At 53.5% G+C, this 55,678-nt stretch overlaps 4 protein-coding genes across 6 annotated transcripts in view; 1 reads left to right on the forward strand and 3 right to left on the reverse strand.

Moving 5' to 3' along the window:
* Nucleotides 1–1,479: 1,479 nt before the first annotated feature.
* On the forward strand, nt 1,480–20,726 carry RGSL1 (regulator of G protein signaling like 1; the record flags this gene model as incomplete). Its single annotated transcript, XM_054211812.1, has 20 exons — nt 1,480–1,569; nt 1,877–1,951; nt 2,726–2,855; nt 3,837–3,941; nt 4,284–4,445; nt 4,604–5,550; nt 6,101–6,163; nt 7,946–8,177; nt 8,833–8,925; nt 9,354–9,462; nt 10,562–10,755; nt 11,238–11,355; nt 11,854–11,950; nt 13,028–13,157; nt 14,175–14,355; nt 15,054–15,192; nt 15,822–15,946; nt 16,113–16,222; nt 19,271–19,366; nt 20,614–20,726. Coding segments are annotated over 20 exons (3,309 nt in total), but the record flags the coding sequence as incomplete, so codon positions are not given.
* Nucleotides 20,727–23,027: 2,301 nt separating this feature from the next.
* RNASEL (ribonuclease L) lies at nt 23,028–31,119 on the reverse strand. Of its 3 annotated transcripts, none has more exons than XM_054211944.1 (8): nt 30,974–31,119; nt 30,522–30,646; nt 27,386–29,011; nt 26,914–27,002; nt 26,336–26,526; nt 26,122–26,239; nt 25,209–25,330; nt 23,028–24,336 (listed from the first exon to the last, which is right to left on the reverse strand). In XM_054211944.1, exons 3-8 carry the CDS (start codon nt 28,833–28,835, stop codon nt 24,201–24,203), a joined length of 2,106 nt encoding a protein of 701 aa, XP_054067919.1. In that variant the 5' UTR covers nt 28,836–29,011; nt 30,522–30,646; nt 30,974–31,119; the 3' UTR covers nt 23,028–24,200. The 3 variants fall into 3 exon arrangements, with proteins under 3 accessions (XP_054067919.1, XP_054067920.1, XP_054067918.1); XM_054211945.1 differs by having other exon boundaries at nt 26,122–26,236; nt 30,938–31,114; XM_054211943.1 differs by having other exon boundaries at nt 30,938–31,113.
* Nucleotides 31,120–39,560: 8,441 nt separating this feature from the next.
* Nucleotides 39,561–44,922, reverse strand: RGS16 (regulator of G protein signaling 16). Its single transcript, XM_054211961.1, has 5 exons — nt 44,764–44,922; nt 43,416–43,517; nt 42,660–42,721; nt 41,126–41,292; nt 39,561–40,861 (listed from the first exon to the last, which is right to left on the reverse strand). Exons 1-5 carry the CDS (start codon nt 44,841–44,843, stop codon nt 40,661–40,663), a joined length of 612 nt encoding a protein of 203 aa, XP_054067936.1. The 5' UTR covers nt 44,844–44,922; the 3' UTR covers nt 39,561–40,660.
* Nucleotides 44,923–55,461: 10,539 nt separating this feature from the next.
* The window catches only part of RGS8 (regulator of G protein signaling 8), a 19,326-nt gene continuing 19,109 nt past the window's right edge, over nt 55,462–55,678 (reverse strand). Inside the window, exon 5 of the mRNA XM_054211962.1 lies at nt 55,462–55,678. This exon is cut by the window's right edge and continues 4,009 nt beyond it. The gene's annotated coding sequence lies outside the window, so the exon portion shown is untranslated.

Raw genomic sequence — 55,678 nt, forward strand, 5'->3', positions numbered from 1 at the left:
ACCTCAGGCAAGCGCAGGAAAGATGTCCAGCACAGGAGAGGCCATAAAACCCTTCCCACGCCTGCCAAGACCGCAGAGCAGACCCACCTCCCTGCTATGGGGCACATCAGAGACCCCAGGCACGACGGTGCCCAAAACCTGGAGGGCACTAGCAGTCCTGCCAGGTCTGACACCACAGGGGGGGTCAAATACCCACCTGGGGTGCAGAGTCCTCCTCCTGTGAGGGAAACAGGTCACCGCTACTGCAAGAGGGATGTGCTTCTTTTTTTCTTCCTTTCTTCTCTCCCCGCTGGAGGGTCTCCAAGGTTGGGTCTCAGTCCCAAATCTGAGGAAGGAGGACAGCTAATAAGGACCCTGGGGTTGCTCTCTCTGGCGCAGCTGTGGCAGGGGTCTCCTGTGAAATTTCCGTCACCACCTGAACAGACGCGCTGACAGCAACCGCGCAAGGTACTGAGGTGCTACCAAGAACCTGGTTTGGAGGCAAGAAGTTTGCCCAAGTGAGGAGAGGGGAAGGGTTTCATTTCAGGACTGCCCAAGCGTGTTTGCAGGGCTGGTGATTGGAAAATAGCATTTCCCCGAAGGACAGCAGAGAGGGAGGTGCTGAGAGCCCTGTGATCCCTGAGAGCCCTGGCACCCCCAAGGACCAGGACAAGCGTGTCACAAGCAGCGTAGCACTCTGGAACACATCACTGGAACACAGCAGCATGATGGCCACCGGTGAGTTACCTTTGCTGGTGGCTTCAGCCCCTCTAGCACATCCCAAAGGGGACAGCAGGGAAAAAGCAACATTAGCCTTCTGAAATGGGGGTGACACAGCTGTGCCTTCACACAAGTGGACATTTCCAAGGGCATCCACCCATCCGCAGGCTGATGCCATCCCACCCCCTTGCATCCAGGCATGAATAAAACTTCACAGCAAGCTCCTGGGAGGATGGGATGGGTGTCTTCAGTGACTGTCACTCTACCCAGAGCCACAACCTGCCCCCATCCTGATGGTGCCTACTAATTTTGGGGGGATTTGCTACCAGAACCTGAGCAAGAGAACTCAGAGGGCAGTGGGGCTGGAGCAGCAGCACCGCGGCACGACACACAGTTCCTCTCCATGATAGCAGGGTTATACCTGGTGTCGAGGGAAGGTGAAGGGGCAGAGCACCTCCTTTCTCCTGCCCTGCGGATGCCATCGCACTTGTGCCCAGCCTCCACAAACCATGTCCCTTTGCTGTTTAGGAAGCTGCCGTTTGAACTTTCAGGCTCCTGTTACAGCTGAACCTGGTGCCACCCACCCAGAGCGTGCAGGTGCGCTGCGACCCGAATCTCATGCACTGTCCCAAGTCCAAATCCTCCTGCTCATGCACAGGACAAGCCCATACGGCACATCCCCTAGAGCTGTTCTGTTCCAGCCCCATCAAAACTCATCCTTTGGTTTGCATTTATGTCACACTTGGCAACACAAAGCCCAGGTAACTTTCTTTTCTCCCCCTTGTAGCAACCATCGCCTCCACGGACATGGGGCTTTTGCTGAGAGATGATCTTTTTGTCGACTTTTTCAACACATTTCTGAACCTTCCCGTAAGTCCGCTCTGCACCATAAAGCTTGGAACCTTTCTGAGCTCTTCTCAGGTGAACTTTTTCAGCTTCTGTGGTGTTAAAGGCCCCAGGAAAATTGGGAATACACCACATTCAGGCTGGAAAATGAGGGAAACCTGAGGAGCTCAGTTTGGAATAGAGGTTTGAAAGGCAAGATGATTCCCTTCTCTGTAGAGAGGACTAACTAGAAAAAAAAAACAAACAGCTAAAACCAGATAAAAACAGCTGGGCTCTGGGCTCCCCTGCCACCCTTCATCTCTTTCAGCTCTCCCTCTTCCTTTCAATACAGGTTTTTGGCCAGACACCCATTTACATCAGCAGCGTGGGCCGATGGGACCTCTGGCCAGAGCTGCCCAGCCACCTGGTGAGAAAATGCCCCTTGCAAGGAGGGTGAGGAGGAAGGGCGCAGGGCAGGGGAGGGAAGGAGCCAGTTGCTCATTGCCAAGGCCACGGTCTCTGACTCTCCTGTCCCTGCAGCTGGGGTATTATTTCAAACCCAAGTGTCATTTTGCTTTTAAGCCCTGGGAGGAGCACAGGCCATTTAAAGTCCTGGTACAGCTTTTGGGGTCCATCCAGCCCTTGGTAAACATCGACAGCTGGAGTTAAGGAGAGCGCATTGTGGTGGCAGAGGAGGACGGGAAACATCAGCCCCTTGTGTCCTACGTTCCTCCTGAATTCACCAGGAGCAAAGTCCTGTTGATCCTCAAGCTGGCACAGCCTTCCCCACGGACGTCCTCCCTTCCCCACAGCCATGAGCACCGTTTGCGGTGCTCGGATCCCGGAGAAAAAGGGAACCTGCTCCTCTCGGCGCTGCCACAGAAAGCTGCCGTGCCTTCCCGCCTGGGCTCCAGGGGAAGCAGGCAGGCTGCGAGGAGAGGAGCCTCGCAGGCAGCCACGCAGCGCTGGCTCTCTCAGTTTTGCGGGCAGAGCCAACGGGGATGCAGGCAGGGGCAACAGCTCGAGCATCCCCCCTTCTTTCTCGGCATGGGGATGGCTTGCACCGCCGTCTCGCAACACGGCGCCTTCCCTGCCTCCTTCCCCCATAGCAGGGACCCGTTACTCACCCTAATCCCCAGGCAAGAGACGGCTCCTCGCTCACAGCCTAATCCTCTCCTCGGGCGCGGGGGTTGCACCGCAGGATCCCAGCCCCCCGGCTTTACTGGCTTGGCTGGAAAAGCACCGCCTGCCTCACTTCTGCAAATCCAGCCTGTGCCTCCACCTCGTCCTCTGCCAGAAGCTCCTGGGTTTCATTCGGTCGGGGGAAGCAGGTGAGTCATCGCGGCACGGAGGAAATCGGAGGGGCTTCGCCGGCGCAGCAGGGCTTCCTCTCGCCGGGGCTGTCACCCCGTGGTGCCTGCCCAGTGGGTTCTGCCCCGGGTTAAAAAAAAAGGCATTGCACCTCCTATTTTTAAGGGGTGCAGCAGATCCAGGGCTTTCCATGGGAGGAGTGGGGCTTCACCCCTCAGCACTGTCAGTGCAGGCTCGCTGCCTCCATGGAGCTGAGCTGAAATAGCTGCTTGGCAGGGTTTCGCATGCAGTTCACGGCTGGAGCAGGGATGAAGAGCATCCTCGGGCATGGGAAACGGGGGTCCTGGTGTTTCAGGTTTGCTGCTGTGCAGGGTGCCCAGGGCTCTCGCAGTGTATTGCGATGTGCTCCTCGTCTGATGCATCCTACGCTGGGAAAACAGGCCTATGCTGTGGCGTCTCCTACCAGCCGCAAGTCTGAATCGTGCTCAGTTTACCCCTAAGACGAGCCATCTCAGGCCAGCCAACTGCTTTGTCAGCCTGCATGTCAACGCGGGGGAAGGCCACTGGAAAGAAAGCTACAGCAGCAGGGATGCAGATTTTCGTTTCGGAAAAATAAGCAATTCATCGAGGCTTGGCTCCAGCGCCGTTTCTGAATGCATGGCTGCCTCTTCTCCAGTGGGGTTGAACCTCAAGCTGAAGGAGATTGAGGGCAAAGCCCCAAACACAGGCAAAAATGATGGATATTTGCAAGGGGAAGAGGCACAACAGCTGGACAAGACTATCCTCGACATGACTGGGTTGTACTGCGTCCCTGCAAACGCCACACGTGCATCCCACAACCTGTCCGAAACTCCCATTTCAGTGCAATTTGCTGGTCTCCTGCCCTCCGGCAGCCTGTGTCAGGGATGCTGGGGGATGGCGGTGGGCTCTGGAGGGCTTTCTTGGGGGCTGCTGCTGCATGCCCCCCTCCAATGCCCTGCTCTGCGCTCCCTCTCTGACAGCAAAACTGCTGAACTGGCAAAGCGCTGACCGGTGGCTGCTGGAGAAGTGCATCAGCGGGAGCCAGGGCATGTGGCACTTTCGGGCCTTCATCCAAGGAATGGCAGGTGGGCACGGGGCGCTCCGCAAGCCCCTTCTCAGCCAGCCGTGGGCGAGATGCCCGGCGGGACACTGGCATGGAGCTGGGGGCGCAGGTAAGCACCGGTGGGACAGGAGATGCTGCAATCCCAGGCATGGCTTTGGAAGACAAGCCAGCAGCAGAGCCCCAGCAAGGGCGCTGCACGCCAGGGGGATGCATAACCCTGGCTCTTCTCTACGCTGTTCCCTCGGTTCATCCAGGTGATCATTCCCACTTTCCTTTTTTTAAAAAAAAAACAACAGGCTGCTTCGTTTATCAGCAGGGCTTTCCAGGGGCTCCCTCCAACTCCCATCCCTTGTCCGATCCATAGGGGAAGAACTGATCAACTTCTGGCTCACCACCGAAAGGCTCCTGGGGCTTGACGAGTCAGATGTGAGGCAGAGGGACCTCTACCTGTCCTTGCTCCACAGGCTGGAAGCCACTCACCTGCGCGAAGGCTCCAGCGTCGTCACTCTCTGCAGGAGCATCGTTGGTAAGAACACGGGAGCTGAGGACGAGCGGTGCCCTTCCAGGGAGGTGGCCATCCCTGGAAGCTCCCAGGGAGATAGGATACCATCACCAGCTTTGTTTGGCCGGGGAACAGTCTGCACGGAGCTATCTCCCCATCGTAATTCCCTGCATCCACTTCAGGATCACTGCCGAAAGCCAGGCACATTCAACCCGTCAGCACCAGGAGGGAGATCCTAAGCAAGATGCAGGAACAGGCCCTCTTTATGATTCAGAGTTACTGGCTCCCTAAATTCTTCATCCACTGCAAGAAGGGCATGGAGGATGAGAAATCGTGCTGGCCTCTGCTGCAGGAATATCGGGAGCGTTTATTGCGGGCCAGCTGGCGGGAGCCCTCAAGCTTTACAGAGAACGTCTTCACGATGCATATCAAAAGGAGCCGGGCTTTCTCGGGGCCCTACTGCAGCAAGAAGGCCAAAGCGGAGATCTGGACTCTGGTCAAGCAGGAAGGAGACACCCAAGAAATGAAGATGCCCATTTTTCAGGTGCAACCAGAAAGGCAGTCAGGGCCAGGTGGGAGCACAAAGGAATCATGTCTGGATAAGGATGCTTTGGGACCAGTTCCTCAGCTATCAGAGCATACTGCAAACGCTGCCTTTAGAGGCAAAGGAAGAGGAACCTCTCCCAAAAGACCTAGACCCAATGCAGAAGACATCTGTGAAGAGAAAGTCCTCTCTAACCTGCATTCCTCCACACCCCTTGTCCAGCTGCCATCCCTGAAAATGCCGGTCAAGACCTTGAGTTTCCTTCCCTGGGCCCTTAGTGCTGAAAGCTGCGCGGGACGGCCCTTCAGGGACTTCTTGAAGCGCCAGGACCGGTCCATGGAGACTCTTCTCCTGGATCTCTGGCATGACCTGGAGGAATTTCTGCCCGTGGTGCTGGACCCCAACAGAGAAAACAGTTTCTGCCTGCGTCATTTGATCGGGGAGAAGATATGCAAGACCTACCTGGAGGAGGGCACCATTCAGCAACTTCCCCTGGAGACCAGGACTCTCAGGAGCTTGCGGGACCATCTGGTGTCCGGAGAATTTTCCCCCCGCATATTCGGAGCCCAGAAGGAGATTTGCAAGGTACAGAGAGGCGTTGGCAGTGGTCAGGCTGGGAGGTACAGCCGGCATTGGCACCCCTAGACTGGTGGGAGGGCTGTGGGCCTATTGAAAAAGGGAGATATTTGAAAAATGAAGATGAAAAAAGATTAGGAAAGGAAAAAACTTACAGTCACAAGCCACCTTGCCCTGCAACCAGTGACCAGGTTGTGCCAAGGCCAGTGGAGAGGAGCATCCTCACCAGTTTGCCGGGTCACGGAGCAGAGGCGAGCAGTCATTTAGCAGCTGATGACCTCAGTCATTAGATGCCAAGGGATGGATGGCAGGGCAGCGGCTCTTCTTTTGCATCTGAGTCAGTGGTTCCAGCACAACACAAGTAAAATACATTTACAACCCAAGCACTTCTGGGCGGCCTCTGAGCAGCCCAATGGATGACCTGGGTGTACGGCTACTGGCAGAGCTGTCCTGGGCGTCTCAATGAGGTGTCACCTGCTCTCAGCGACACTGCTGTGACCTCGGGGTATGGTGGGGCTAGAGCACAGCCTAAGGACAACCCGCCTTTGCTCCTCCTTAGGTGCTCTGCTGCTCCTACGAGGAATTTCTGGCTGATGATGACAAGACGTTCCTCCAGTTTGTGGTAAAGGGGACGCACAGGGACACAGGCATCTTTGCGAGGCATGCAGGCACCAGTAGGGATGTGAAAAGTTGGAGGGGGGGTGAAGCCCAGCATTTGCACCAGTGGTCCAGCATCCCAGTGCATCCCCCTGGCCAACGCTGCCCCAGGGCGATACGGCAGAGCATTCCCCGCTCCAGCTGCCCGGAGCAATGATCCTCAGCTCTTCCACCGCAGCATCCCTTAAGTCGGCAGCGCTGCAGGCACACCCTGCGAGACCTCCCCTGAGACAGGCCACGACCCGGCCCAAAAGCAAGATTTAAAAGCAGTATTCCAGGGTAGGCGGGGATGAGACCAGCAGCAGGCAGTGCACCGGGTGACTGCCTCACGGGCAAAACGTTTCTTGGAATTAGCTCTCCCCCTTTTTTCCTTGCCCACAGCGAATCCTGCTATTTATGTGACTCACGCGCAGATGCGCGTGCGGATGTCCCCGTCCCCGCACAAGCGCCTGGCCAGCGCGCGGAGGGGAAGAGGGCATGCAGCCTTTTAGCCTATGATTCAACCGCCCTCAAGTTTTCCACATATTTTTTCCGCTGTGTGAAGGGATGATTTAAGAAAGCAGAGTCATACAAGCCCTCGTCTTCCCAGACTATTATCCCTCCTGGCAGCAGAAATCCCGCTAATACCTCAGACTTATTAACACCCCAAATGCGTTATACCACCCTTATACCAGGAAACCTCCTCCCAGTCCGAAGCCCTGAGCATCCCACCTGCTCGGGTCTCTGCAGGCAGTTTTGCTCGCTGCAGACAGCGTTCTTCAAACCAACCGCGAGGCCTTTCCCCAAACTGCAGTGTAAAAATCCGCAAGCCGATCCTAGAAATGGTGAGGAGAAACTGTCAGGGCTGGTGCCCCCCGGAGACCTGGCTCACAGAGATGCCAGCATCTCAGTCAGCGGGAGCTGAGCATTTTGGAAAAGTCAGCTGGCAGCTCCTGACCCTGATTCATTAAGCGCTCTTGGTTGTAAGTTAATTAGCCACCCAGGTTTTTAAGCATCTCTTGTCAAGGAAATTACCCCCTTGGAGCACAGACCTGGTCTGGGAGCACAATTAGCACTTCAGCAGGTGTCGAGGCCGTGCTCTCCGTGGGCACCATCCCCGAAGCCAAGCTCTTCCCTGGTCTTGCTGCAGGGATGTCACAGGGGCACTGCTCGGGGGCTTAGCGGGGTTATTTCTGGTGCTTGCTCTCAGCAGCCTGTATCTCGGTCAGAAACCAGCTGCTCTGCCCCTGCTGCTTGGCCAGCCGTGCAAGCTCCAGCCGGCGGGGAGGGACAAAGCCTGCGGGAGGGTGGGTGTCAGCCGGGGGTGAGGGAGGCACAGCCAGTCCCAGGGAAAGCAGCCATCCAAAAAGGCACGGGAGGTTACCTGGCTGCCGGGGACACCTTCAGGGTTGTTTTCAGCCCTCCTGGGTGGATGTCGGCATCTTCAGGAAAGCTGCTGCCTTTGCCGGCAAGCCGTTGTCTGGACCTCCTGGAGGTCCTGCTGCATGTCCCCCCTACCTCCCAGCTGCAGGCAGATGTGAGCCAGCTTTAAACAGCTGCACGAGTAGGTTTAAGGTCTATGCTGAGCTTCGTGCTCACATAGATTTCTTCCTAGGGGGATTGAGGCTAAAGCAGAGAGCTGTCTTGGGTGGGCTTGTACTCCAAGGCACAGTAAAACACGCGGCTACTCCCTCGGGCACAGTGTGGGAGCAGCTCCTCGGATGGGGTGCGTGCTCTGTGCCACCACCCTCTGCTTTTCTCGCTGTAGTGTCCGCGGAGCGATGTCCCGATGCCAGAGATGCAAGGCCAGGCTGTTGGGAAAGATGAACGTTTCCTCCTGTCCCAGCGGATAAACACATCCTTGAAGCTGAGCCAGGCCTTGCACGGCACGAGGAATTTTGAAGGTCTCTCCTCTGAGCACTGGCGATTAATTGCCGCTCGGGACCTCCGGAAAGGGGACTCCATCCAGGCAGAGGTGGAACCTCTCCTGTGCAGGACTGGTAAGAGGAGGCTCTGAATTTCTGCCAGGGCTCACGTTGGCCCGGTGTGATGAAGCATATTTTGTGCCCCCGTGGTGATCACTGCCCCCAACACACAGGCTTTGGTGCGTTGCCGTATTGCTGGCAGCACATGAGCATCATGGAGTGGGTTGGGACACAGTATCTAGGAACCATCAGCTGTAATCCAGGCTTCGGCAGCGTCCTGTGGGACAAATTCCCTCCTGCCGGTACCAGAGGCCCCAAATGCCACCTCCCTGCACTGGCCTCGGTCACCAGAGGCTGCAGCAAGGTAACTGAAACCCAAAGCCAGTGACAGCCAGCGTCACTCCACTTCTACACCTTGACCTTCTCCTGTGGATGCTGGGGCTGGCCACGCCGGTGTAACACCTAACGTTTGTCTTCTCATCATCTTTTGAGAATGTCGTCAAATCTCAGGGCACCTGCCAATGCACTGAGAGTGACAGCAGTCACCAGTAGCAACCCTGAGGTAGGTAGAACCCTCAGGCCTCAGAAATGCAGTGTCACGGGTAGATCATGGGAACAGGACAGAGAAGGGGAAAGGAAAGCCAAGTAGTGATCACAATACAGCACTTGGAGTGAGCACTGTCGTAGACAGGAGGAAAGAACTTTGGATCTCTCCCCTCTTCTCTATCAGATGCAGACTCCCAGAAGATGATATCCAATGAGCTGGCTGTGGATAGCCCAAACAAGGAAAATGAGCTTCCGCGTCCCAGAAGTCCGTCACTTGGTGAGTCCAGTCTGAGCAGGCTAGAAGTAGGGTGGGTTGCCAACCATCACGCCCTTGGAAGTGCTCCAGCATACCCTTAGGCGATTGGACGAGCAGGGGTCTTCTCTGCTTGCATCTCATCATTCCATAGAACATGTCCAGAAGTAGAGAGAGGCCTAGCCACCCTTGAAAGGCGTGTGTTTCGGAGTGTTAATCCAGTCAGAGAGGGTGGAAGTGGGAGGGCTTCTCTGAAGCAGATACAGGAGTGGTCAAACCACGCAGTGGCAAAGAGTTCCCCCATGTCTCCTGAGCTGGGCTCACCGTGCAGACATCAACATGGTAGCTCGGGAGAAGCCTGGGCTTCTTTGGGGTCCTCTACCCCGTGGACAGCTGTGAGCGGGCTCTGACTGTCACCTGAGGAAGGGACCAACCATGTTCTGTCCCCACAGCCGCCGAACACAAGAGCACAAAGAAGGCAGCTCTTTCTGCAAGAAAAAACAGATCGAGCAAGACGAAGTCCATCACTGTTGGAGTAGAGAAACCATCTAGAAGACCCAGGTCTGGCACCTTGCAGCACAGGGCTTTGCTGTCTTTTGCTACTTCCACTCTTTCAGGAGGCGGATATTTCTTCGTGCTTTTATGTAGTGCCACTGGTCCCTGCTTCATCACTGGGGCCTCTCAGATGTAGGCATGGGTGGCCTGGGGAGTCTGTGACCACACATTAATCTCTGTCCTCACTGACTGTGTGAATGTCCACATGGCTTATGTCTCACCTCCCGGGAATACTCCAGGCAAGGGCCCTCGCAGCTCCATGTTGGGATATAAATGGTAACCAGGACAGAAGTCCTGAGTAGGTGCCACTCTTACTGTTTATTGTGAAAGTCAGTCTAAGGAGCCACACTTAGACAAAGACAACATCTGACCCAGTCCACTGATTTTCAAATAAGGGTTTGCTAACCTCAGAAATGACCTAAAAATCCAGTCCATTCCCAGCTCTGGTTTTCCAAAGCTCTGCTGAATCTTTACAGTGTGGCTGCCCTCTGGCTTTACGTCTGTCGATTGTTTCCTGATCTACCAGTTGCAAGTGGCAAGGGTTTTTCACTCCAGAACACCCTCTCCATGGCCAAACCCATGAAGTTCTCTGCCATCCGGTGACAAATTATTGCTCATTCTCAGCAAGTGCCAGAGGGGAGCACAACCACCTCCTCCCACCAGTCCTTCCAGGTGCCCCATCCTTACCTGTCTCTCTCCCCTGGTCTCTGCAGGGCTTCCTTGCTCCATTTGCAGGTTCTCAGGTCCCCAGCACAGACCCAAAGTCCTGCCTCCTCCTTGACTCCCTGAATGAACCCTCCTCTTCAGGCTGAGAACAGTTCCTTTGGATATCTGACAGGTTAGGCAGATGCACCCATAGCGGAAAAGAAACAGCACGTCAGGAGAATCCCCACCTGGAATCCCAATGGCTCAGTGGATGGAGGTTGTGCTCCACCAGTACTTTCGCTGACCCATCTGTCTCACAGATCCACACGCACCACTCATCCACGTGTTTCTAGCTCTTCTTCAGGCGTCTCTTGTTTGAGAGCAAGCACAGAGGTCCTGGCTGTTTTCCAGGTCACTGGTGGCACAGAGATCACATCTCCTGGTGTCTCCTCCTCTACAGGCACTTCGTGAAAGTACTGCACAACCCTGCCCACCTGCAGTTCTTCAAGCAGTTCCTCGAGGAGCGCAACGCAGATGAACCACTGCGTTTCTGGATGGCTGTGGAGAAGCTAGCCTCAGAGACCAATCCCAAGACAAAGAGCTCCCTCATTAACAGCATTGTCAGAAATTATTTCCATGCTGAAATCCCAGCTGGTAGGTTCCCCCCACCCCACCCCTTCATTTTACTCCATTTGTGATGGAAGCCTCTTTTCCCCCCGAGCTGAATGCTGGTTGCAAATTTCATATCGTCTTGCAGGGACCTGCCAATTCTCCTTTCCCGTCCAGTGGAGTATTTATTTGCTGAGGCCTTCCACTGATACTTACATTTCTAGGAAGGTGGCCTACTTCTTTGGCAGCATCTACTGACCAAGGCCTGCAACATGCAGTGGCAGGAATAGCTCTTTCCTATTTCCTCTCATTTAGATGCTCTTGGAGTCACAGCTTCACTCCCAAAGTATGCAATTAGCACAGTATAGAAAGGAAAAGGGACGAGACAACCAAATTCAGCAAACAGCGGGCAGGGCAGGCAGAGATGGGGCAGGATGCCACTTGCAGATGTGATGGTAGGAAGAGATGTCTCATGGTGGCTCGGAGGGGGCTGTCAGGGGCAGGTAGTGACTGCACTTCTCTTCCAGAGGAGCAGCTGGATTGCCACAGTTCAATCATCAAAGAAATAAGTGAGGCCAAAGTAGTCAGCCCCTTCATGTTGATGACAGCACAAGTCTTTGTCCAGAAGGCAATGGAAAAACGATGGTGAGGACCTGGTTTGAGCTGGTTCCTAAGTCCAGTGGTTACACAAACACCTCCTTCTCATGGGAACCCCAAGCTGACAGACAGCAGCTGCTACAAACGTATTTCCCTATGACCTATTGGCAAATGCATTGAAATCCCAGCCTGACCCCCACCCCAGCAAAACTGCTGTTGGAGCTGCCCATGCATTTCTGTGCAAGGCCAGCAGGGCTTGTCCTGTAGGGACCAAATCACTGCTGGGCTTGCAGGGTGAAACACACTGCAGATAAGCAGGGTGGATGCTCCCAAGCCAGCTACACGCAAGAACAGAACCCGGGGAGGGGATCCAGACCCTTATCCCTTTCTCCAACCTCCTCCAGACGTCCTGTGAGACCCCAACCCCAGGGCTATCCCTGTCAGCTGTGCCCCCGACTTTGCCACCCTTCCACCAAACTACTGCCCTCCTCATGGGTCTGGCTGCCCTCGGTGCTCTCTCTCTCTCTCTGATCTTGCATCCGGCAGGTTTAAAGAGTACCAGGACCTGTTCCCGCCGAGCGATACGCCTAAGTCTAACCTTCGTTTGCAGCACAGGACAGGGAACTTCATGACAGACAAGCTGGTAAGGAAAGACCATCTCTGCTGTCAGGTTGAGTGTGTCATCCAGGCAAGAAAGAGAGGAGGTGCTGTTGGTCAAGCAGTGCTCACATGAATGGGGTGAGGGGGTCAGACTTGGTGATTTGCAAAAAGGCAGATGATAGGTAAAGCCTCACTCCTGCAGGCTCTGGAGTCCTGCTCCGTGCAGACTCCACCCGATTTGGTCAGGGCCGGACAAGTGATTCACACTCCCACCTATGGCCCCAGCTGAAACCCAGAAATACCGGAAAGCAAAGGTGATGGCTGGGTCACGAATCCCACTGCCAAGGCTGAGCTCTAGTGCTCCAGCTCACAGTGGTGGGTCCAAGCTTCTGGGCCTGCACTCACAGCCCAGAAAGCCAACCGCGTCCTGGGCTGCATCAAAAGAAGCGTGGCCAGCAGGGTGAGGGAGGTGATTCTGTCCCTCTGCTCCGCTCTGGTGAGACCCCACCTGCAGTACTGCATCCAGCTCTGGAGCCCCCAGCACAAGAAGGACATGGACCCGTTGGAACGGGTCCAGTGGAGGGCCATGAAGATGATCCGAGGGCTAGAGCACCTCTGCTGTGAGGACAGGCTGAGAGAGTTGGGGGTGTTCAGCCCGGAGAAGAGAAGGCTCAGAGGATACCTTAGAGCCCCTTCCAGTACCTGAAGGGGGCTACAGGAGGGATGGGGAGGGACTCTTGATCAGGGATTGTAGTGATAGGATAAGGGGTAACAGTTTTAAACTGGAGGAAGGTAGATTTAGATTGGATGTTAGGAAGAAATTCTTTCCTGTGAGGGTGGTGAGGCACTGGAACAGGTTGCCCAGAGAAGCTGTGGCTGCCCCATCCCTGGAGGTGTTCAAGGCCAGGCTGGATGGGGCTTTGAGCAGCCTGGTCTGGTGGGAGGTGTCCCTGCCCAGGGCAGGGGGGTGGAACTGGGTGGTCTTTAAGATCCCTTCCAACCCGAACCATTCTATGAAATGGGAGGGCTCTGTCTGGGAGAAACCCTGTTGCTGCAGCCAGGGGCTGGCTCCCCGGGGCTGTGCCGCCCTGCTGACGTGAGCTGTGCCGTGTCTCCACAGCGATGGGCCTGGTATGCCATTCACGACATCGTCAAGAGCATCTCTAAGTTCCAGAGGGAGATGGACAATGACAAACACCGTGTGGAGTTTGAGGACTTTCTCCGGCGGGAACTAGGAAATGAGGAGGAAAGTATGGCTAGACTCCTGCCACCCCCTCTCCTCCCTCCTCAGGACAGTCCTGGGTTTAGGCAGAGAAGTAAACGGAGGAAACTTGTGGCTCATCTCCTGTCCCCATTTGCTTATTTTTCTCTGCTGGAGGCACATAAAGAGCCAGAAGAGCGGGTGTCTCAGGATGCCAGATACTGCTGTGCAGAAATCTGCACGCTCAGGTGCTGGAGTCAGGAGATGAGGTGCAGAATTTTGCACAGGCAACACACGCACATACACATTCATGCAATACATGGCGTTCTGCTGCGGATGCCCCGTGATGCTGTTGCGTCTCTCTCAAGCAATAATGTATATGCAAGTTTGCATCACTTCCACAAAACCCAGGAGGTGCTAAATGAGGCTGAGGCGACACAGGCCAAAATAAACAAATGGAGATGGTTTTCCATGCAACAGGGAGAGGAACAGCAGAGTGCTTTGCCAAAGGATGTAGATCCCGAAAGTTTACATGCAGGTTTGAAAGGAGGCTGGAAAAGCTGTTAGAAATGAAATTGCTAAATACACACAAACCCCATCTAGATAAAGAAGTCCCTGGAAATGAGAATTTTGGGGAGCTGGAGAATATTGTGTATGGGGGGGGAAGTAACCTTTCCTTCTCACTAGTTGTCTGCTTCTGGCCTCTGTCAGAGACAGGATAACGGCGAGGCAGATAGGCAGACTTTTGGTCTAAGGTACTGTGGCCATCCCCTGTGAAAACAATGAACATAAGCACTCCAGGGGTCCAAAGAGGAAGATGGATGGAGGAGGTTACTAAGCTAGAAGGAAGGCTGCACACTGGATGGGTCCAAATTCCCTGGAAAGCCTGGCTGAGGGAAGCCTGTAGTCCACCTAGGTAGAAAGACCCTCGGCAAATTACTTGCATGCAGGAAAAGCAAGCACAGGTGACGTGAAGGAGCAGGGTACAGCCCAGCGCCAGGTGCCCAGTTGGCCTCAGACCCAGTGCTGGGAGAAGCAGGACACAACAGCTCTTCCCTTCTCTCAGACTTGCCGATCAGATCCATGCAGAGCCGCGGCACCATCAGCACTTCCCGCCCCCTCACGGCCCCTGCCAGCACCCCACCGGACAAGGAGGTGGTACTCGTGAAACGCCACCTGTTTAACAACCAGCTCATTACCATCAACTTCCTCGTCGACGACCTCCGCTTTTATCTGGAGATCAACAAGTAAGTTCCCTTTCCACCGGGTGCTCAGGTACCACGAGTCTCCTTATCCTGCAAGTAGTGCCCATCTCTCAGCAGCGGATAAAGCCTGGTCCATGGATTTGTTAGCACTCACTAAGGTCTAAACTCCTATCAGCACCTCTATGCAAGGCTGGACATCACATTGCAGCCAAAGACACAACCAGTCTCACCCCGTAGCTGTCTACATCTAATCAGCTCATGGTTACCTGCCCTCAATCGCCTGCCTTTCAACCAGAAAAAGTCACTTGGCTCAGGGTTTGGGTATTCTAGAAGTACTTTTGGTTTGATAGTCCCAAGCAGTCTTAACATTTTGCCTACACCTTTCTTGACTTGCCATTGTGGCATTTCTCCGTTGGCTCTGTCCAGTTCCCTGACAAACCTGTAAGAGCAAGCCATGGCTGACACACAGCAGCCCCGCAGCCAGCACAAGTGTGTGCAAGACCAGGTTTCGATTCCTCTCTTTTCCTGAAGAGGGGCAAACATCACATCCCCTGGGTGAATGCCATAGCCACGAGGGCGATAGAAGAGGGAAGTGGCTTTTCATCCCACCTTTTTCACTATTCCACACCTTGTGGATTGCTTTTTCTGACCCAGTAAATATGGAGTTAAGACAGAACGTGACCGTCTAGCCTAGCAGCCAGACCACTTGTCTCAGAGCAAGACCCCACATGCCCTTGCAGGTTTTCCAGGCTGGCTGATTCAGCTGAAGCTCTGGCAGCCCACAACATGCAGTCGGAAAAGGAAGTTGCCTTTCTCAAAAGGAAAGTTGCCATCATCAGCAAACTCTTCCTGAACTCCGACATTCCTCCCAAATTGCGGGTAAGATGCTGAGACCCACCCAGGAAGGCTGAAGGCCTGCTCATTGCTCAAGACCATCGCATTGCAGCTGCGAGCGGTTGTCGGGGAAAGGGGAACCAGGCAGAGATTTGGATCCGCTCCAGCCAAGGAGCTTCAGAGCATGCTCTGGCACTTGGGACATCCACTTGGACTCCACGGAATGGGAACTGATCCATCACTAGGCCCACTCCAGCACTTGACCCGGATGGATTGAGAACAAGTGCATGGACAAGGAGATGGTAAAATCTCCTACCTGCTGGAGAAATATCATGGCTGAAGCACCAAGACAGGTGCTGCACTCTACCAATTCAGTCCTTTCACTCTCCCGAGGTCAATGTCACCATCATCCCCTCCCCACTGCATCCACCTCTTCCCCTATAGCAGCTGTGGCTCTGTCTATCTTCCCTTTGGAAAGAGCAGAACAGTGCTTTCCACAGAAATCCAGGGGAAATCCTGTCCTTGCACTTAGGACAGGTGGCCAGGACATAACTAGTATCTCTTCTTAGAGACTGATGAAATGCTAGGTGGGGTCAGGGAGAGAAACCTGTCTCTAGGGCCCATCAGGAGTGCCACAAACTGCTTTGGTTAGGTAAAGTCTCTTCTGTGGACAGGTAAACATCTCTGAAGAAGAGAGAGATTTAATCTGGAGTTTATCTTCCAAGGGGCTACTGAATCGTCTCCTCTACCACAGGGCCAAGGTCATGATCTTCCCCATCCTGATGTACTTCTGGAGAAGGTACCTATCCCCTCTCTCCCAAGGTGGGGGAGGCTCTGTGGATGCCAGCCTCTTTCTCCAGCCATCCGTTTCTCTGGCATGATGGAAAAGCAGATGAGACACTACCCCAGAGCTCAGCTGGAGATGTCTGCTTGGAGGTTTCCTGTCTTCAGTATTTCTCATACAGGTTCTGCACCTGGAAGGTGATGAGGAGCTTTCGGGTCTCTGTGAAGAAGAGGGTGCCTGTCTCTTCATCCAGTACAAAACGCTCCGAATCATCTGACATCTACAGTCCAAGTAAGCTGAGTGCCTGTCCCACTCCTCCCCATTTGTCCTCAGGCTTGTTCTTCCAATGCAGAGATGTCCAGACCTGGATTTTCAGTGGCCCACAGGGTTTCCCTTAGAAGAGCCAAACTCCTTCCTTTACACAGCCATTTCACCCAGCTTTGAGGATGCACGTGGTGCAGGCCTATTGGAAAACGAAGCATCTTTGAAACCATTCCTTCCCATCAAAGTCAGTCAAAATTGCCCTGTGGGTTTTTTAGCCATTTCATTGGGGAATAAGGAAGTGGGTGCAGAGACTTCACGAGCAAAGACCTGTTGCATAACTCTTGTTTACTTCAAAAACCGAGCTAAAAATACTCTTGCACACGCCCTAAAACAGAAATAAAGCAGCTAATCTTTTGGGTTGCGAGTCAGATGGGAGAGGGAACAAGAGAAGAACCATGCAGCCAAACACCAGGCTCAGTGGCACTACCCAGAGGATGCTCTGAACATCTGGAACACAGAAGAAGCTTCGTCAGGATTTGAGGTGACACTCACTAGGACAGCTTTGGGGAAAGGGATTATTTTTTTCCCCCTTTCTCATCCGCTTGTTTAGTTTCAATGCACTGAATAACTCTAAACTGAAAACCACAAAGCAAGTGGTGCTAAGCGCTGTCAGTCTGCCTGACAACCTGGCTGAATATTCATTTGGTAATTGTCTAATTGATTTTTGATTAAAGGGGAAACCAAGATAGGCACGTACTAATCTTGCTTTGACGGTCGAGTGGGTGTCAGCAAGCCGGTGTTCTGCTCCCTGTCATTTATCACTGTCAAGATCTGGTTAAAAAAAAAATCTGCAGAATTGTAAGATTTTATTATTTTTTTTTACACCTACGGGCAGGTGCTTGAGCTACCGCTCCGCAGACGAGCTGGGATAACAGACCCCCATGCCGGTGTGCTCTAAGACTGCCAAGCCTTGTCTATTAGCTCAAACTACCGCCCACCTTGGGTATTCCCCTTGAACATTCCTCAAGCAATGCTCAGCTTGAGTCTCCACCTTGTTACAGAGCTTCACTGCACTTCTAGACCCTTCTCCAACACAGCTGTTTTAATGCAAAAGCTTATTGCCACCAGAAAAAAAAAAAAGAAAAAAAAAAGACAAAGCCTAACCCATCACACGTGTATTCACAGCTAGCAACAATCCAGAAGCGTCATGTTACAGAGGAGCTACCTGCTGTGTTATCTGGGACAAAGACACATGTTTGCCAAGGTCTTCAGGAAACCGATGGGGAGAGAGAGATGTTCAATCAGTGCAAACTCGTGCAAGGATCGGGAGCATCCCACCGCTGCCTAAGCGGCACAGCCCATATTTAACTACACAGAGCACTCATATACTGCTCTGAAGAGACAGCTGGGGATGCATAGAAAAAGACTGCGATCTTTCTCATGTGGACATTAATCCTGCAGTGAATGTCCCCCGGACAACTGTCCCCAAGCCACAGCTCCTTATAGCAGCTCGCAGGGAGGAATAACCAGAGCCACGCAAGATAAAACCCCTCAGCTCGGGTGGTGTGTCATGGGAGGAGATGTGCCACCTCTCAGGTCTCTCAGACTGCCCTAACCTGCGTTCAGACGCCGCCAGGCCTTGGTAGGGCAGAGCGGTACCCGGGGGGTGCAGCGCAGGCTGCCTTCTGCTCCCCATCGCCTTCCAACCAAAGGAGGAGGTTGGAGCAAACCAAACCAGCGCGCAACCCAAAAATAGCTGCTGTTTCTGACTGCGCTAAATGCCCGTGACACCTTTTGCTCGGGACACTTTTCTGCACCTTATCACACTTTCACCGATGACCTTTAACTAAGGATCTTGCTTTTCTGACCTTTAGATAAAGAGCTTGCTTTTCAGCCGGGGAAAAAAAATGGTTATGTTGACTTTAAAAGGCACTAAAACTGCTAGGGAAAATACCTGTAATTCCAGAGAAGCTCTCCTATCGCCCACATCCTGCTTTTCTCTTGTTCTGAGGGTTGCGGCTTTGCGCAGTTGCAGTGCGTGCGTGAATCCATCTCCCATCACCAGGCGTCACTGTGGCACTGTCTGTGCCTCTACACCCAGCGGAGGGGCTGGTCCTGCTGAGACCGGACCTATTGCCTGCTCCCCACTTCACGGCCATGAACTTCATCAATCACAGAATGGTTCGGGTGGGAAGGGATCTTAAAAATCACCCAGTTCCAACCCCCTGCCCTGGGCAAGGACACCTCCCACCAGACCAGGCTGCTCAAAGCCCCATCCAGCCTGGCCTTGAACACCTCCAGGGATGGGGCAGCCACAGCTTCTCTGGGCAACCTGTTCCAGTGCCTCACCACCCTCACAGGAAAGAATTTCTTCCTAATATCTAATCTAAATCTCCCCTCCTTCAGTTTGAAACCATTACCCCTCATCCTATCGCTCCACTCCCTGATAAAGAGACCCTCCCCATCCCTCCTGTAGCCCCCTTTAGGGACTGGGAGGCTACTATAAGGTCTCCTCTGAGCCTTCTCTTCTCCAGGCTGAACACCCCCAACTCTCTCAGCCTGTCCTCACAGCAGAGGTGCCCCAGCCCTCTGATCATCTTCATGGCCTCCTCTGGACCTGTTCCAACAGGTCCATGTCCTTCTTGTGCTGAGGACTCCAGAGCTGGACACGTAGTGCAGGTGGGGTCTAACCAGAGCGGAGCAGAGGGGCAGAATCACGTCCCTTGAGCTCTGCTGCCACAGAGAAGCCACCCATGTGAGGACAAAGCACTGTGCATGGCATCAGCTGTGCACACGCCTGCCCCCCGCCCCCCAAATGCCATTTCCTCACAAGCCTCCCATCTGCCACCCATGACCCCCCAACCCTACAGCAGAGCTGCGGTGGGACAGGTCACCCCTGCCCTGCAGCCCCCAAAAGGCTGGCTTCACAGTCAAGGAGATCTGGGTAACTCATGTCCTTGCTCAACCACCCTTCCTTGACCTCTGTACAAGCTCCATGGGATTCCAAGAGGACAACACATCCTGCCGTCCTCCCTCGTTTGCCATCGGAGCGCTTCATCTCTTCTCCCTCTCCAGGCAATCACACCATCATTATCTTCACACTCTTGAAGGGGATCCAGATCCTGCTGCCGCAGCCCCAGAAGAAATTGGTGCCACTGGAAGAGCAAAAAGGTGACCCAGGGCTGAAAGGAGCATTCCTGCTTTCAAGGGGAGCTCTGGCTACCAGGATGGGAGCTGGGCTTTAGGGCTCCCTGTGTCAGTCCGTGATGGAAAGTTTGCGGATGCTGTTTTTCTCAGATTCAGGTAAAAGTCTGGAGAAAAGGCTGTCATTCAGCAAGTCTGCCTCCTGTCCTGCAGAGCAGGTAGGTGTCACGGAGGCAGAGTACCTGCCTCAGACCACACCAGCACAAGCACCCAGAGCAGCAGAGTTATGATTCCCCTTAAAACCCAAAGGCCAACTGGGTCAGGTCTGTGCAGGATGCTGGTCACCCCTACCATCTCCAGTAACATTCACAGAAAATCCCCAGTTGCTGCACCCCTCCATGCCCTGAACACCCCCCTCTAAGGAACACATACCTGTGGTGTTCGGCCCCAATCATCCGCACCTTGCCTCCATCAGCAGCGGCCATCGATGCAACCCCTCTCCCTTCCCTGCAGGCACCGAGGGAAGAACAGACCTCCAAGGAAGAGTAGACCTCCCAACGCACCGGGGACAGGAGTGTGCTCCAAAAAAGCTGAGCAGCCCAGACACGCTGCATAGTTTGCACTTAATCAACAGTAAGACCTAAAAATAAAGCAACTCACAGCATCCTCCAGCTTGCCCAGTAACACAGCACAGCAGTTTGCACCTCCACAACTAGTGCGGGGACATGCCATGATATGTATTTCCACCCAAGGAGATGCCCTTGCCCACACGACAGTCTTTTTCCTCACACGTATCTGTAGAAGACTGCATCGTCCATAGCTGGGACGATTGGGGTCTTTTTACAGACATTTGGAAGGTGCTTAAAGCCAGAAAGCAGCCACAGTAAATACTTTGCCTGAGGATGGGGGTCCTCAAAGACCACCGGCCCCCAAAGCCCCACTGCACAAGGAGCCGTGCTTCTCACTGAGGACCAGGATTGCTTTCCTCTGCTCAGCGTGTCTGACAGCCTTGTCTCAACCCTTCACCCCTCCGTGATTTCCACACAAATTAAATACCCCAAGGCCAAGAGAGCCCACCTGGCTTATTACTCAGCTGTCCCTGGGTGGTGAGATGGTGTCTGCCTTGCCAGAGCCTTTCTGATTTTCCAATCAAAATCAGCTCATGCCTGACTCAGGGCCTTGTCACGTGGTTTGTTTTTTGTTTTTGTTTTTTAAAAGCCGGTATGTTTACAAAGCACTAACCAAATGATATCAAAGACCTTCGTTTTCCCCAGGTGAAACTGAGTCAGAGCGGCTTTGCCAAGTCACCAGGAAGCTGCTGAAGTCACAAATGTTCTGTGGACCTCATGAAGAAAAGACCATGACCTTCACCACACCTTGCCCCTGACAGCTCCCTCACAAGCTCTCAGCTTTGTAGTTTTGAGCTATTTTTAGCTGCTTTTTAACCCTCAGATCCTAGAAGACTGCATCCTGGGAATAACACAGGTGCATTTAAAGCAGATGACTTAAATCAAGAGATAATGGCCACAAACTTGACCATAGGAAGTTCCATCTCAATGTGAGGAGGAACTTCTTTCCTTTGAGGGTGGCAGAGCCCTGGCACAGGCTGCCCAGAGAGGTGGTGGAGTCTCCATCTCTGGAGACTTTCCAAACCCTCCTGGACGTGTTCCTGTGCCACCTGCTCTGGGTGACCCTGCTCTGGCAGGGGGCTGGACTAGATGACATCCAGAGGTCCCTTCCAACCATGACCATTCTGTGATTCCGTGACGACAGGTCACCTACCTTAAATGTCAGTTATGATTGACAAACGCTTTGTCAATGCTTTGCTTCTGGAGGATCAAAAAACCAAACAAATCCAAAGTCCAAGAGCATTTCTATAAATGAAGGACTTAAGAAGCTGATGCCACTCCTACAACCTGAACTGCAACCAGCTCCTCAAAATTGACCTTGTGCTGTACCTTGGTTTTACCCCAAAAGCTTTCAGCCTCCAAAGCTAGCTGCGTTTTCTCCATTTTCGTGTGCTTTGCTCTATCACTTCAGGCTCTGCAGCCTGAGCCCAGCTGAGCCTGCTCCCCAGCAGGCTTCACAGATGTGCCTGATGCTCATCACAGCAAAACGGCGGCTGAGAGTGATCTTCACTCCACTGCTTCTGAGGACTGTTTTTACCCCAGTGCAGTAGAGGAGACACATTGACCTGGGGCCATCCCTGTGCACACAGGCGTGTCCCCAGCACGCAAGCGACAGGACAGGGAGCACCTGCTCCCATCCCTTCAGGTTGAGCCAGCTGTCCCTGGGGTCACCCAGCAGGAGCCGGGGTGGGGGGGGAAGGCAGAGGCACAGCAAACACACCACGTACAGGCATGACAGCAGGGGAGTGAAGCCAAATCAGCATGCCTTCGGGCACCATGCCCGATCTGCCAGCCCGCTTGTAGGAGGCAAAGGCAGGCAGCACCTCCCAGAGGGGCACTGATGCTGGGAGCCATCAGCACGTCAAGCAGCACTAACTCTGGCAGCTGGCTCTGCCCCTGCCTCCCCAGGACACCTTTATCCCCGGGCTGCGACAGCAGGCACTGCCGCACCACCCAGCTGCAATACCGTCCGGCTGTCCTTGCCGCTGGTTTTCCCTCCTGCCTGGCCTGCCGCCGATCCTCCCCGACCCTGCCAGGAGGAGAGGCAGCCTGGTGTTTTCCCCAGCGTTGGTCCCTGTTCTGCATCCCCTCCTCCACCCCCGTCTTCCCTTGGCCCGACGCTCCGTGAGCAATAAGCCGTGCGGATGCCGTGCATGGATCAAGTTTCTCCTCTGACACCAGCCTGCCGGCACCCCTGGCTTCTCGGAAAGCAGGACAAGGGAGACCGCACGAGCCTTCCCTGGAAATTCTTCCCAGCAGCCTGATCGCCCCAGAGAGCCAAGTCACAGCCTCCACGGGTTTAATTGTTGCTCTGGTATGGACATCCTTAAGTGCTCTCTGCTTTCAGGAAGGCCTTTTAAGGCTTCCAAGTCACAGTCCTTTAGCGAAACAGCAGAGCCATGCAAGAAGATGCAAAGGTCAAAGCAAGCTGGAGACGTGGCGTTTTACAAGAGGCTGAAGAAGCCCAGCCCATGGCCTCACCTCTCCTCCTGCAGGAGCAGAAACATGCTGCTGTGGCATGGAGCACCCCTGCTCCCCATAGCACCCCTGTTCCCCAGGCTGCTGAGACCCAGACAGGCATCTCCGGGTGTCTTCCTTCTTTCTGGGCACGAGAAAGACACAGGGAGCGAGAAAAAACAAGCAGGGAGGAACAGAAAAAAAATAAAAGTATCGACACAAGAAGAGTCGACATTCTCCCTGGGGCATTTTCTCTAATGGCACCTCACCAGCAGTTGCACAGTCACGCTTTCTTGTTGTTACATTTATGTATTTTAAAAACCCCACCATCCAGCCCATTATTTCACGAGACAGAGCTTGCTTCCAAGGATAGGAAGCCTTCAGTATTTCCCAACATCTTTTCCCATCAGATACCCCTATGGGCCAGGAGCAATTCATCTGAGCAGTGACAAAACCATCCACCTAAACAAGCAAGAGGCACCTTCAGGGCCGGGGTGGGGGGCAAAAATCCCAACCTTTGGGGCATTTTATAGTGCTGTAGACTGTCTCTTTCTGTGCAGAGGGGATGGGGGAACGCCATTCATAAACAGGTGTAGTAAGAGTCAGTTTTCCTGGCAAGTTTATTCCAAGCGTGGTTCTCTGTAGGCTAATTGAAAGAATACCAATCTCAGTTTGAACAAAAATAGAAGTCTTTTCAACGGCTGAAAAATATTTCCCTAAGCAACATATAATCATTGTGCAAATCAGAGCGTCGGCTGAGAAACAAGCAAGCCCTCGGACAATCAGACGCGCGTTGCACGCCGTTGGATTTCAGAAATGGGTTTGTGCCACCCGGCCTCCAAACCCAAAGCTCTGGGCATGCTACGGCTGGGTGGGCACCAGCTCTGCACACGGGAGCCGGGCCTGGCAGGGGGACAGTGACATACCACCAGCAGCACCGTTTTGGAGACAGGGGGTGCTTGTACGTAGCCCTGCCTTGCAGACCCAGCCTGCCACCGCAAAGATTGTCCATTCCAGCAGGAACCGGTCCCTTTGGCATTAGCGGCCTTTTTCAGGTGAGCCAGGACTACTCGCAGCAGCAGAGTTTTGTGGGATTGTGCTCTTTACGTCTGTTGCTCGTGGAAACATCTCCTGCATCCTCCAACAGAAGTCCTGCAGGTGCCAGCAGGCTGGGCTGAGTGTGCCTCTACCAGATCAGAGCGGTGATGGGCCAAGGGCAACTCTGCAGCCAGACCATTGCCTAGGCATCTCATTTTCCTGCTGCAGTGTTTCAAAAAGACTGAAAAGAGAAAATCCCTGGTGTCCTAGGGGTAGATTAGTGGCTCGTCAGTGCAAGCTGTAGGGAATATTGGCCCTAGCAAGGAGCTCGAACTCCTTTTCCTTTATCAGAGAGTCCCATGTTGTCTGGAAATGCCTGAGCTCTGCTGTCTCCCAGATACATTGGGTGTACCGGGGCTGTCCCACATCTTCCTGCTCTCCATAAAGGACCTCCTTGATCTCAACATCACAGACAGATAAGCCCAGAGGGACAGAGGTAGTCAGGGAGGACCTGGGCTGGCACTCAGCTTCGTTCTTCCTCAAGGTCCATGGTTGCCACACCAAATGCTTCTGAAGCATCTTTCATTTCTCAGTCTAAGTCCTCCATGCCCTGTCCCTGCATGTGCTCTCTCCCATCTCCTTACCCACCTTCATCAACTCTTTTGCAGGTGGAGAAACAGGGAATAAAAAGAGGCAGTGATGGTGGGATCAGACATGGGATATGAGGCAATAACATCCTACAGAGAAGGGTCCTGAATGTCTGCCAAGTGGCTATATTTGGGATTCTGGCGTAAACTGTTGTAGACATAAATGGTAAGTGCTGGAAAAAGCCTCAAGAAATAGTCAGCATAGTCTCCTATTCTGTCGCTGACCCTGAAAGAGAACAAAACCAAAATGGATTTTTAAAGCTTGCCTAACGAGTCAAGAGTCCAGGATGCCCTGATTCCCCCCTTGCAGAGAAAAAGCCATTCCAGAGGCTTTCTGATAACACAGGAAGCTTTCCTAGAAATCCTTGAGCTGCAACTTTTCTAGACCTTCCCTAAGCTCCTCAATCCATTTTTTTCCCCCGCTATTCCTCCAGCACCTCCATCTGCTTAATCCCACCTGTATTTTCACTGAAGAGCAGTGCTGGCCACCAGCATCAGTGAAACCATCACTAGGAGCTAACGCCACCTCTAACCTCACATGTAAGCTCCCATGACTGTAGAGGATCGGAGACTCTGGCATCTCTTTAGTAGTCAAGACATCTTAACGGGATGCTGTCCTGTACTGTAGAGCCATGACCTGCCTTAGCTGTCACAGACACCTCTCCACCCCACTGGCTGCTCTGCAAAGGCAACGGTGGAGAGGGAGCTGCCACCAGTTTTCTGAAGCTTCTGCCATCCCTCTGGGGCAGAAGGCTCTGGTTGAGGATGTTCATCTGTGGGAGACGATCTGGAAGTCCGATTTTGATTCAAAATCTGAGGTCTAATCCCATGAGCTAACTTCCTTTCCTTACCCTCGGGGAGGTGATTTTGAGGGCTGACCCCTGTGCCGCACAATCTTTCACACTCTATTGCACTGCCAGAGGAGACAGCCCCTCCAACGAGATGAGCTTTGACGGACTTTCTTTCACATCCCAGTCGTGTTTGCCCTTCTGGAAAACCATCTGAAGAAGATTTTGCTCTCGAACTCACTGGCACTTGCAGACACCCAGATGCTCCCTGCAATGAAACGGTGGCAGGGGCAAGGATGTGAACACGTACCTGCGGTCTGGGTGTTCATCCAGGTTCCTGATGAGCCTCAGGAGGTCGGTGACGTTGTTTCTGTATTCATATGATCTTCCTCTCCTGGGATTTTTCATGATATGCAGAACATATCTGTCAATCTGAAAAAAAAAGCACGTAAATTATTGTCTGCCTTTCATACACCACGAAAGCAGCACATCCACCTCCGCTCACCACCTTTCTCCCTGGCTTTCTGCAGGGACATCATCTTGCATGGGTAAATCTTGTCACCCTCAAAAGTATTTCCCAACATGAGCAGAAGAGCTCGCTCTGCAGGACATGCGCCATATAGACCCCCTGATTCTGCTGAGCGTTTCCTCTCCTGCCGTGCCAAGGTGCGACATTCGTATTCGGACTGTCAACACGGCACAGATTTTCACGCTTGCCTGGAGGGCAGGAGGGAGTCTCGATCCAGCTGTGCCCTTGAGAGGGCCACGCAGGCTGCCGTACTGAACCAGGACTGTCGGATCTCAAATGATGCGGCATGTCCTTCCAGGATGCTACCTGCAAAAGCAGGCCTGGTCTCACTGCTTTTTGAGCCAATCTAACAAAACACTTTTGCCAGAAATTTGCTTGCAACAAGGGCCAGAGGTCCTTGTCTTAAGGGGTTGCCAACAAACACCTGGGAAGGTTTGACAGCTAATTCTATAATGACCATTCCCTACTACCACCCCGGTCAACAGCATCAATGTCCCCTTTAGCATCAATGTCTTTAGTTTGGTGTATTTCCGCTATGTGGCTTAGATTTTATTGTTTCCCTCAGTTATCCGTATAGGTGTGGGGCTACTTTTTCCAGTTACAGTTTTAAACAAGGCCTGCGAAACACTCAGGAAAACCTTCTGCCTCAATGTCTAGCTCCAACCTCAGATCAATCCAAAGAGAAGAGGATTACCTCCTCAGTCCACCTTGGATAAGGAAATCCTTCAGTAGTATTAGAAGATTGAAAGACAGTGTATCGCTCGTCGAGATCTTTGATTTTATTCCATATACCTTTCAGGAACTGGAACCTGCTGTGGAACGAGGAGCTTCGTTAGCTGCGACAGGACAAACAGGACAAGAGGCAAATCCCGTACTGAAAGCGTCGCCTTTGCACTCCCAGCACTTACGCCTGTTTGCTGGAGAAATAGGGGTGGTTGCTCAAACCTTCCAAGCCTCGCTCATCATGAGAGACCAGGCAATGTACAAGGTCTAGAGCCTCCTTGTAATCCGGGGAATCGGCAGCTAAATCCTGGGTACTGACTTGCTGAAGGGGTTTCCTACCCCCTGCTAGAACATACAGCACGAGCCTGCTGAGGGCCTGCAAAGAAACACGTCACTGCTCACGTGCCAGATGCGTGAAGAGGACCAGTATTCCTAAACGAGCAGACTATAGGTGTGGACACGCACACGTGCGCCTATAGGTGGGCAGGAGAACACAAATACACACAAACTTTGAAACTGTGTGCACAAAGACGGAGGACAGAGGCGCCATAATCACACGCGCAGGGTAGCTGTGGGTATCCCGGCACCAGCCACAGCCTTGCATCCTAGTCAGCGTAATTCTTATCGCTATATGGGCCTTTCCCAAAAATCAAGGTGATTTCTAGTTGAGGATGCAGGAAAGGCTTCCCCCAGGTCTCGCAGCAACACCAAATATCACAGCGCCTGAAATTTTAAACCGTGTGTCGATTCGTGGGGAAGTTACCTCTAAATCTGAGTTTCTAAGTTCTTTTTTGTCTTCAATCAACTTTCTTTTATTATCAAAGTCCGCCAAGTAAATTTTGCCACCTAAATCTGAGGAAATAAGAGAATTTGTTAACAAATAATGGTGGAAAACCTTAATACAGCCTGTCACTGACTTCTGGATGGCCCATTCTTTAGAAAACAAATCTCCAAAGAGATCTGCTGTGGGTTGATCTGTCTGCAAAGCCCTGGAAAGGAGGGTAGGTCTAATGAGACAAGTACAGTTGTTCCATTTGCTCCTCCGTGGCTGTCTGCGAACATATCTATGCTTATTTAAAGAGGAGAGCTAGTGCCACGGACACCTCATTCTGCATAAAGACACCTGCACTGGTGTTTCGTATCTGTTTTTTTACAGACAGCTAAGAAGCACCTTCTTCCCTAAACTACAGGCAACAGGAAAGCAAAATGAATCCGCTGAGAAAGCAAAAGTTAACCTATTAAAAAGTTGCTGGGCTGCAGATCCTGGTGAGCAAATCCAAGGGAGTGCAGCTCTCTCACTGCCTGGAAGATCATCCTCAGAGCGTCTTTGTAATCCTTGTGGTCTTTTGGTTCCTGCAGATGTTCTTCAAGGTTTTTCTCCCAGAGAGGGAAGCACAAGTACATGTAGCCTCTCGCCTTCTCAAACTGGAAGAGCTTCAGTAGATGTTTAGAGTTACCACATCGTTCAAAGAACTTTTTCTCTTTGTCACCCTCTGTACTGCGTCTTGTTCTTACTGCTACCTCTGTCTCACCATGGAGCCCCAGGTAGATGCCACCCTGAGAAGTGTTCTGAATTCTCTGCTGGATGTATTGAAATGTCTTCAGTTTGCCAATCATAGGGCGATACATTTGATGAAGTTTTTTCAGCTGGTCCCTCCAGCGTTTGCTGTTTGGCTCCCAGTCTTCGAAGGTTTCTGGAACGTACTTGGCATTATATTGGAGAAGAAGATGTGCCATGTCACGATTACGGTTCCTATTCGCGACGGCGATAAGGTTCCCCACATCAGTCCTTGCTCCTTTTTCACACAACAACTTTGCTATATCGTAATCATCTTTCTCAACAGCCACCATCAGAGCCGTGTTGCCCTCCTCATCTGCGTCATCAATATCTATTTCACCCTTCTCCAATAAAGCTTTCACCAAGTCTGTGCTCTCCATTTCAACAGCTAGGATGAGGGCAGTTTTCCCACATTCATCTTTGCTGGTCACATCAATACCGCAGTCCAGCAGGAAATGGCCTATGGAGACTGCTGACTTGTATCTTTGCTTGGAATCAGATTTCTTGAGGGTGTGGATCAAGGCATTCCTATCTTTGTTGTCACGAATGTTCACATCAGCCCCCAGCTCTTGGACAAGAATTTTTACAGCCGGGAAGCGGCGCTTCTCACAAGCATCCATCAGTGCTGTCGCACCTCCTTTATGCAGTTTTGCATTCTCCTCACTAACCACCCTCCTCAAATTCACATTTGCTCCTTTGCTATACAGGAATCTCAAGGCTTCCTCATTCCCATACCACGCAGCCTCCATGAAAGCTGTGAAGCCGTTGTCATCATGGTCGTTAATGTCTATCCCATAATCAAGGAGGAGCTTCAGTATATTCACATTTCCCACTGCCGCTGCCTCAATAAATGCAGTGCCACCATTGTCCTTCCTGGCATGTGGACAAGCACCCTTGTCCAGCAGAACCTTGACCAGGCACTCAAGGTCAGCTTGCACAGCGCTCTGCAGTGGTGTCCAGCCACTTCCTGCTTTGGAGTTCACATCTGCCCCTTTTTCCAGCAGCTCCTGCACAGTTTTTTCATCTTTGTTCCTCAAAGCAGCATTTAACTTGAAAGCAAGGTCTTCTGCTGTCTCCGTGCTAGAAGCCGTAGATGCCTCCTGCTGGCTGTGAGCTGTGGGCTCCATGATGGTCAGAGGGAGGGCTCCGTACCTCAGATGCTCCTCACCTGAGCCCAGGAATCCCACCAAGGGATGGGAGAGGTGCAATGCTCAGTGCCTTCGTTGTGGGGATGCTCTGGGTTTGATTGACGAAACACGCTAGGTAGGATAGGCTGCTACTTCAAGGGCATCATGGTCTTCACCTAATTAATAGACAGAAAATCTTGTTTTATTAGCCTGTGAAACCTCACCATTTACATTTGATGTCCTGCAGATCTGTGCGAGGGGCAATTACGGACGGCAATGCCAGTGTCAGCCGAGAGCTAAGGCTGGTGAGAAGCACAGCTTTAGCACTTACACAGAATCACAGGATGGTGGGGGTTGAAAGGCACCTCTGGAGATCATCCAGTCCAAGCCCCTGCCAGAGCAGGGTCACCCAGAGCAGGTGGCACAGGAACGCGTCCAGGCGGGTTTGGAATGTCTCCAGAGATGGAGACTCCAGCACCTCTCTGGGCAGCCTGTGCCAGGGCTCTGCCACCCTCAAAGGAAAGAGGTTCCTCCTCATGTTCAGGTGCAACTTCCTATGTTCAAGTTTGTGCCCGTTACCCCTTGTCCTGTCCCTGGGCACCACTGAAAAGAGCCTGGCCCCATCCTCCTGACACCCACCCTTTCAGGATTTATAAGCGTTGATAAGATCCCCCCCTCAGCCGTCTTTTTCCAGACCGGAGAGACCCAAATCCCTCAGCCTTTCTTCATGAGAGAGGTGTTCCAGTCCCCTCAGCATCTTGGTAGCCCTTTGCTGTCCCCTCTCCAGCAGTTCCCTGTCCTTCTCGAACTGGGGAGCCCAGAACTGGACACAGTACTCCAGGTGCGGCCTCACCAGGGCAGAGCAGAGGTGGAGGATGACCTCCCTCCACCTGCTGGCCACACTCCTCTTGATGCACCCCAGGATGCCCTTGGCCTTCTTGGCTACAAGGGCACATTGCTGGCTCATGGTCATCCTGTTGTCCCCCAGGACTCCCAGGTCTCTTTCCACTGAGCTGCTCTCCAGCAGGTCAGCCCCAACCTGTCCTGGTGCAGGGGGTTATTCCTCCCCAGGTGCAGCACCCTACACTTGCCCTTGTTGAGTTTCATAAGGTTCCTCTCCGCCCAACTCTCCAGCCTGTCCAGGTCTCTCTGTATGGCAGCACAGCCTTCAGCCTACACAGACATGCTCTTGTCCCTCAGTAGGGGTCTGGGTTCTTGCCCCATGCGCAGGAGCTAATGAGCACACAGGGTCGAGATAGATAGATATAGATACATAGATATATAGATATACAGATAACTAATGCCCTTCTGTGCACCATCAAGATTAGTGGCTAGTTCATTATCTAGAAACGATCTGACATCAGCACGCAAGGTGTGATTTTTACCACGCTAATTAGTCTTAGATTACCTTGGGTTACCTTCGGGCAACCCCTCTTTCCCCTCTCCCATCCCCCTAGTCAAGAGGTCCTTGTTGGCATTAGTTCATTCCTGGGTCACCTTGTGTTACCTTGTTGTGACTCTTTACTTTGAGGACCACAATTTGCCCCCATCGTGCTCGCTTGCTTGTTGGTGGCCTCAGCGCTAATTACAGCCCAGGCAGGTGTCCCTTGGGGTGAGGGGACAGGGCTGGGGGAGAACCCAGCATGTTCTTGTTATAAACATTATCTCAGATTTATCACAGGTTACCTAATAAGCCGGCCTGCAGCGATGTTTTCAGGTGGAGAACACAGCAGGCAGACAGAGACAGGCATTCCCCTCCAGTTTTTGATGGCAGCCGCACACATGGTCCTGGAAAGTCCCCGATCCGATACCTGGAATGAGACAAAAAGCCAACCTTAATCCCTCCTCCCTCCATAGGCAATTAGGAGACCCTACCTGACCAGAAGCCTTTCCTAAGCTTTTCGTGCCATTAAGAGGTCAATCAGGTAGGACCTGACCTATCTGTCTCTATCTAGTACCTAGAAAAGCTAGAACTCCAACACCCATTTTCCTGGCTGCAAAGGCAGGTTCGAGTGACCAGCGCTTTCAGGACTCACCATCTGAAAAGCTGAACTGGAAATAAATTACCTAAGCAAATCAGAAAAGGGACAGAGAAGTCTTACGGTATAAAGCCGAAGTATAAATCCACAGGAATTTACCCCCAGGAAAGCCAAGGATCGTTTGATGGTTCGTTTCTCCCCGCCGCCCAGCAGGAAATGAATGCCCGATTTTATTTAATTTCCTTGCAGAAACTTCTATGCCTTTTGCCACATTTTTTTTTTTTTTTTTTTTAAAAAAAAAAGGTTACTTTCCTGGCTGGAAAAGCAACACAGGATCCCCTGGGCACGGTGGGGCTCAAATCCCTTGCCCCCAGGGAGGGGGAAGGCAGGGGCTGCACACCTTCCTCCTCCTCCTCTTCCTCCTCCGCCGCTGAGCAGCGCAGCCGCAAGCACCCTGCTGCTAGCAAATGTTTAAACGTTTCTGTCCCGTCCCACTGGCTTTTGGCCAGAAGCCGCTTCGCGTCTGCGCATCGCGGGCCCCAGGGTGCAAAGTCACGCTACCCTGCCCGACGTCACCCGCCACCCGCCACAGGAAAGGCGAGGAAGGGGGTCCCTCTGCCCAGCCAGAAACCCACCCGCTGCTCAAAACGCCTTCGAAACCAGGCAGCGGCTTTTCTCAGCAGCTGCGCTTCACTCCCACTTCCCAGCACGTATCCCCCCGTAGTATTTGCTTCCCAGCGTAGTCGGTGTTCTCCCCTCCCCGGAAGCATCAGCCCTGAGAGCATTTTATCCACTGGCGGAGGGATGCTGGGTTTGTTGGTTCTTTTTTTTTTGTGGGGGGGTGGGGGGTGGTGTTTGGCGACTGTTTTTCCAGCACATCACAGAGAGGTCGGGAGCAAAGTGCTCTCCCCGTGCAGCCCCCCCATGCAGACCCTGTTTATAAACCCGTGCTCAGCCGCAGCTGAAGGCGTAGGGACATTAAATGCACCAATTTGGGGAGTGGGGTGGGTTTGGGTTTTTTTTGGAGGGAGGGGAGGTGGATTGTGTTGTGTTTTATTTTAAGCTTTTCCTCACCTTTTGGTATATCCGTCCACAGGAGGAAACTAAGCGCTGGGCTAAATTTCACCTGGGGAACCACTGAGCTCCAGGTCCGTTGACGCCGCAGTCGGCGTGTTCCAGCCCGCAGCCGGGCTGGCAAGCAGAGCTACCCAGGCACCGGCCACCGTGTAAACACAGAGGGGAGTCCAGTCCTCCAGCCCTTCCCCTCCACCTGGAAAACCCGTGCAGGAAATACGTGAAGGAACCCAGGCTGTGACGTGCCACCCGCTGCCCCGTAATGTGAGATAAGCTCAGCAGTGTGTGGAGCCCATGCAGCCTCCCCAGCCACCTCCACCAAACCTACTGCAAGGCTCAGACCACGCTTGAAACGGGGCTGTAGCCACATCAGGTAGTTCACACCAGGCTTTCCACAGCATGTCGGTACGTGCACAAAATGGTGGCCTGCATTTGTGCATGGAGACGTGGCTGGATGCAAACACAGTGACACACGGTGTTCCCCAGGGATCAGTACTGGGCCCAGTCCTGGTCAATCTATTCATCAATGAGCTGGATGAAGGGATACAGTGCACCCTCAGCAAGTTTGCTGGTGATCCAAAATTGGGAGAGGTGGCTGACACACCAGAAGGCTGTGCTGCCATACAGAGAGACCTGGACAGGCTGGAGTGCTGGGCAGAGAGGAACCTTATGAAACTCAACAAGGGCAAGTGCAGGGTGCTGCACCTGGGGAGGAATAACCCCCTGCACCAGGACAGGTTGGGGCTGACCTGCTGGAGAGCAGCTCAGTGGAAAGAGACCTGGGAGTCCTGGGGGACAACAGGATGACCATGAGCCAGCAATGTGCCCTTGTGGCCAAGAAGGCCAAGGGCATCCTGGGGGGCATCAAGAAGAGTGTGGCCAGCAGGTGGAGGGAGGTCATCCTCCTCCTCTGCTCTGCCCTGGTGAGGCCGCACCTGGAGTACTGTGTCCAGTTCTGGGCTCCCCGGTTTGAGAAGGACAGGGAACTGCTGGAGAGGGGACAGCAAAGGGCTACCAAGATGCTGAGGGGACTGGAACACCTCTCTCATGAAGAAAGGCTGAGGGATTTGGGTCTCTCCAGTCTGGAAAAAAGACGGCTGAGGGGGGACCTTATCCATGCTTATAAATACCAAAAGGGTGGGTGTCAGGAGGATGGGGCCAGGCTCTTCTCAGTGGTGCCCAGGGACAGGACAAGGGGTAACGGGCACAAACTTGAGCATAGGAAGTTGCACCTGAATATGAGGAGGAACCTCTTTCCTTTGAGGGTGGCAGAGCCCTGGCACAGGCTGCCCAGAGAGGTGCTGGAGTCTCCATCTCTGGAGACATTCCAAACCCACCTGGACACGTTCCTGTGCCACCTGCTCTGGGTGACCCTGCTCTGGCAGGGGGTTGGACTGGATGATCTCCAGAGGTCCCTTCCAACCCCGGCCATTCTGTGAGTCTGCGAAACACGAGGGCATGGACGCAGAAAAGCACACCCTACAGGGTGCGTGGATGCAGCCCTGCGAGTGTTTTACATGCATGTCCAAATCCATATGTACTCTGCATTGCTTGCTTATATCGGCATGCTGACGTTCACAAATGCATCCACAACATTCACCCATGCTCTGAAAAGCTCCTGCCTGTGCAGGAGTCGCACCTTTGTACCTAACCCTCGTATTAAGCTTCCCGCAGCATGCAGCGCATCCGCAAGGTCTGGGAACATCCCGCAGTCCCTGGATGGAGTTTCACAGAGTTGGTGTTGCCACCGGAGACCTTGACACAGCCCCACAGGGACAAAGACCGTGAAAACTCAGGGAACAATCTCAAATCACTGTTCAAGAACCCATTTTGATTCACAGAAATCTGCTGAACTCGACAGCATCTCTCCCAGTTTGACCAAAGCTGGGGCTCTAACTGACACTGTTTAATTTTCCATTTGCAGGCTGGAAAAGAGGAGACAAACAAGCAGAGCAGGGGCACAGCACAGGCTCAGAGCCAACAAGAAAGACGTCACGAAGAAAAAAAAGTAAATGCTACAATGCATAACAATATTGCACTACTCAAGTACAAAAGCCCTGTTCAGCTTGCTGATTTCGTTAAAGAGGTTCATTATTTTCTGGCAGGAAGATGGAAAACCCTAGGACGGTAGGAAGCCAAACCCTAGGATGCTAGGAACGAGGTGCAAGGCTGTGGCAGAAGAGCCCTGTGCCCGTACCTCAGCAAAGAAGGATTTGCTGGTAATGCTTTCCCCATCTCTCATCCCTGATTCCAATTGCTCTCCGTACAGTCACGGTACAACAGTGCAACCTCTTGGCCTCTGCGACAGGCCGTTTATGGGGAATAGAAGGGCCTCAAAGGTTTTCCAAAGCATGGGAGTCACAGAGCTCCTCTCCATAACCATTCCTGTAACGTCAGTGCTATGTAGTTCCTGCTGGATTTGCACTTCTACAGAGTCCTTATTTGCCCCTACGGCACACAGTGACTCAGGAAATGAGCCGCAGAGACACAGCCAGCAGGAAAATCAAGGGCACAATTAAGGAAATCCTTCCTTTTCCTCCATCCTGACGGACCTACACCCATTTTGCAGCCCACCCCCTGAAATAACATCTCCGAGCATCCACACCCTGGCTACCAGTCACAAATAAACATGAGCTAAAATGCAGCAGCAAAATTGCCTGCCAAAGTCAAAATAATTTTTAAAGTAGCTATGAATAGTAGGATGGCTTTTTTTCTTCATGTTCCCTCCTTATTATATTTCCAAATGGGAATGTACCAGGGTTTATATGCTTGGCCACGCCGATGTGACTTGCAGGCTTGGAACACAGCCCTGGAAAATAGCCTGCAGAAAGACGCGATTTAAAGAGCGACAGGTGATGCGATCCGTGCAGGAGCGAGCATCCGCCACGTTTCGCTTTGCGGTGGAGAGTATTTTTAATCTGGATTTGCTAGCCTTTAAGGCCGCTGCTCAATCCTCAGCATCACAAAAAGAAAAACCAACCCAAACCAGAACATCTGCCAGCAGGAGCGGGCTGGGAAGAAGAGGTGAGGGCAGGGAGGCACCTCACCAAGCAGGGCACTGTGTCCCAGCCCCTGGGCATGGAGAGCGGAGCACATCCACTGAAGGCATCCCAAATCAGTCAAAACTAGTCAAGCGAGGAGCCAGGCTGGGAAGCTGAGCTTAAATGCCTTTCCCGAGGGGGTGGAGGTGGTTCCTCAGTCCCAGCTGTTTCTCATCCCCTGCTCTTCCCTGCAGGATGAGCCCAGGTTGCAGCTGCACCATGTCAGAGCTGCCCTCGGCTGCCCCGGCAGTGTCAGAAAGCTGCCCAACCCCGCAGAGCCGCCCTCGACGCCCCGGCAGTGTCAGAAAGCATGAATATTATCATTAATTCGTTATCACATCCCAAGGCGCCCTGAGGGTAAGAATCCCCGCGTGCAGCCGGACCGGACAGGCAACCTTGGCATTTAACTGCATACGTAGGGAGAGGGACGTGAGAGGTATGGAAACACATCATACACGATTTCTGGTGCTTTTTTTGGGCCAAGGCCTCGAAGAGAAAGCCACAGAGCGTGAAGCAGCGGGATACAGCTGCTCCCTGCCCCGCTGCCTGGCACAGGGTCTGGCAGAGCGCCGCAAAACGCTGCGTAAGGCATTTGCAATATTTGAAACGGCTCAGTGCACCCCCTTTGCCGGTGAGCTTTCTTCGAAAAACCTGTTTAAACAACACTTTATGGCATTTCTTTGCAGACTGCCTTTTTAAAAAAAAAGTCCTGGCTGTACATACATGCACCTACGGGTTTGCCTGCATTTGTGTGGTGTTCTGCACGTGTATTCATTGCAGAGCACACAACAGAGTCATAGAATCACGGAATGGTTTGGGTTGGAAGGGACCTTAAAGATCACCCAGTTCCACCCCCCTGCCCTGGGCACGGACACCTCCCACCAGACCAGGCTGCTCAAAGCCCCATCCAGCCTGGCCTTGAACACCTCCAGGGATGGGGCAGCCACAGCTTCTCCGGGCAACCTGTTCCAGTGCCTCACCACCCTCACAGGAAAGAATTTCTTCCTAATATCTAATCTAAATCTCCCCTCCTTCAGTTTGAAACCGTTACCCCTTGTCCTGTATTTACACTCCCTGATAAACAACACACCTATGTATGCACATCCACCTGCCCAAATACGTGTCTTCGTGGGGCCCCTCACGCACGTACATCTGTGCTCTAAGGCTGCTCCAAAGGCTGCTTGGTCCTTCTGGAGCTGGGACCCCCGGCCGCAGGAGGGGAGGGGAGGGCTGAGTGACGATGCCACCCCACCGAGCCACTGCTGGGAACACGCCGGGTCCCAGGGCGGAGGGAAACGGGTGGTTTTTTTTCCACCAAATACATCCACCACTACCCCACCCCCCCCCAACCCGGCTCATGGAAACCTGGCCCTGGAGCAAGTATGTGTCACACCCCGGGGGGGCGGGGGGGGTGACCAGCGCCAGCCCCCACGTTTGCTCCCCCGAGCTCAAACCTCCCCTGCTTCCAAATTCGCAGCCTCCACCCTGGGAAACTTTGGTGGTTTATTGGAAGCAACCGCAGCCGGCCGTGCCCAAAGGCGGCCACAGGAAGCTTTGGCTCCTCTTTCTCAATGTTATTTTTTGGGTTGGGGTTTTTGTTTTGTTGGGTTTTTTTTTTTCAATCGTCCCAAGGCTTTAAAGGTTTTTGTTATATCACCACTGGGTTTTGCCAGCAGTCGCAGAGGACGCGCTGGACACGAGCACGGTTTTATTGACTGAGTTTTTCTCTTTGGGAAGTGTCTCGGACTTGTAGAGGTGAAACTACACCGCAAATGGGATACTCCGGTATCAGCTGGGAAGTCTGAGCGCTATCGCCGGGGCCGAGACTCGGCCTGGGCCACCCCTTCCCATGCATGGGGCATCAAGAATGGACACAGCCCCCAATTTCCTTCTTCCTTAGCGCAGAAAGATTTTAATTTTAAGGTGGTTTTTTTAAATTTTTTTTAATTGGCCAATTTAAATATTTTTTTAATGGATAATCAGTTTTAAATTAACTTCAAGGCGTGCAAGAAAAAAAATTCTTTTTTTTTTTTTCCCAGTTGGGAACTGCAGTTAAAAAAAAAAAAAAAAAGAGAGAAATAATGATTTTGTTTCTATCTGCATCTAGGCTGTTTTGCTGCTCTTTTCATGCCAGGTAAATTAAATACTTCGTGGACAGCCTTCGCCTTGTTTCTTCCCTCTGACATGCGCTAAGAACAGGTCTACATGGCAACTGCCACCACTCCGAACCTTCTGTCCTGTAAGACAAGGCCACGCTCAACGAAAGAGTGAATAACAGATAGAGGGAAGTTCAAACTACCTTCCTTTGGTTAGGTGGATGAGGGCCCTGGGGAACAGGGATGGAGAAGAGAGGATGTATTTTACGATGAATGATGGTGCTTGGACTCTGCCTGGCTGTGTTAGAAGAGACATAAGGTGGTGTTATAGATGCAGTTGCTTCTAAAAGGCTTTTTTAATGGCAAAAGCTGGCTCGTGCTAATAGTAACGCCTCGGGACCTGAGTTACAGTCACCTGTGATGCCAGCTCCTCCGTGGCAGTCCACTCACTCTCTCCTCCACTGACGCAGGACGGCTAATTTTGGCTTCCAAAATATACAATAAATAGAAAGAAGACAACGTAAAAAACACATAAAAACAAGGGCTACCAAGATGATGAGGGGACTGGAACACCTCTCCTATGAAGAAAGGCTGAGGGATTTGGGTCTCTTCAGTCTGGAAAAAAGACGGCTGAGGGGGGATCTTATCCATGCTTATAAATACCAAAAGGGTGGGTGTCAGGAGGATGGGGCCAGGCTCTTCTCAGTGGTGCCCGGGGACAGGACAAGGGGTAACGGGCACAAACTTGACCATAGGAAGTTCCACCTAAACATGAGGAGGAACCTCTTTCCTTTGAGGGTGGCAGAGCCCTGGCACAGGCTGCCCAGAGAGGTGGTGGAGTCTCCGTCTCTGGAGACATTCCAAACCCGCCTGGATGCGTTCCTGTGCCACCTGCTCTGGGTGACCCTGCTCTGGCAGGGGGTTGGACTGGGTGATCTCCAGAGGTCCCTTCCAACCCCGGCCAGTCTGTGATTCTGTTTTGTTTGGGTTTTATTTGGAGCATTGGCATCTCTGTGCCACACTTGGATGCTCCCCTCCCTGCATCGCTCAGGCCACAGGCAGCCCCTCCAGTGCTCCCGCGGTCCCTGGAGGTGCACACACACCCCCTCTGACCTCCCAAAACATCCCGAGGGACACAGGGGACTGCTCAGACCTCGGAGACAGCACGTGGTGCAACAGAGGTAGGATGTTTTTTAATATCCCTTCTAGAGCCAAACACTTCCCCCCTTGTAAATTAATTCAATCATCAGCTGAGTTAGCGCGAAAAAGTCAAATATTATTTACAACAGCAACTCAAAAAGCAGTTTTTGCAGACAGCAGCCCTGACTTGAATCCTCCTGTGCTTGTAAGAGAACGGCGTCTTACTGATATTAAACACGCATGGGGAACTGCAGTCCCGTAAATTGCTCAGAAAACGGCAAGCAATACAAACAGTACTGAACGCCCTGGCAATTAATATATAAAATATTTCTTGCCTTGAACAGTTCTCTTCGGTAAGCCAAATAATACTGTGAAGCTTTACTCTTCCCCTTCATTTTCTGTTCCTGATGTTGCAACTTTTAAAGCGACTGTAAATGCCCCTTGAGCCATCCAACACAGCCAGCTTTGTTTGGTACGCTTTGCGAGTCATCCAAAATTACAATGTAAAAATTAATTAAAAGCCCACAGTCAAAAAAAAACCCACCACGTTTTCATAGTATTTTCCTCTTTATATTTTATTTTATAATGACAATATTGTGTTAGTAACGAAAACGGACCATTGTGCGTCATTGACTTCAGTAACACAACGAAGGTGGTTCCAGTTGTAAAAATAAATAATAAATAAGAAAACAGCTAAAATCTCCCTGTAAACGCAGCCGGGACCCACTGAGGCTCGGAGGTAGAACCGAGACGGGCAAAGTGGAAGAAGACTCAGAGTAACATCCCCAAACTGGTTCTCGGTCCCTTGCTCTGCTCAAACAGCCGCGAAAAGCCCGAGCGAACCTGTGCTCCGGCCAGTGCTGGGGTGGGGGGAAAGATGGTTCCCTCGGCAAGGAGCGAGTACCAAGAGGATAAAGACCTCCAGGTTTGGCCTTTAGGGATAAATGGAGGTACGTGTGGCAGCCCCAGGATGTACCAGTAGGAAATGACGCTGGTGGCACGCTCCCGGTGGCCTGGCACTGGTGGGCTCCCCATCACCCACCCAGGCGGCTGCTGGCACCCGTGCTGCCAAAAGGGACCCAAGCTTTTTCCAGGGTGGCTGCGGGATCCAGGAATCTCTGCTCAGGGGGGCTTTCTGAAGAGCTCACCCCACGGGTCTGAGCTGGTGAAATGTCCTGCCGCCCCCCACCCCCGACCCCGAGACGCTGAATCCACGGGGCACACGGCTGTTTCTCCTGGCTCCCCAGGTTTCTGCTGAGGTGCCGTGGCTGCAGACTGGTTTCACCGGCCGAGGGAACACCAAACCCAATTTTCAACCGGGGAAAAGCCCCAGGTTCCCTCTCCTGCATGTTTACAAAACCGGCTTTCAACAGGATCGCTCACCAAAGCGCCCATTTTACGTCGCTATTCTCTGTCTAGGACAACGTGCAAGCCTACGTGCCGGGATGCTGTCCGCGGAGCTCTGTTTAAGGGGAGGAAGGAAACAGCACGGGCTGCAAAGCGTCCTCTTACTGCCATCAACGGTCCTCCGAGCTCACGGGAAACCGGCTGCCCTGCCGGACCGCGGCTCCGGCTGCTGCTATTCCCGTACCTTGCTCCATGGTCACGTTACGTCTCTCATCTGCTCATCTCTCTTCAGTTACTACACAGAAAAAGGTGGGAGGCATGCTAAGTGCTACGATACCTAAAATAATTTAATTTACAAGCTCCTTGGAGCAAGGGACGCGTGGATGCTTTGAGCAGTGCTCTTCCAATAAATATATATATATATATATATAAAAAAAATAATAATGATGAAATAAATAACAATAATAGTAATAAAAAGTTATGCAATCTAAAGGTCATGTAGCTTAAGCGTGACATAAAAATGTCACTCCTCGGGGTACGCTGTACGGGAGGAAGGTGTAAAGCTTTGATGCAGAGCATGCATAGGAAACTGCAGAATAAGGATCTCAGGATGAGGAGAAGGCAGGCACAGGGTTCGTCCGTGGCTGACAACGCCACGTAGCCTTTGGACTTTTCTTCTGGACGATCCCTCATAGGAAAAGCCCTGCAGGCAGGTCTGGGGCGGTTGCCCCCGGGCACTGCGGGAATCGCAGGCTCCTGTGCCGGCTCTGCAGGTCAGAGGCAGGGTCCCGAGAGCAGGCGAGAGCTCTCTGGTTGTGGATGCTCAGGGGAATCCAGTCTCTTTTTCCCGGGCTTGCAAATCCGATCTCTTTCTGTCCCTGTGGTGGTGCAGGTCTCTGGCCGTGCTGCAAGGGGAGGCATCGGGCACACAACTCGAGCCATTCCCACCCCTCCGCTCCTCCGGGGAGGGAGGACCTCTCTTCCCGGCAGCTTGGTGAGGAGCAGAAGCACTTGAGGTCCTGAAGATCCTCCTAAAATGCCAGGACTTCAGCTGAAACCCCGCCGTGCAGACCTCGGCCCTCACAAACCGTCTCTCAGCCTCTGCCTGGTCCCCCGGCTCGTCCCCCCGCGGCGGATTCGGGCTCGGGTCAGGTATGCGACCGCTTGCTGATGCCGCAGCTGGTGGCCTGCCTGGTCATGTCCTGGTAGGAGGCGGACTTCAGGAACCGGGGGTAGGAGTCCTTCTCCATCAGGGTGCGGGTCTTGGCCTGGGCTTCATTGAAGCAAGCGGAGGTGGCACCCGAGAGGTTCTTCCGGGTGATCTCCCTGGTTTCGTGGTCGATATTCACCTGCAAGGAAGCAGCATCCACAAACATTAACTCAGCATTAAATCCCCTCCCGTGGAGGGAGAAAAACTGTTTTCTTCATCTTCAGATGAGGGTGAAGATGCTCACAAGCCTTTAATGTGTCTTCATGTTGGTAGACCATGCAAGGTTAGAAATGAAAGCTCCTGGTTTCCCACATTTTCCCACTTTAATAAAACCCAGCAGGATATTTTATTCCTTTCCCGCCCTATTTCGATGCCACAGGACAGAGGCAGAAAATGCTCTCACCTCCCTGGGCGCCTCACTTTGGACAAACTCCTCGAAGATCCTGTTGGCCTTGGAGGCCAGCTTGGTTTTCGAGCGGGTCTTTTTGAAGTCCTCGCACGCCAGCCAGAAGTCAAGGTTCTCCTCGCTGAACTCTGTCTTCAGGAAGGTGTGGAAGGCCGTCACCCCACCTGGGGAGGGGAGAGAAAAGCAGTTAACAGGGCAGAAGAGGGGGGAGGAAGAGGAGGATGGCTGCCAGGCACGGTTCTGCCTGCAAGCATCGCCCTGGGAGCTCAGACCATGACATCGGCAGATTTCCTTTCCCTCCGGGCAAATTCCACCCTCTGAGACACTGCTAATTGGCCTCTAGACTCCAATAAAATCCTTTCCCACAGACAAGTAATCCTCTGGTTTTATTTATCTGACCTTTCTGTAATGAGGCTTCAGAGTATTTTCTTTACAGCTTTGGAAAAGAGCTAATTCCACCTAAGGAGAAATCCACTGAGGTATCAGCGCGCCCGCAGGAACCGAGCAGGGACATCTTTGTTTTTATGCCTCAGCTGAGATTTAGGGGGAACGAGATGCTGAGGAGTATGGGAGAGCGATTGTGGCAAGGATTGCAGAGCTGTGCTGAGGGGGATGTATTAAGTTACAAAGCCGGAGATGCTCATTAGCCATCACAGCACGTGAGGAAGGCTGGAAACAAAACAAAAAAAATATATGCTGGAAAATAAAAATACGCCTAGCCCCAAACTAGCACTATGGGAGGACTTTCTCTCACCGTGGAATAGCTTTTAAGGTAGACTACTACTTATGCATCCAACTTTGGCGCTTCTACCGTCGTGTACCTGCTGTAAAGCCCAGCCCAAGGAAGGGATTACATGTGGGACTCAAAAAATGTCCCCTTTGTGGGTCCGGAGGTACTGCCTGCGCGGGGGAGAGGGAGACAGCACCCCAGGGGAACACTGTGCATCGCCATACGGATAGCAAATACTGGAGGGGAAAATGGCTACGTGTAACTCAGCAAAGCAGCTGAATTCCTTCTCCCCGTGGAAGAGCCATCCCTGAGGGCACAGGACAGACAGACAGAAGGCAGCAGCACAGGTTTTTTGAGCAGCAAAAGCCCGCGGGGAGACGGCTGCGCTGCTGTGCAAAGGAGGACAGAGAGCAGACACGCTGCCTCCTCCTGCCTGCGGAGAAAGGGACCATCGGGGCATGGCGTGACATCCTCCCTGAGGGACCGCCGCGCACGGGATGCCCGCGACAACGCTCCTGTCCCAAGGCAGCGGCGAGGCACTGTGAGACAGTGCTTGTGCCCCCCGAAAAGCACCCAGCCGGAAGAAAGGGGTACAGCTTCACAAGCCAGGCTATGAGCCCGGGGCATCAGCTCTGTCAGGGCAAGAAAAGGGCTTCTTTCTAATTCCTAAACCACCTAATTTGAGGAGGAGACAAGATGTCCTCGCACGCTGGCTGCAGGCGTACAGTCACCCCCACGCTCCCTGGGAGCGGGTTTGTCCTATGCAATCTCACGAAGAGAAGAAAACGAGATCCTACTCACTTTTACTCTTCAGGAGCTGGTCGAAGGACTCCCTCCATTCCAGTACCTCTTGTGAGGAGTCTCTGGAAAAGACAAAAGGACGTAAGGCTCGCTGTCCCGCCGAGAACGCTTCTCCTGCCACTTGGCGAAGGATGGGAACACTTCAGTCAAGCGGCCCCGTTAATGGGAGAGAGCACAAGAAGGGAGGCAGCGGCATTCGGAAGGAAACCAAAGCGAGACCCCGGTATCCATTACCTGTGGGCTCTCTTTCCTTTCTCCCTTTCTTTTACCTTCCCCGACGGCTCGCCAGACCTCAGCTCCATAGCACAGGTTTGGCCAGGTACCTTCTCTAGAGGATACTCGGAGGAGCCCTTTTCTGCTGGTACAAGCCCAGCAGAGCCTCTTCTGTGAGAAGATGCCTTGCCTTCGGCAGCAATATTTAGTATTTTGTTTTTAACGCTGCCTGCGTTCCCTGGGGGTTCCAGGCACTGGTCAGAGATACCAGGAATTGCGGGAGCCCTCTGAGTTTCTGGCCTATTGCTAAGGACCTGCTTTCTCGTGCCTAATGCCAGAGCATCAAGTTCCCCAGTCCAATTTTATAACTGGTGGAGCTGGGAAGCGATCCGCCTTCCCTGCCTGCCGGGGTGGGACTGTGGGGAGGGCGAGCTGCATTCCGTCCTCTATGCTGCGCAGATGGGCAGGAGCATCCCCCAGGACAGCCTGGTCCACGGGGACCCGTCCCGGGGTGAACCTGGGACACGGCGCCGCTCAGCTTACCTCCGCCTGGAGCCCAGCTGCAGCTTGCCGGAGGTCCCGATCCTGTGTCCCAGCTCTGGTTTATGAAGCAGGATCCCTAGGCGGGTCTTCAGCTCCTTGGCTCTGGAAGGAAGGAAGGGGAGAGGTGGGACTGCTGGGCCACCGGATTGCTGCTGCCACCCCCCCAGCCTGGCAGGGGCTGCACCCCATGGACCCGGCATAGCTCGGAGGGGCAGCCCTCGCTCCTCAGTTTTAGCTGCTTCTTTACCTTCCGATGTACAAAACAAATGCTCCCCCGGTTGCCTTTTCCGCTCCCTGGCAACCATTCTCAGCAGCGCATTAAGCCCAGGGGACCATTTCCTCCCAGTCGCTTCCCAGGTAGCGCCGCGTGCATTTATAAAGCATGGCGAGATTTCTTCCTCTGGGGCAGGTAGCAGAGCAGCTGCTGAGTGCCCAGCTGGAGCCCCCACAGCCCCCACCCCCAGCTCCCTGGAGCTACCCTGGCTCCTTTTCCCGTCCCCCTCTCCCAGCAGTGCTACGCTGCTCTCAAAGCGCTGGAAAAACACAGCAATTTCTTTCTGCTCGGCAGAGCGGGAGCATCTCCCTCAGCTTGGCTGATGCTCCCCTGCTTTTTTTAGGGGGGGGGGGCCACCATGCCGTGGAGACAGCTGCGCTCCCCGGCGGCACCATCCACCTACCCCATGCCCTCGAGAGCCAGCGAGCCCGGAGGCAGCACGATGCTCCTGTGCCACAGCCCCGTCTCTGAGAGGCTGGGAGGTGGCTGCCCGTCACCGCGGCTCTGCGGCGGTGGCACGGAGGCACCTCCCTGCCGGGAGGTCTCTGCGGCGATACGGCAGGAGCCGCTGCTAAATCGGCTCCTCTCCCCGGGGTCCCCCCCAGGAAGCCGGTGGCCCCGCTGCTATTTGTGTGCTGCCGCTCATTCGGGCATCCCAAGGCGCTCATACAAAAATGAGTGTTTAAATGTCAAGCCGGCAGCGTGGGGCTTCGTAGCCATGTTCAGCAGGAGGAGCAACGTGTCACTTAACGTTTCGATCGTGTTAACAAAAACAGCCCTGCTGCTGCCAACCTGAAGCAAGTTCTGCGGAGACGGAGCCAGAGAAACAATCCCGGTGTGTTTGCAGCCCTATCCAGCCTCCTCTCCCTCTGCGTGTTTTACCTCTGTGCTCCCCTCCCGGGGGAGCAGAAGGGGTGCAGCCCAAAACAAATGTCTCGGGCTGCGCGTTTCCACGCGAGTCTGCACCCCAATTTCTAGAGAAACATCCCGGCAGCGGCCGCTCGGGAAGTTAGGCGCGTCTTTTCCAGCTAACCCTCTGCATCCCAGAAGTGCGGCGTGGCGAAGCCCCCTTACCTTTCCAGGCAAGTGACGGGGAGCGCGGCCAAGCCCCGGCACATGCTGAGAACGGGGCACCCGGGCGCCCAGCAACTCATGGGGTCCCAGCGGTGGTGGCGGCAGGGACGGGGACGCGCAACAGGCAGCTGCGGCACCACCTGCGCCCAGGACCGTGTGCTGCCGGCTGGAAAAGCGGCGAGGAGCCGCGCTTTATATCGGGTGGGAGGCGGGAGAGCTGGGAGGGGGACCCGGCATCGCTCCAGCCTCCAGCCAACCAAAAGCTGCTCTGGCAGCGCCCGAGCGAAGATAACGGCTTAGGTAGGTTTCTTTGTGCCATTAAGGGGGGGGGGGGAGAGTGTGGGAGGCCCAGGCTTGTCCTTGAGCATCACAGTCATAACTGCTTCCTCGATAACAGGAAAAAACAGGCTCATTTCCACCGACGCGCGGAGCCTGCTGAGTAACGGCCAGCGGGTGGGTGCGCAGATGGGGACAGCGAGAGGGACAGCACAGAGGCCACAACACACAGCAATTCGGCAGCTCCGTCCTGCTGCCCCAGGGCTTCCAGTCCTCACCAGCATCTTTTCCCCAGCTGGTTTCAGCAGGGGATGCCAGTGCCCGGCAGCACCAGGCTGCTTTGCAGCATCCCAGGGGCAGATGCAAAGCCTGGGGGAAGGGTTTGTGCTCCCCAGGGCAACGCAATACCCCCCACCTTTTGCACTGCAGGTAGAGCAGAAGGGTGTGATGCTTTCACATCCTGCCGCCAAATTACCAGCCAGAATAAATAAGTACCGATGTCTGATCCCACGTGCTGGCAAAAGTCGCACTTCTTCATCAGAAATTCCCTGCTGGGTCTATGGTGGGAGAGGAGAAGGAGAGGGGGGTGCACATCAAAGAAAGTCTGAGCAAAGCACAGGAGAACACCTGATAAAGGTGGATCCTAACGAGAACCAAAGATGGAAAGAAGAGATTAAAAGCAGGGGAGAGGTTGGGAACTGGAGGAGAAGGACTGAACCAGCAAAACAGAAGGATGAAGAGAAAGAGCTAAACCAGCATCAGACGCTGCGCACCAGCGAACCCCAAGGTCTGGTGCAGCAAGCAGAGGGTCCATGACAGCCAACGCGTCCCCGTGCCGAGGTCGGGCTCACGCAGGCTCCCGGAGGGCTGCCCTCCCTGCAATTTCCCGCTCGTGGCTCTGGGAAGGAGCTCACCACTGCGGGGGCGGGGAACGATCCAAAACCCCCTGCCCACGGCCGTCCCAGGGCAAAGGCGAGAGCCGCCTTCTCCACTCCTCATCCCCTTCCTCCCTCCCCACTGGGTACCTGCCATTGCCAGCTCTGCAGCCAGCACGGACATTTTTCCAGTGCTCAGGTGGTCTCCCACCCTTGCTGCCTGCAGTAATCATGCATGGGACACCGCCGGAGCATCTTGCCAGTGGGAGATGAGCCGTGCCAGGGAGGTGGAGGCACACAGCCACCTTGGCCCCAGGCTGGGGAGAAAAGCCCCTCTTGAGCTGCCTTCAGGAGCAGAAACACGAGGAGATGGGGACGGGAGACGCACCTCAGCTCCCTTGAACTGTAACAGGGACTCCTGTCTCTCCCATCTCTTCATAAAAGCCATAAAAGTGTTTTGCCCACAGCTGGCCAGAAAAGACGCATCAGGGATAAAGACCAACCACGTGTTTTTAGCTCCTGTCTCAGCTTTAATGGCAAGAGCAGCCACTTTCCCAACAGCTCTGTTTTCTTTCACTTGAATAAACAAGTTCAAGGCTTCTTGGTTAGCGGATATTCAGCTAATAAATGATAAATAAATTATAACTGTTTGGACCTACAGAAATCCCTTGTCCCTGTCTTCCTTGGGCCTTAAAACCGTGATTATAGCTGTGGATTTAGGGAAAGAAGGGGAAGGGAAGTGCTTGACCACGTCAGCCTGGTGCTCCACCCCAGCTCACTGCCGTGCTGGGTGCACTGGTGTCGCAGCGGCGGTGCCATGCTGATGTTGGGTACGGGCTGCTGGCGCCCACAGGAGAGGGTCGTGCCCGGTGTTAAGCAGGATTTCTTCTGTGTCCTTTTCCCCTTTAAAACTGTGCTTACAGGCTGCAGCCCCTTCTCCCACCTCCAGGTGTGCAGTCATAGTTGTGGCTGCCCCATCCCTGGAGGTGTTCAAGGCCAGGCTGGATGGGGCTTTGAGCAGCCTGGTCTGGTGGGAGGTGACCCTGCCCAGGGCAGGGGGATGGAACTGGGTGATCTTTAAGATCTCTTCCAACCCGAACCATTCCGTGATTCTGTGTGACTCTCCCCAGGGTTTGAGTCATCCCCTGAGCAGGTTATGGCGAGAGGAAAACCTCCGGGAGGCTGGGCACATCGCACATGCCTGCACACACACAGAGTGGGACGGATGACTTCTGGCAGCAAGACCACGGTCCCCGAGATGGCCGCTGTGCTGGGAGCCACATGCTGCTTGAAGGAACCGGGGAAACGCAACTGAATGGCAAAACCACAGCGGGGCCGGCAGCAACAGCCGCAGCCCATGGGAAAGGGGCACGGGCGATACGAGCCAGAGAGGAGAAACTCTGCACATCTCCACCCTGGCATGACAGCCGACTGAAACCTCCGCTTTGCTTCAGCCCCTGTCTCCCCACTGCCTTTCCCCATAGAAATAAAGTGATTTGGGCAACTGCATGCGCGGCTTTACCTTGTCCCTTCTGTAGCAGCTTTTGAAGCGCTTGGCTCAGGTGAGGCAAAGCCGATGGCAAGGAAGAAGCGAGGAGACACCTGTGGTGATCCCTGCAAGGCCCCCCCAAGAGGGAGAGACCCCTACAAAACCTCAGTGGGAGGGAAAGAGTCAATCGAAGGCTGTGTCATCTTGGGCACCGCGGTTGCTCAGCTAGAAGATGCACAAAGCCATCGGACACGCCGCGCTTATGACGGAGTCTCACACTTGGGTGTTTGAAGCCCTGCAACACGCCACAGTGCCCGTACCGCACACGCGGGGCTGATCCCAGGATGGGATCAGGCTGTTGCGGTGATGTCCTCCCTGCCAAGGCCGGGACAGACCCTCTGCCACGGCCACCAGCCCCCTGCACAAACCCCTGGCCGGCGGCTCCGCTCCCTCGAGGCAGCTTTTCAACTCTCCCCTTGGATGGGGTGGGAAACGCTGTTTGAGGACAGGCAGCTCGCCAGCGCTGGATGCGGTAGGTACAATATAGCCTTCTATGGTGCTATAACTGGTTGGCTAGATGAGGGCAGAGCAGCAGATGTCATCTACCTTGACTTCAGCAAGGCTTTTGGCACTGTCTCTCAGAACATCCTCCTTAGGAAACTGAGGAAGTGTGGACTAGACGAGGAGACAGTGAGGTGGACTGAGAGTTGGCTGTGTGACAAGACTCAGAGGGCTGTGATTAATGGAGCAGGGTCGAGTTGGAGGCCTGTAACCGGTGGTGTCCCCCAGGGGTCAATACTCGGACCAGTATTGTTTAACGTATTCATCAACAACCTGGACGAGGGGACAGAGTGTATCCTCAGCAAGTTCGCTGACAATACCAAACTGGGTGGGGTGGCTGACACCCCAGAGGGCCGTGCTGCCATCCAGCATGACCTGGACAGGCTGGAGAGCTGGGCAGAGAAGAACCTCATGAGGTTCAACAAGGACAAGCGTAGGGTCCTACACCTGGGGAGGAAGAATGTCAGGCTCCAGCATAGGTTAGGGGTGGACCTGCTGGAAAGCGCTCTGAAGAAAAGGATCTGGGGGTCTTGGTAGACAGTAAATTATCCGTGAGCCAGCAGTGTGCCCTTGTTGCCAAGAAGGCCAACGGAATTCTGGGCTGCATAAGGAAGACCGTGGCCAGCAGGTCAAGAGAGGTCATTCTCCCCCTCTACTCTGCACTGGTGAGGCTACACCTGGAGTACTGTGTCCAGCTCTGGGCTCCCCAGTTCAAGAGAGACAAGGAACTACTGGAGAGAGTCCAGCGTAGGGCAACAAAGATGACTGAGGCATTGGAGCATCTCCCTTATGAGGAAAGGCTGAGAGAGCTGGGACCCTTTAGCCTGGAGAAGAGAAGAAGAAGAGAGACCTTATTAACGTTTACAAGTATCTAAAGCGTGGGTTTAAGGAGGATGGGGACAGACGCTTTTTAGTGGTTCCCAGTAACAGGACGAGGGGTAACAAGCACGAGCTGGAACATAGGAAGTTCCGATCAAATATGAGAAAAAACTTCTTTACAGTGAGGGTGACAGAGCACTGGAACAGGCTGCCCAGGGAGGTTGTGGAGTCCCCTTCTCTGGAGACTTTCAAGAGCCGCCTGGATGCAGTGCTGAGTGATGCGCTCTAGGCGATCCTGCTTTAGCAGGGGAGTTGGACTAGATGATCTCTAGAGGTCCCTTCCAACTCTGAAAAATTCCGTGAAAAAAAAAAAAAAAATATATTTTATCAGGCAGAGCTCTTCAGCGGGGTTACGCAATAGCCTGCGAGCCCGACGACGTACATGTACTCAGATGTCTTTATGCCACTCCATATCTAATTTAATTACGTGCTTCCTGTCTCATTTAGCTTAGCAGCCTCCCGCAGCTCCAGCTCAGTTGCCGGTATTATCAGGCCTTGTTTTGGAACACACAAAAAAACCTCATCTGTGTCGCAACGCCTGGGGCCGGGCTCCCCGCCCGTAACGGTGCCACAGCCTTGCTGGCATGAAGCTCCCCTCCTGTCCACAGGGACCGACCCTCTCAGGGTTGCATTTCCACCGGGGAGGTCCTGGAAACCCAGGCAGGGCACCCTGGGGGGATCCTGCATGCTCTGGCTGGGAGACGGCTGGACCACGGGATACAGTCGGGATACAGCTACCAGCTTCCCCCCTGGCAGGAAAACACTAACCCTCTCAGCCCCAGGTACTGCTGCTGTCGTCTCTGGGTTAGTATTGGTGAAGGGCCGGCAACTTTGAAAAATAGGGAAATAAAGTTTTCAGCCCCCAAAACTACACAAACGAGGCAGGTAACAAGGGGGGAAAAAAGGGAGACTGGTGACAGGGGACAAAAAGCGTCCTTGCACATGTGCCCCAAAGCACAGCCAAGCTCCAAGGAAAGCTTCTGGTACCAGGTATTTTCCTATTTTTATATGGTCTGAGTGGAATAAGAAGGGGAGGATACAGAAACGGATGGGAAGGGGAGGAGGAAGAGGAGAGGAAGCGCCAGGGCAAGCCACACTGCTGGGGTCTCGCTGCATGGCAGAAGACGTGGGCCAGGCAGGCTCAGTGGGGAGCCAGACAGCTGATTTCTCCTAAACTGATGGGAAACTGCAGAGAAGGTGATCGGGAGCCGTAAAACCTGGAGACAGCACCCTACGCTCCCTGCGTCGCTTGAGCAGAGACTGCCAGAAGCCGGACGAGTCCCCCAGGGCTGTCCGCGTGAAATCAGGGAGATGCTGAATGCAAAGGGGTAGAAGGGAGAGACCTAAAGGCGCTGCTCGTATTGCACGCCCCCCCCCCCCCCCTCCACCAGCAAGCTGTTGTGAAGCTCTGGTTGTGTTTAGGGAGAGATGTAGGCAAAGGAGATGGGGAAACTGGTGCTGGAAGAGGATTGCCCGTGGCGGGAGGTGGCTGCTGTGCAGGCAGGAGAGTGGCATCGCTCGGAAGCTGGTGACGGAGGAGCAGGGAAGCAGCTGAGGCCCCGACCACAGCGGGATGTTTGCAAGGGGTCCCCCCAAGGAGCCACATCACACCTGGGTCTCGGCCATGGTCACGGCCTCATGAGATAGGGATGGTGAGGGGCTCCCGCAGGATGCCATGTCCATGTGGTTGCAGTTGAGCCTTGCTCCATCCATGCCTCCCCGCCCAGGGAAACCCCTACCCCGCTGCAGGACAGGCAGCTGCCCGCACAGGCAGCGGCGCTCATCCCTCCACAGCTCCCGGGTGGCAACAGCCCCTCACCCTGCCCCACCGCGGCATTCCATAGATTCCCCACAAAAGCGCACGCTGCCTTCACGCGAGGCACAAAAGGGAATAGCTGCTCTGGAAATTTGTAGCAGTGCGGAAAGGGATTATTGAAATTAAGAAAAAAAAAAATTAGAATTACAAATGAGCTTTTCAAGGGGCAGCTGTTATCCACTCTGCTCACGTGTTCGCTCTGCACAGCGCCGGAGCACATCTGCGCAGGGAGAGCTATCTGACAGCAGGTATTTTTAATCTTCTCTTTCAGTTCCCGGCACCTGCTCTTTAAAGCCACTGAACAGAAAAAAAAAAAACAAAAACACGCCACCAAAAAAAACCCACCCAAGGAGAGGGCTAAATATATCCTAACTAAGAGGGGAGACAGAGCAGCACTAATGGCAGATCTTCCCTTGGATGCATGTAAATTGTTTTGGCTCAGAGTCAGGCTTAGAGGGAAGAAGCGGCAGATGAAAAGGAAAAAACAATAAAAAAAACGAGAAGGGAAATAGGGCAAAAAAAAGGGGGATAGAAAGAAAACAGAGCGACTGATAAATTCCACTGCACTGATTTCCAGAGAAAAACAAGCTCATTTAATTTTTTGGTTTTAAATGCAACCCTGTGCGGACCGTGCAGCAAGCACTCACCTTTTGGGAAGGAGGGTGGGCTGTGCGCTGGACAAGGAGCACCCTCGGTGCGCCCAGGGCCGGGCTGGAGCCGGGTCACTGCTGTCCCTCACTCGCCAGACCTGCTCAGGAGATGCTCTGCTTGGCCTCAGCCCTTCCCGATTGAAGCCCTTTCTCCAGGCGAGCGGCAGCCCCCACGGAGTCACTTCAGCCCCACTCCCCGGCTGATGTCCCACCAGGAAATTTTCTGCTAACACCCAAACAACCCCCCCCCAACTGCTCTTACTCTGGTCTCCACCCCTACTAACACCTCCCCTTCCCCCTTTAGTACCTGGGATTGTCCTCAGCTGCTGCCTGACCCTTCCCCAGCAAGCCCAGGCTCCTCCAGATACCCTCAACTGGCCCTTGGGACTCACTGGGTCACTCCAACTTCTCCAGCTCTCACTGGGTCTGTAGCTCATGCACACCGTGGTCCCCAGCCGTGCTTTCCCTGCCCACCAAGCCAACCCTCGCCTTTCCCGTGCCTTACTTGTTCACCCCCGTTCCCGTGCCAGTCCTCATCCTGGGCTTTGCCGGCGACTCACCAGCCCAGTCCCGCTCACCTCTCCCCGCTTTATCCACCAAGGGTGCATCAAGCTGAGGCCTCGATGCGAGCTGCCTGCTGGAGCCCAGGGCTGCTTTTTGTCGATGGAGAAAGCATTGGTTTGCTCTTCATGGCTTGATCCATCCACACTGCTCCCTTTCCCAGGAGCGCTTGCTCATGCATCCCCCACCGCCGGTCTTGGTACAGGCAACTGACCTGGCACAATGTTTTCACGCTTAGAAATAAGGCAGTGAGACCGAAACGCTTCCAGAGGGGCAGGCAGGAGCTGTGCCAGCCATGGCGTTGGGTCCACAGGAAAGGCTGATGCCCCAGCTGTGCCACCTTCGCTGTGGCCACTTCTGGCTGCGTGTCAGTGGGTTTAATGGTCTGATAAAGAGCGTTTGCTGCCCAGCCACGGCCACTTCTCCCCGCAGGACGGCAGGATGCATACGGAGGTGGTTGAGATGGACCACCAAGTGGCTGGTTCAGCAGCCCCGTGTCCCTTCGCCACACTCCCAGCAGGGAGAGAAGTGCTTGGTTTTTCATTTTCCCCCTGGAGCATGGCTGAACAAGTGGTTACCCGTTGCTACAGCCCTGACTTCACCCCCGGGAAGGTCCTGCAGATTTATGTGTGATTTCTGCGAGGTGGGAGTGAGTGATTTGTCTGCGATGAAGGACGCCCATCCGCACTGGCCACCACCACTCTTCGTGCTGCCTGCCTCCCCAGGATGAAGCCAGCGCTCCCGCTCCCACTCCGCTCCGCTCCGCCCATAGCTATTACCCGGGCGGATACCAGCAGCCCCTCGCTGCAGGGAACCTTTGCTGCAGCCTTCTCCAAGAACGGCTGCTCCTGATGCTGCTTCTGCCCAGGTCCTTGGCTTTGGGGTCTGGGGTGGGCAATCCCTCGCGAGCAGCAGCGGGGTGTACCCAGAGAAGGACAGCAATGTACTCCTGGAAAGCTCTTCAGATATACCTTCCTTATCATCTCCTAGGTCCTACTGACAATATTTCTGACTCATCTCCCCAAACTACACCTCCAGGGAGACTGGATCTAAATTGCTTCAACAGAGGAGACCGATTGCTTAGAGATAACATGTCCCTTCTTTGCTGCCCCATCCAGCATGTCTGCACCGGTGAAACCAGCATGCAGAAGGATGAGGGCAGGGTCCCAGAAGGCACAAGCTTCTCCCAACTTTTTCCTCCTGGCCAGGACACACCCCTCCCACTTTCCACGCAGGAAAAAGAGCTCGACTCACACCTTTTCAGACACTCAGGCACAGAGCGAGTTCTCTCAGGCTGTTTATTACATCCTCACGGTCTCTATACAGTACAGGTGAGTAACACTTGACAATATGGTGACACGACTCAGGGGGGATGTCATCCCCGGTCGGACATCTGGTATGGCTGAGGAGCTTCTCCAGCCCCGTTAGGGGAAGGTGAGGCTAGCAAACGAGCAGCTAATGCAGAGGGAAGGTCAAACTGAACCCGAGCCCATGCCTTCCCCTGGACGGGAAGGAATTAGACCGAACAGCCCACGTGTCCTGCCCAAAGAGCTCCTGCTCTTATCTACCAACACCAGCAGCACTCAGGCGCTGCCGGGGCAGTTACAGCATCAGGACCTAATTAAAATAAAAATGCGGCATAGGGGATGTCTTAGAAGAGCTGATCTTTCTGCCCCAGGTACCTGGTGACTGGCTTCTGAACTCACTCGGTACAATGACATCCTCCTAAATCTCTTCTGAGCCCCTGCAATCGTGTTTCCCAAGGACCAAAGACATCTTACGCTGCACCTTGTTTGGGACTGGTTGTTGGGGTCAGATCCTCAAGGCCCCCTCCTGCCAGTGGGACGCTGCCATCCCACCAAAGATGAAAGTTTTAAGAAAACTCTGAATTCTGCACGTCTGATTTGGTTTGCTTGTAGAGGAGTTGGGGAGAGACGTTATAGGAGGATGAGATGCTTCAATCGTGGTTTTTAAGGAAGGGGGATCTAGCCCAGGCAGTGCTTTTACCCTGCTCTCTTCATTACCAGTAATCCCGCAGAGGACTGCATAAGCAAACACAAGATGCCTCCTTCCCCTCCTTGCTTTTTAGCTGGTGGCTGCGGGCACCGATAGAGCGACGTGAAGACGTTTCTCGTAGGATAACAGCGTTATCTGCGCCGTAAATGCAAAGCCGAGCAGCTCCTCATCCACTACGTTTTAGGTCCAGCCTGGGGCACGCAGCACATGGTGCAAAGCGGGAGCCATGGGGGCTACTGCAGACAAGCGATTCACACCGCGGCTGGCCCCCATACCTCCCTGCTACGCCAGGTCCCTCCAGAAGCAGGCACTGCCTTTTCACCAGAAATACTTTGTTTTTTTCCGTAATAAGCTCATCCCCCTTTGCCACCTCCCTCCCATGCCCTCGGTTCCCCGAACTCCTGTTGAGTTTACTGCGTTCTCCAATTAGAGATACCACCCTCCAGTAAAACTGGGAGGAGGCTCTGAGCAGAACGACTGACTTTACTAAGCAAATACGACACACGCGCACACACCCCCCACACCTTTATTTACACTCTTTTTTTGATATGTCAGAACGCCGAGAGGAAGCCCAGCTGCCTCCCCACGGCACGGCTGCTCTCTCGCTTCGCCAGCCCCTGCCACAAGCGCAGCACGTGGAGCACGGATGGAGGAAGGAGACACAACACCGGGACGAGCCGAGCCTCCACAACGCCCAAGGGGTACGTGGTAGAGAAAAGCATTCCAGTCTAGCAGCAAAATGTACTTTAATTCCAGTTCTGTGGTATAATGCTTCAATGCCGGAGAAAACACAATACCAAGGAAGACGACAACTGCGGCAGCCCCAGGAATGAAAGATAATGCAGAAATTACGTGAAGCATTTTCTTCTTATATAACGGGCAAGGAATAGCTTTATAGCGACAGGAGGAGGTGTGTAGGAGAGAGATGGCAAGACCAGAGACAAGCGTCTGGGGAAGTGAAAGGCAAAGACTAGAGGAGGGATAGACGGGGATGGAGGGTATGCAAAGGGGAGGGCACAGGAGGAGGTTATGTGAGACCCAGGCTCAGATTTATGGGGACGAGCAGTGCTGGTTGGCATGGACAGGAGTGCTCCAGGGAAGTAACCATAGAGGAGGAGGCGGGAAGTCCACGAGGACAGGGCAGAGAAAGAGAAAGGGGTTTGGAGGGAGAAGCAAGAGGCCCCCGGGGAGGGGAGAGTTTGCATGGACGGGTGAGAGGCACTCCAGGACTGGCATGAGGTATGCCTTGCTATTGCTCTGAATGCTGTAAACATTTTGGTTTTGTGTCTATCGGTGAACATTCAGTTCAGTTTGATACATGTGCTCTTATGGGTAATTGGAAGCCTAGCAGAGTTCTAGGTCTCTTATTACTAGTCAAACTTATACACGAGGCAAACACAACACTGGCTAACATCTCGTTTTATGTCATTTTGTGCCTAAGTCTCCTATTTTAACATGCACATCTATGTCTCAGAAAAGCTTCTCTAGCAGGAGACACTAAGTAACATAGACATGAATTCACATGCGCTCTCACCCGCCCGCACCCGCAGACACGCACCCCTATTTCCCTCCCCTGCTTAGACGAGCAGGACTGTGCCCTTCACACGTGGAGGGCAGGGACCCATCGGTACATTAACGAGTCCAGCAAAAGTGATGGAAATCATCCCAAACCCGGCTGACGGGCCAAAGCAGGAGAAAGAAACTCAAAGCAGATTCGGGTTCTGCATCTGCTTCTGGAGTGAACGACATCTGAAGCTTATAGAAAAGGCAATCTGTAAACTCTTCTTCCCTT

Source organism: Rissa tridactyla, chromosome 8, assembly GCF_028500815.1.
Source record: "Rissa tridactyla isolate bRisTri1 chromosome 8, bRisTri1.patW.cur.20221130, whole genome shotgun sequence".
Lineage (NCBI taxonomy): Eukaryota > Metazoa > Chordata > Aves > Charadriiformes > Laridae > Rissa > Rissa tridactyla.

What these genes read in the sequence shown, in the direction of transcription:
- RNASEL (XM_054211944.1), bottom strand. Translation starts at nt 28,835, where the DNA reads ATGGAGCCCACAGCTCACAGCCAGCAGGAGGCATCTACGGCTTCTAGC. An exon ending in ATCCAAGGTGGACTGAGGAG is followed by an intron (nt 25,331 to 26,121) that starts GTAATCCTCTTC and finishes TTTTTTTTTCAG; the next exon opens with ATTGACAGATATGTTCTGCA. An exon ending in GATGAACACCCAGACCGCAG is followed by an intron (nt 24,337 to 25,208) that starts GTACGTGTTCAC and finishes GTTCTCTTTCAG; the next exon opens with GGTCAGCGACAGAATAGGAG.
- RGS16 (XM_054211961.1), bottom strand. Translation starts at nt 44,843, where the DNA reads ATGAGTTGCTGGGCGCCCGGGTGCCCCGTTCTCAGCATGTGCCGGGGC. An exon ending in CCAGCTCCTGAAGAGTAAAA is followed by an intron (nt 41,293 to 42,659) that starts GTGAGTAGGATC and finishes TCCCCTCCCCAG; the next exon opens with GTGGGGTGACGGCCTTCCAC. An exon ending in AAAGTGAGGCGCCCAGGGAG is followed by an intron (nt 40,862 to 41,125) that starts GTGAGAGCATTT and finishes GCTTCCTTGCAG; the next exon opens with GTGAATATCGACCACGAAAC.